The 72089-nt window shown below is 42.7% G+C and overlaps 5 protein-coding genes across 5 annotated transcripts in view; 4 read left to right on the forward strand and 1 right to left on the reverse strand.

The window, feature by feature from the left end:
- Positions 1-2279: 2279 nt before the first annotated feature.
- On the forward strand, positions 2280-6014 carry T265_07315 (hypothetical protein; the record flags this gene model as incomplete). Its single annotated transcript, XM_009172802.1, has 4 exons — positions 2280-2337; positions 3795-4033; positions 4524-4538; positions 5775-6014. The coding sequence occupies 4 exons, from the start codon at positions 2280-2282 to the stop codon at positions 6012-6014; spliced, it is 552 nt and encodes a 183-aa protein (XP_009171066.1).
- On the reverse strand, positions 3774-50214 carry T265_14259 (hypothetical protein; the record flags this gene model as incomplete). The annotated part of the gene is made up of 3 exons (XM_009172809.1): positions 3774-3930; positions 11299-11475; positions 50182-50214. Coding segments are annotated over 3 exons (366 nt in total), but the record flags the coding sequence as incomplete, so codon positions are not given.
- Positions 13735-17920, forward strand: T265_14258 (hypothetical protein; the record flags this gene model as incomplete). Its single annotated transcript, XM_009172808.1, has 2 exons — positions 13735-13815; positions 17816-17920. Coding segments are annotated over 2 exons (186 nt in total), but the record flags the coding sequence as incomplete, so codon positions are not given.
- On the forward strand, positions 44246-53135 carry T265_07316 (hypothetical protein; the record flags this gene model as incomplete). Its single annotated transcript, XM_009172803.1, is given in 7 exon segments — positions 44246-44295; positions 44307-44535; positions 44606-44708; positions 45403-45684; positions 48331-48606; positions 52118-52445; positions 53075-53135. 7 exon segments carry the CDS (start codon positions 44246-44248, stop codon positions 53133-53135), a joined length of 1329 nt encoding a protein of 442 aa, XP_009171067.1.
- Positions 53136-63544: 10409 nt separating this feature from the next.
- Positions 63545-72089, forward strand: part of T265_07317 (hypothetical protein) — a gene marked incomplete at both ends in the record, with an annotated part of 13848 nt that continues 5303 nt past the window's right edge. The window contains 6 exons of the mRNA XM_009172804.1: positions 63545-63646; positions 64889-65107; positions 65137-65247; positions 66671-66823; positions 66853-67000; positions 68694-68963. Coding sequence (XP_009171068.1) covers positions 63545-63646; positions 64889-65107; positions 65137-65247; positions 66671-66823; positions 66853-67000; positions 68694-68963 — 1003 coding nt within the window. The remainder of the gene's footprint in view (positions 63647-64888; positions 65108-65136; positions 65248-66670; positions 66824-66852; positions 67001-68693; positions 68964-72089) is intronic.

Consider the following 72089-nt stretch of genomic DNA (forward strand, 5'->3'; position numbering starts at 1 on the left):
ACAGGCTCATACAAGCACTGCACATCAGACCGAACGACAGTACTGGAGAAACATCCAAGCTGGTCCCGAACATAACGTGATGCGACGAATTATCAGACGTCAAATATAAGTGAGCGTGCAAGCTAACCGGGAAGTCTGGTGGACAGAAAATGCCAAGAAAAAATAAGAGGCACAGAAAACGGGCAACGCCCGAAGATTATTTCAGTTGATCCGTGCGACCAGTCCCCGGAAACCACTTGTGAGCGAAATCATCAAGGACCTGAATGGAGTGACCACCTTGAATAAAGAACACCCCGACCTGTGGGCCACATACTTAAAAAGACGATTGTTATGGCCACAAACTGCTACTCATCTGAAGCACACAGCTGATATAGAAGGACGGACGGTGAGCATGGAACCACGTACGACCGCAGAGGTTTACGACTGCATATGTTCTCTTAAGCGCCGCCGAGCTTCTGGTCCGACCACTTCATGCATATGTTCTCTTAAGCGCCGCCGAGCTTCTGGTCCGTATGACCACTTCAGTCAAAGCTTGCATTGGCAAAAGGAGGCTGCCACTGATAACTGGGAAGAGCTGGTGATAATGGCCATGTACAAAAAAGGGGCTCAAAGTGAGTATAGTAATGACAGGGGAATCAGCTTAACCCCGCTTGTAACGAAATGATAGCATCACTTTTTCTTCGTCGCCTTATTATGGCTCGCGAAACATCAGTTCAAGAGCAGAAAACTAGGTTACGGCACGGTAGGGGTTGCGTTGATCAACACTTTGTCAGATGCTAGAACAACCCTATTCGTATAAACGACCTACAATTCTAGCATTTCTGGATTTTCAAGGCGTATTTGACTCGCCTGGCTGATCCGTTCTTCTTGACTCTCTTACCCACCCCAGGAATGCTACCGGAAGTTTGTGAACATAATAGCTTCTTCGCATTATACCACTTCCGGACGTGACAGTATAAGAAGAGCTCTCCAAAAGCTTCCGTACACAGAGCGGTGTCCATCGTGCATGCCCACTCTCTCTATCCCTATTAAACTTCGTGAATGGTGAAATGATGATTCGAACGCTGGAAGCTCTTCAAAACCCTTGTGTAACGAAAACCTTGCCAATCTGGAATATGCAGACGACATCGTTCGCATCTTTGAAGAGGAGGAGAAGGCGCGAGAGATCTTGGAAGAACTGACCAAAGGCATCTAGTCCTTTAATATGCACTTTGCACACACAAAGCATTAGGTCGTGCTCCTGGACATGCAGTCAGTGAACGCTCCACTTACAATCCAGGGGGAGGTACTGGAAGTTGTGGAGCATTTTACATATCTTGGAAGTTATATGGGTTCCGATTGTAGTGTGACAGATGAGGTGAATGACTTGGCCTATTCGAGCAGCGGACCTGAGACGTCTTCAGGTGTTCGACAATCGTTGTCTCAGAACCATAACTCGTGTGAATTGGTGTCGGTGAATCCGTAACGAGGAAATCAGAAACGGGTACTTCCATTGAAGATATGTCCAGCACCAGAAGCTGCATAGGTTGGGACATGTGTTGCGTATTCTGAATCATCGTTTCCCCCAGAGAGTGCTGTTTTCCATGCCCAGTTCAGAGTACCGGAAGCAGATAGGCGACCAACCCTTCAGATGGCATGATGCTCACTTCGCCTGGTTGGAGATGCTGCAAGATATGGCTGCCAACCGATGTCAGTGGCACTCTTGTTGTCTGCTTCAATCCAGATTGCCTGAGTGAATGTCTGGATGTGTAGGCACCTCAGAATGATTGAGTAAGCTACCACCAAGTGCCTTCCCCGTCCACCTTTATTCTTTTCTTCACAATAAGGCTTTTAAATAAATCATGGTTGTACGGCAGCGAGCCATCGGTGTTGAACTCTGTCGATGATGATGATGATGATAATTAATCCCACCTGACACTATTTTGACTTTCCTCTCGTTGTTGATGACAAGTACCATGATGCCAGATAAAAAACTGCACTTTAAATATGCCAACTCGTTCATTACGACACTTTCGCTTGTATGATTGGGTGGAATAATGTTTCGTACACACACCTATAAGGCGTATGCACCAATGTCAAAAACAAGCAGTCTGCCAAATGAAAAAGATACGAGAATCGTAGCATAGAGATGTCATTCTCCTCAGTGGCCAACCACAAGGGAGATTAATTATTGCCCTAAGCCACTCTGTGTCCCTCCTCAAATTTTGTCGGAAACTTAAAGTGCGCTCTTTGTTTCCAATCTTACGTTATGGATGCGTGTGGGTACCAATCTAGTTGAAATGGCTAGCCTTCTAATTGCTTTTCCGAAGTTATCAAAAACCGATGAGACAGATGTTAGTGTGTAGTCAAAACTACGTCCTTCACCGTATGAGGTTGTTAGTTAAAAGCTATATCGTGTAAGTACACAGCACATGCCTGGTTCTGTGGCAAATGAACGAACCTGAAGTTCATCACAGATACATTTATTTCTTAATGGGCAACGTGTCCAGAGTTTCACTGGTCTAATTGGCTTAAATCAACACGCCTCAGTCCATTGTGAAAATGTCAAAAAGCCGTTCACAGGATTAACCAATCCTGTGTGTTCTGAATTTCAGGTATTTCCTTGACTCCACTTGACTGGTGATCTGATTTCAGCAGGGGAACTTACTAAATGTATGTTTTGTCTTTTTTATTACTTAAACAGATGGAGTGGTTTGTAAGTAAATGAAGTAGTACATTGTTTGATTAAAATGTCATAATTTTAAACTCAAAACCGGTTGCTTCATGCTACTGACCAAGTGTGATCTATTCCCTATGAAATTTATCCACGGTATTTAGAGAATCAAGCCTTTTTGTGTTTCCCTCAAACCCCAGCGTTTGAACTTTGTGGAATGGTGACAGAGTATCACACGGATATCCATGAGAGTGAACTTTTTTGTGCCAAAAGACACTGTCCTATCTACTATGCCTTCAAACAAGCCTTTGTTGTGTAATAGCCCCTCCGAAAATGAACTACGTTTGCCCATCGTTTCCCGATACTTTGATGGTGGTCATTTGATCTAGGGCCTACTAGGATTATGACAGTTGAACAAAATGGGATAGAAATCGCGGCAATTTATCAACACTATAACGTTTGTACAATCCTACTTCATTCCGAGTATGTAGTAGCTGAGGATGAACCACATGTATTGCTCCAACGATATGGGGTCAATTCTGCCAGCTGAGCAAATGGCACATTTTGTTTTACTGACAAGTTGTGCATCTGATGAGAAACGTGTTTTTTTTCGGGCAACACGTGAACAAAACTGTCGGATAGCCTGAGACCCTATGTTCACACTTCCTGCAAGCAAACTAGGATTTATGATTGGTATGCAAGGTCTTGCCAAGCATACTTCTAATCTGGACGACAAAATCGTCAACTGTACACTTGAGTGAGCTTGCTCACCAAGTCTTGATTTGCACGCAGCTTGCGGCTGCAGATCGATTGCTACGCACACATTTATTTATTTCATGATCTCTTCACTACTGTTATTTGGCTGGCTGTATTAGCAAGGTTGTCGAACCGATTCCACCTAGGAAAGTGTAGTAACGGTATTTTCCTCAGCTTAGTTCCCGGTCTGAGCCTCCCAAGCTAGCGTCAAAACAATCACCAAAGGTGCACAATGTCCATTTATGCCCAAAACGAAGTCAAGAACAACTGTACAGCGCTTCCTATATATAGCATAGGAAGCATAGGAATTTCTGACGCGTTCTGGATGCGACATTGACAACCGGCATTTGGTCAATACTGGGTCATGATTGGCTGTTGGGTCCAGATTGTCGACCAATCAGATCTCGTCTTGATGCCGGACCGGCAAGCGTTCCGAATTCTTGGCCAATCTCGTACGGGCTAGGCTTGTCGACCATAGAGGCGCCTGAAGGCTTGCGGTATAGCGGGGTCCGCGTGGAATCCTGCCTAACAGAAAGAAATCAACCATGTCGCCACCGTATGCTTTACTCATCGCAGCCGGGCAAACTGTTCCAAAATTTGATTAAAACTAGGTTTTGCCTATCGGTATGATCGGAAGGAAACGAAAGATGGAAAAAGTCACAGGATCTAAGGATGGGTAATTCCCAAGAAACTGGCACCTCAGTACAAATATTCACTTTTATTACGAATACTTTGTGCGACCGATGGACGCCCTTTGAAATCTTGCATTTTTTATACCGCAAATACGTGGGCAATCATACACCTAGCACTTATAGCTGAACAGCTGTCACGAGTTTGCATGAAATGTGAATACGAGTAGGTGGAATGTTTCTACTTATTCGCATCAAGTCACGCGTTTTTCCGTGGATGTACTCAACCGCTCTATTGCATCAAATTCTTCACTGGCTCTGTCTCTGCTAGTCGAATTTTTGCCGTGATTCTGAAACGGTTTGTCAACATTCATAAGCAGCTATTCTTGCTTACTGGCAAGTGGTTTTACTTGCGACATCAAGATACCGGTTTCAATGAGGTATATTTATTACTTCAATAAACTTTTGACTTTTTTCCATTCCAGTTGTCGGAGGCAAGGGTAGGTTTGGAGTACATATGACATGAAGATATATGTGTTGTGTGTATCTTAGGTGGCCAATTAGCATTGGAAATTGAAAAGTCTATTCCATCACTAACAACTGTGCATAACCTGTTCAGATTGTCAGGCTGTAGTGCCATTCCTCGTGGGTTTTTTATCAGATCACTAATATTTAAACAAATTACATGATATTATGCAAATTACGCACAAACCATGCTATCTGTCGTCTATACTGATGCTACAGGTGATTTTTCTTTGGGTGACTCACATGAAGTCGGTACCCGACAAGTCAGTAAGGTTGAGAGACCAAATCTCGTCAGCCATGAGTAGCATAGTGAGCTTTCATTGCTTGTTGGTTCCAGAAGTATTAGTGACTCCTCATAAAGAGCGCTGTGAAAGATCATGGTCGCAAAGGATTCGGTATTGCAAGTCCGATCGATCAATTATGAGTACACTCGGTCACTAGCTGAATGCACTTTTCTTTTTCGAATACAATCTACCTATTTCTAGCGGAGAGCCTCTAAAAACTGTCTTGCATAGAGCAGAGTTTGTACATTTGGAGAATTCGCCATTATTCAGTAGACATATCACTAACCGCACATGGGAATCTATCTTTTCGGAACAGTGTTTTACTACTCCCGACGATATAAGTAGTTTGAAGCGAAAATATATGTGCGGTTGGAACAGGCTCCATATGTGCGGTTGTTGGTTTCTCAAGGAAGCCCCCCACAGCCGTAGTTCTTAGGTTATCACGTTTCTGCCTGAGATTCATGAACAGGATTAGATGTGACAGCAAAGCTTTGAAAGCTGGATTTTCATTATCCACGCGTGGAGAATATTCCCTTGTATGTGAAATCCCTTCTGAAGATACGGATCATGGTTTTGTTCCATAAAATGTCTACCTTGCGGATACATACGGGGCGGATAATGCACCTCATCCTTCGAAGTTTGCGAATAACGTATGCTGATGTCGGTTGGAATACTTTTGACTGCTAGGACATGGGAAACATTTTGTTTCATGTAATCGTTGCAGAACGCTTTGATTCGTCTGCGTTACGATCATTGGTTGAAAACAAGCGTGCCTTTCATGTGCTCATGCGCCTGTCGGAGTATACGTGGCTCTCCTAAATTTCCGCCCTAGTCAAGGGTGAAATTCATGTCCAATGCTGTTACGGACTCTCGAGAACCTGCTTTCTCATCTAGTTGCACCATTTCTCTTTCCCACTCCGGACATAGTTGAAATTCCGGCACCAGCGTTATGGACACCATCGTTACGGTTACACGCTCGCCTCGCATGTCAGATGTCCAAGGTTATGGATATGCACAGCTGATTTAGCACTAATAAGAGCGAAACTCGAGCCTAGTGCTTCCCTTTGGTGTGGACTCATTGGAATAATTACGCCAGAACAGGAGGACGACCGATCAAATGAGAGTGGTGTGATTATGAACACGTTGTGGGAAAGTCGTTTTTCTTAGCCCCCCGGATTATTTTAACTAAAGATTCTCAGCTGGGCTGTCAAGTGTTTCGCCTTAATGTGACCCAAGTGATCAGCCAGCTCTGCCGAAACGTGTGACATAGGTAGGCAACTCTTAGCTTTAGTATAAACCAGGATAACGCAGAAAAAAGAAGAACCTGGAATAACGGAGCGGTGATATTTTGAAGGCATGAAGATCAAAATGTGAATTTTCTGCGTGATTTACATTATTGCTCCCTTCAATTTTCAACTAGGTGCGCAAGTTTCACAAGTGACCTTGAGCCGGGAGCGTATGATTTGGATAGACAACGTTATGGGTGACACAGGGCTGTTCAAACTCCACTCGCAAAAGTAGCCAGGGGGGCAAATAATGCATCCGTCTCTTTTGGTGTGATTTTGTTTTCTTTTTGGCTTGGCTGCATCGAGAAACAAAGTTCAACTAATTCTCCTTAAGGCGAACGAGTCTTGAAAGTATGGAGGACCAGCTTTCAAGGCTTTTGTAACTTGGTAGCTGGTTCCATCGGAGGTATCAAAAAGTACGCGTATCTAAACATATTTTGACTTCTGGATGAAGGCTGACCTTACCTGCATTCAATTGCTAAGAGTTGTTGTAACGAGCAGTGTGGTTTTCGAGGCACCAAACGATTGCTACTACTTGGAAAAACGTAAGAAACTCCAGCACTTGTAAGGCAATAACAAGCCCTCTGGTGCCACGAGTGTACGCTTGACCCATTCACACTCCCAGATTCAACCTATTTTCTACTCCCAGTCAGTCTTTTTGATATTTGAAATTTATTTTATCTATTTTTTTAGTCGGCTTAGTCTTAGAAGATGGTAAGTAGTACATGCTTTATTTTACCAAAAGTACGGTGCTGTAATTTGTGATCTCTCAATAAAACATGATATCTACGAACTGCTGTTGGCGGTGAAAAGTATACCTTCACTTCATGTTCAAGTAGAAATTTTTGTCGGCCATCCATTTGTTGGATGGTTAATCTGGCTTGAATCGTGCCTTGACTCCGGTGAGAAAGCCTTATATCAAAAAATTAAGACAGGGACTACACTAGGACCTCCAACGTTTTGCAGACTAGACGAACAAAAGTGACAGCCCAAACGAACAAAAGCAGACAAAAAGAAGAGAAAATCTTACAGAACCATCACTAAATAGTGATGTTATTTGACGCGCACCCAAGACAGCCATTTTTGAAAGTCTTTAGACAAATGGAACCAGCCATAGAGATCAGACAGTACTTCAGACAATACTTGAGAGTCGACCTTCCAGAAGAAGGCGATGCCGCGATCCCGGACGATTCGGATCAAAATTTGTCTTTAAATTAACTTGGCAAAATTTAGGTATTATATGGATCACTTAGAAATTCCGTTGGAAAGTCCGTTGAGGAATAATTGAACTAAACTTTACAAAATGTAAATAAATGCAAACTAAACAGTGGTACTATCGTAAACTCCGGTGTCATTTTATTCGTCGTAAAACATTTGATTATTATTTGCAATGGTACGCTAGGATCATATCGTAATGCTTCACGACGATGAGTTCTGGAATATAAACTTTGTAAAAGCAGTCTAAATACGCGTCCTGACTGCGTTGTTTGGCGGAGAAACCAAGTTTCTTACCATATTTCTATCCAAGTTAGTGGCGTCCACCCGAATCATGTCTGGTTTTCCAGCAAATACTGCTTGTTTGAAGTTTTCCAACCACAACGAGTTTTTTTTAATCTTTTTTTTAAAAAGGATTCAGTATGCTTCCATAAAGGACACTACTAACAGGATTGCTGAAAACTCTTTGATAATCGGTTGTCGGAGAGATCTCAGCAAACTTGTGAGCAGTTTCCTTCGCGAGTACACACTGCGATATCTCGAACATTGTATCTACTGAAACATGAGGCGCCTTCGTGCAGCACTTTTAGAATATCATAAATGGGAGAGTCGGTTGAGTCCCCCGTGAAATCCCAGTTGATATGCAAAGCGGTGTATTTGTCGCGGATTCAGTATCCCTTACGACGTGGTAAATATTTCAAGAGCTGAAAACTGCAGGCAGTATACACATTCATAACAGAAAGTCAAAACGGAAGTAGGAAACGCGCAAAACAAGTGGTATCCTACTAGTGTTGAAAAAAGTGATTTTGTGTCCCGCAAAGAATTCTCCGTCGGACTCCGCTTCTAATCACTGTCCATTCCTCAGCAAAAAGCTGCTGGTTTGAAGCGAGTTTTTCAAACCCCGAATGACTTCACCAGTTTCACGTAGTTGTTAGTGGAGTTCAGATGATCCGAGGAAACATATTTGGGCCCTTCTGTAAGTGCATCCAATGGAGAATTATTGAGAAATCACTTCTCAATCTAAATTCATTCAAGTGTGGCAGCCGATGTAAGCGTGTTTTTAACCACAAACAACTACAGCAAATGGCTTTCTAACTGGCCACCTGGAAACAAAAGGTGAGGTGCAACACGTTTGGGACCAAATATACTACCTTTTTCTGTCCCAATCTGGCAGTCCCTATTGTAGAAAAGTATAAATTTTAATAAGCTGGGATAAAGATCATCTTAAAAACCTAAAATCCACGTAGCGATGCCTGCGAGCTTATTTAGCGAAGACATTTGTCAAGATCTTGGGATGACTTGGGTCCCGGTCACCGACTTGAGTTTCCTCGTGTGCATGGAAGATCAGGTAACGCATGTAGATGATGGCAGTTATGCTATGCATCTCGGGAATCCGTGAAAAAATCAGGAACTTTCGACAGTTGTAGTGGTTTTTCCGATCAACAGACTGGAAGCCACTAAACGTCTTTACCTAGGTGAGGAGCTAAGGTATATGAACCCTAATGTGATGTTACTTTCAAGCGTCTCTACACACACGGAAGTCCGATGAAATATGGTATGTGAACAAGCAGAAGGGCTCTCTTGAAGCTCATCAGCCACGAATGACATTGATAGCCTATTGGCATCAAGGTTCTAATAACGCTTAACCGGGTGCTCAATTTGCGGCAAAGTATCGCGTTGCTAGCACCTAAATCACTTCAGTTTGGGGATGTCCGCTAGTTGATGTAAGCGGTTATCACTGGTGATGTATCAGCGTTAAACCGGATGAGCATAGTAAGGGTACGGGCGTCAAGTAATTTTGGAGGATAGATAACTTTCCTTCCGCCTTAAATCTCGATCAACCTCGGAACCTAGTCACTTGGCCTGACGAAGCTTTTGTGTCAAAAGCGAAACGTTGCCCAGCACTAAATCTACCGATTGTCACCAAACGTTTTCGGAAATAGATAACTTTAGTTTTTAGCATTCGTATTTCTTCTTGATCCGCGTAATTCCAATACAGAACAAGCGCCCCCATCTTGAATAGATTGCATCATCTTGGCTTGTTCTGGATCCTGTTAATAGCCATTAGTTTTCGAATTGAATACATCTCGGTCAAAAGATACACCCAGATTCTAAGCAGAAGACTTGAGAGTCGTTGGGCAGTGCATGTCACAGACAGTAACGCAAATCAGACTACAATTAACTGTGGACTGATGCTTTCCGGGAAACACTGGTGGAACAAGATCAGTTTGTTCATGTTTGACAACCTGTGGGTGTATTTGCGAGCGGCACACATATCATCACCAATGCCACAAGCGAGAGCAGCCGCTAAAAGGAAGAAAAAATACACACAGATTTCGACACTGTATTTCATCATACCCTGGCTTGACCATCAAAGACAAACTTCTTGAGGAGCGGAGCGATTAGAGTTACGTTTAAATAAAGTATTTATCATTCTAACCAGACTACGCTAAGATGGAAGTTGTAACCTTATTCGCAAACCAATTTGGTTTTCCATGGAGACCGAAGTGAACCTCTTCTTTAGGATGTTTTTGAACTGTATGTGCTGCACACAGGTCACCTCTTATTTCAGTTGGTACGATAATCGAGATATCGCAATGTATTTTCATAAGGGAAACTACTCACAAGGTTGCTGAAAACTCTTCGACAACCCACGACCGGTTTCGCCCTTCTTGGATCTCATCGGGCAGGCACAGTCCCCGAGTTTCCGTCACCTTTATGTGAACCCAAATTGGATTGACTTCGACATATATACCCGTTTGAAAATCGATTTGATTTTCACAGGAGACTCAAGTGAATCTCTCCTGTATGAAATTCTTCAACTGAATGTACTGCACAATCAGTTCAATTTGATTTCAAGTAGAACATAAGGTTGACGGAAACTCAGGGACTCCGCCTATATGATGAGACCCAAGAAGGGCAAAATCGATCTTGAGCTGTCAAAGAATTTCCAGCAACCTTGTGAGTAGTCTCCTCTATGAAGTTGTAATTATTTGTTTTCGTGTTTCCATCTGGTCAAAGATGAATGACCGAAGCTGTTGTAAGAGCAGGGAAGCGAATATGGAAACGGTTTTACGGTCTGAGCCCCTTTTTACACCCTGACCTCTCTCAGTAGCGAAATGAGGCGTACCCAGCCATTTTTTAAAAAACCCGCATTACTAGATCCACTGAAGGTGGTCTACACAAGCCGATTCTGGCATCGATCCTTTCCAAGAAATATATCCTCAAAGATCAATTTAATTTTCTCCACAGCTCTAGAAACACCAAGTGAGTCGATAATTCATACTGTCATATATTGACTCTTTGCATCAATACATCTTAAATGCTCAAAAAACGCTTATTTCGACAAAATATATACCTGTATTTTGATGAGACCCGAATACTCAAGAAGAAAGAAGACGATAAACAAAGATTTAACTGGGCAACTCTCAAGAAACAGTAATGCTTTTAGGGAAGTACTTCAACATCTGGAATATCGTTTTGACTGAGATTCTACCAATTGTCCATTTAGCCTACTGTACTGCAAACGCAGAGCTAACTTACAATGCAAAATATAGGATGTGTAGTTTAGTAGCATACTATCTGAAGCCAACAGGTCATGGTATATTACCTAGTCTATATTATCCGAAAGAACAAATGGCCTGGAAGGCCAACAACGAACGTGAACCAACTTGTTGGAGGCTTGAATGAGACGTGAAATCCGTGGACGGTGTTTTTTGAACTCGTCTTTGGTCTCAGCCGTAATAGTAACACGTTTGACGTCAATCGTACAAATTCTACATTCTGCGCAGTTGCAGAATAAGTCGCTCATTTATCGGTGATTTTCGTAGACGTGATAAAGAAATCACCCCACATTTATGTGTTCTATATGGCATTGAGTGTTCAGTCTTGCCACTGACTTCCACACCTGACCTAGTATGATGGACACCTTGTGCCTCACGTGCACGTACCACGCATTGTTTGTCCCTTCTTCGGTTTCTGATCTTTACACTGGTACTTCCGTACCGAACATTTTTGCGAAAGCTGGGATGCATCTTGGCTAAGTGGAACCGTTGGTCGGGCGACTTCTCTTGTAACCCTTTCGCAACTATCGATTGCACGTTCTTCTTATGTTTGCGACCATGCTCCTGAAAAATAAAAGATTATGCAAGTGATAACGTCAACGTAGATTGCACAATCTAAGATGACTTGAAAATGTATCCCACCATTAGGTTCGGTGACTGCTTTATCTGACGATAACAAGCAGTGCGGCACCGAACCATCACAGCGTGTCCATCAGGTGCCCTAATCAATTGTTCCGGTGCAATTCGTCGTGCCTTTTTCCCATCCCGCTTCCAATTTGTGGATTAACAGTCAAGAAAGAACTCTGTACAAGTTGAAAATGGCACCGGCTAAGGACATAGAGATTTGGGAAACTACTCTTTCACTGTGTCCGATCCAGTCCTCCGATTGAACAGTCAGGAACGAGCTATTGTTTGAGTCAGCAAAGCAGTTTTATATAATCGGTGGGTTTGAACAAACAAAAGCCAATGAAACACAAGTGTCGTAGGGTGAAACAGAGCGCGAACCAATAACAAACGGGTTCATGTGGACATCTGGCTAACAGATGGGTGAGCAGTGGGTCATGCTATTCACCATCCAGTAAAAGCCAACCACTCAGTTTAACTAAACCCCGATTTTCCGGGAAGATGGCAAGTCTGAGTTCTGGAACCAAGATTGACTGCATCTTAGCGCTTCAGCCGGGGACAAAATACATCTGGTGTAAAACAAGCCGAAGAATATTCCGTCGTCGAGGTTGAAGGCCCCCTATCTTCGACACAAGTGCTCGAGTACCCATTGAACAAGCCGGTGGGCAGTGAGTCATGGTGAACTAAAAGTTGCATGCCAACTAAAGCCCACACTTTGTTGACCACACGCCCAAGAAATACGGTGTGAAAGACCATAAAACGGCAACTTTAGATCTACAACATTTTCAACATTTATGTGATTCGAACCCCATTGACTGAGTTTCCCAGCAGTGGCCGATCGGAGCTCATACCGCGGAAAGCTGGACGACGGTAGTTTACCGGCTCGACAACGCTGATAGAAACCGTATTTTCACTGCATCCATGCATTGTGACTTTGATTGGTAAAGTGAATTAAGGTTTCACTGCAAAGAGATGCTCCCTGACTGGTATTTCGGAAATCCATTGAAGCTTGCGACGAAAAATTGCGATATGTTTATAGCCTTCATTTGCATCAACTCACAGAACAACTTGATTAGCTCAGTGAATAAGAATAAAATGCCGAACGTATTTTTCAATAGCCTGCTGAAAAATTTTCGGCAGCCCATCTTGCTGTTAACTTCCTTCATGTTATCTGGATATCTCGAATGTCGTTCAGACTAAAAAATGTGTGAAACATTCTGCTGAAGATTATCGTAGCTAATGTATTCGGCTGAATCTCCCATGAAAACCAAGCTGATGTGCAAATGAGTGTATTAGTAGAAACCTGTGAGTATGTTGTGAAAACGGTGTAGGCTGACAGGTTTCCGCATATCATCGTTCCTGCTTCAAGCCGGCAATCAATTAAATAGTAGTGACTGTGATAACTAATTAAAATTGTATGATGCAAATTCAAAACGTTTTAAGTACCGCTGCTTTATCGCAGGTCTGTTTGTATCAGAAAATTCTGCTCCTAATTACTCTTGCTTACCAGAGGGTGGAACAATAAAGAAATAATCCTCACGATAAATTACTTGGCAACCAAATTTGAGCTCAAGTGCACACTTGGTGCAGACATTTGTAGAATACCGACGTTACTGTGTTGTTTTTAGAAAAAAAATGTGAAAATTGTTCACAAATCTGCAAACATTTTCGCTTTTGCTTCCAAAGCAACCAAGCTGAACCCGAAGGGCATGCTGGCTGAGTAGCGAATTGAGGTTTTAAATGAAAATACTGAAATTTCTTTCTGTTCATTCGAATTATTTTGGACTCAATTTTTAGAAAAATCATGCAGTAAGTTTTGGTAAAAACATGTTTTTTGTTCTTTCCTCAAATGCAAAGCAGAATTACGCGTAGAAGCTTTTGAAGTTTACTTAAAGGTTGATTTATTCTACGCCCCAGGAGGCTGGACTGAACTTTTACTTGAATTTCACTGTTTAGTTGTTGGTGATTTCAACATATGTGCCTGAAAAGCGACCGTCGCTTTTTCTGGTTGCATTTTTTTGAAAATAAAACTTACTAGTCTACTGATTCTACTATAAAAGGCATTTGGACAGCTGTTCCTCAGACGAGATCGATTTGTGTTTGTGAGTATGAAGTCAGATTTCAGTGCCGGCTTACCAGTGATTCCACTTAGACAAGCAACCAGTATATACATGTATCGCGATATCTCGAATATCGTAGCGACTGAAACATGAGGCGGCCTGGTGCAGCACATTCAGTTGCCTGAGAACACCACAGGCGAAAGATTCAGCTGGGTTCCAGGTGAGTGTCTCGAAAAACCAAATAAACTTGCAAATGAGTGTATATTCGCTAATTTCGTGCAACTTGGTTTGAAGTAGAACATAAGGTTGAGGAAACTCGGGGACCGCATCTACCTAATGAGCTCCAAAAAGGCGAAACCGGTCGTGGGCTGTCGACGGATTTTCAGCAACCTTATGAGTAGCGCATTACAAAGGTATACAATATTCATGCAGTTCCGATGTTCCTCAAACTAATAGGGTAGAGTGGTGAAGTTTTCAGTCACACGGTTTTATATGTGGTTCAACCCGCAGGGACAAAACACAACACTTGCGGTAACCCTTTACTTATTTTGCCCATAGATTCGTGTTGGTTAGAAAGCACACACTGATCGCTAACTGTACATTGGGTTGGTAGATTCGAACTTCCGTGGTTGTTAGCCTAAAGGATCCTACCAGAAATTAGCTTGTCTGAACTCAGGAGAGTTCGAGAAAAGAGAAAAATATTCATGTTGACCAGTTGTTGATATCTGACCACAGGTTCATACTGATAAAACAGTCCGGTTGTGAGGGGTGGCTTAATTCTACTCGGCACTACGTCGCACTTCTATCAGAGGTTTGCTCGGATTTGGGGCGAGAAAAGTTTAGAGTGGTAACCTTCGAATTTGGATTGAACTTGCACACTTGTTTTCTTGGTAGTTACTAGTTGATTCGTGTTCCAGGATAATTTATTGCCACTACGATGGTTGCACAGCAGTCCTTGGGACAAATAAATGATCCATTTTGCCATTTTCCGCCACAAACATCAAAGATATCGAGTGATAGACCAAGTAGTTAAAAAGACAGTATTGAGCGTTTTAGCCCAACTATTGGTCAAATCTAACGGATCACATTAGACCGTCATTGTTGTATGTCTAAGAATTTGGCTCTCATAATAACTACCACTTTGGCGGGATGTTTCTTGAAGTTCGAGGCCGGAGAAGATGCTCCCATGGAGAATCATAGAAGATTGACAGACAATAGGTTTTCCTTATATTCACTTAGGTTCGATGGAAAGTATGATTCCAGTTTGTTAAGGGCCTAATTTCCTGCTCCGTAATTTTGTTGAAAGCAACGCCGAAATAACAAGTGGATGTTACCTTGTACGTAAAAGATAATATGTTGCAAATGGGTAGGGTTGTTGAAGTTCGATGGACTAGACTGGGAGTAATTGGTCTATAGGCCTGTTATACCTTCATTGGCAGTGTTGTGCTTTACTCCCCGAGGTTTTGTGAGCCGACATTTTCCTACAGACTGAGTTCAACGATAACTGAATATTCATCATATCAGATTAAGTTTACACCTCAAATATGTATTGTCGAAAGAATCTCAAACTTTAGTATGTTTTGGACAACTGATGGCGGTAATTAAAGAAGATACTAATTAAAGCAACTTGGAAAGTCGAATTGGATAGAAAACCAGATGGATCTAGACGGTTTCAGCACTGGGGCCATCCGAATTTCTATCGGCCAAACGTGATCGGCTGAGTTATCAGTTTCGTTAATCCCTAGAACATTTCGCATGATGCATGTCTAACTATCATAATTTTGGAATTGGACTAACCCATCATCGTTCCGTTAGCCTTGAGAAAAATCTTGAGAGTTCTAAAAATAGTTTTGAAGTACAAAGTGGTCCACCAAGAGAATGCCCCTCAAAAAACCGGTGTGCTACTCACCAAAAATTTTTTTTCAGAAAATGCAGAAGCAATCATTCTACTGGGTAGCCCCGTGTAAGGATAACCATACCACGCAGTATCTCCACCCAGCTAATGCTTAGGCTAACCGATACCTGGGCCAATGCACGCAGCAATCCTAGGGTGGTTATAGAGCCGCACTCGGTGTCTGTCACAACGTGTACGATAAGTGATGGCGAACTGGACCATCGTCCATCTTTGGACCGGCGGAAATGCAGTCCCAAAAGTTTCATTAGACTGACGACAGAACAGCTATTTTATTGCGCTTAACTTGGGTTCTGGCGTTAAATGAACTAGCAAATACATGTTCGGCCAACTGAAGCCGTGCATTCGCACAAACAGTTTAATTCCAAATCGAAAAGGGAGACAAATGATTTTGTTCATTGCTAAATTAGTGAACAAACCTGAAGATTGTAAAGAGAAAGTGAGCGCGATAGGGTGGAGGAAATATTTTCTTCATTTTCTGCTAAATCAGACTAGGTAAATATTTCCTTACACCTAAAAGAGTTCAATATCTGTTGAAAACCTTCATCATGAAAGCTCGAAAAAAATCATTATTTGTATCACAGAGCATTAGCTGTTGTTGGCGAATCCATTTCAATTAAATACAGACATTTTTTCAGCTGTTTCGATGTGTTATGCGCGCAAGAGTCTCAAAAACTTGGACGCGAAAATGAAGAGGTATTGTCACTTGCATCACCACATTCCATCAGTCGACACAGATGCACGCGAAATGGAACCACATAGGTTGCAGAGCTCTTTAACTCAGCAGGTTTTCAGATATGCATTTCATCACCTGCCTGCGTGTTCAGTAAACGGTAAGGATCTCCTTTTCAGCTATTGTGTTGGAATAAATTGTGTGAATCAGCCAGATAACTGAACACCATGTCACAGAGGACAAAATGGGGATCAAAAACTTCCAGTAAGCAGACGTTACATCCATAATCAAAACCGACCAGCTGTGACACCCTTTCAGTGTCTGGCTGCCATACCACCTGAAGGAAACATGTGCGATGGACACTGCCAGATGAACCATGCCTAGACAGGAGGAGTCGAGAACTCAGAGGTCAAGTTGGAACCACTGACCTCCTGGTCGGTGAATTTACCCTGTACTCATTGGGCCCTCTTGCCCTGTTCTTCGGGACATTCGTTACAATTTAAGCAGTAATCGAACTTTCAGGAATTAGTCCTGGGGAAGAACGTAGCCCAACATTTTAAATATTCGTCTAACTGTAGCCGAAAGCATTCTTTGCGCTGCTCAGTGAGAATGAAACAATCGGAAGCAGGTGGTTTATTCTTTTCTAGCTTTAGTAGCCTTCAGAAGCAGAAACGATTTATTCAACATCGGTCATCGACTAAACAGCGCTTTTCTTAGCACAACTCTCGTTTCCAATTGATTTGTGTTGTGATCACTGAGCCACCCTGTCGAGTACCTTCATTAATGTTACCTGACAATGAACGAACACTTTAACAAGTAAAATAAGTCTATGATTTCACACACAGACAGACGGCAGACTGAGTGTTCAAAGTATGCTCTGTTTTGGCACATGCTTTACGATCACTGAATGAGGACCTCATCTGAGCAAGTATCTTGCTCGGATTCAAGCTGTTACATTAAAATTCAAATAGTGTTCTTGGCAAGCCTCGTTTAGATATCCCAGTCGTCATTTTGAAGGCCCCAGAGTTGTGTGCCTCTTTTGTTCCCAGTTTCAGTTAGCGGCACTCCTCAGTAATGAAGAAGAACAAGGAAGATGAAATTTACAGTGCCACCGATAATCAAGTGACCTCACTGAAACCACATATATACATCTAGTCAATCCGAACGCATCCAAACTGGGTTTCTCGACTTCGTCCAACGCAGCTATAAGCCATCCGCCGATGCTGACATACATTAGCCGCCAGTCTGAGCATAGATAAGCGAGGAATTGATCCGATGATCTATTTAACGTCTTTTCTTGAACCAGTGCAGATGTGCATCCTCTATTATTTTTGTTCTGTTTAGGACATCCGGCTAACAATTACTCAGAATGTATGATTGAAGACGAAGCGTCAGGTAATACGCAATCCAGCCGTCGTAAGGTGAACCGTTCGAATCGCCATCTATTCTAGTTCGAGTGCACCATATTTTCCACTCACGTGCAAGTGTCATGTGGACACCATCTCATCCCAATGGCTTATTTTACACCACTCAATGGGTCATGCGTAACCACAGCGTACCTCAATTTCTTACTCTCTAATTTCCTATAGCTGTGATGGATTGTGGTTTCAAACCTCGCGTTGGTGAACGCCGAAGTGTCTCCAAAACCCTGGTGTTCAAAAAGCCTGTGAAGAAAACCTTGTCGATCTGAAATATGCAGTCAACATCGTTCTCATGTTCGAAGAGGAGGAGAAGGCATAGGTATTTTTAGATGAATTGCCCAAAGGCATCCCATCCTGTGGTATGCATTTTGTACCTACAAAGTGTAAGGTCATGCTACTGGACGTGCAGTCACTGAACACACCACTTACAATCCAGGGAGAGGTGTTGGAACTTGTAGAGCGTTTTACGTATCTTGGAAGTCGTATTGGTTCTGATTTTAGTGTGACAGATAAGGTGAATGCACGAATCTGCGAGGTTCAGGCCGCGTTTGCTAATTTGAGACACCTGTAGAGTCAGAATGGCTTATCCTTGAATCTGAAGGGACGTGTGTATCAAGCTACAGTACGAGCTGCTTTGTTGTATGGCTGCGAGACATGGCCTGTTCGAACAGCGGAACTGAGACGTCTTCAGATGTTCGACAATCGTTGTCTCAGAACCATAGTTCGTGTGGGTTGGTGTCGGCGAATCCGAAACGAGGCAATTAGAAAGCGAGTTTTCGGTTGTGCAACGGGTACTTCCATTGAATAATGTGTCCAGCACCAGAAGATGCGTTGATTGGGACGTGCCGCGTATGCCTAACCATCGTCTGCCGAAGAGTTCTGTTTTCCATGCCCAACTCAGAGTGGCGTAAACAGANTATGAAGGAGATCACGAAACGCTTGGGTGCTGTCGGTGGTACTTGCCTTCCAGGATGTGAACCGCTTGATCCTCACTGTGCCTGGTTGGAGACACTACAAGATATGGCTGCCAACCGATGTCAGTGGCGTTCTTGTTGTCGGTTTCTATCCAGATTGCCTGAGTGAGCGTCCGGAGGTATAGGCACCTCGGAATGATTGTGTTAAGCTAGCACTAAGTCCCTTCCCCGTCCATCTTTACCCTTTTCTTTACAGTAAGCCTTTCAAATAAATCATGGTCGTACGGCAGTGAAGCATCGGTAACACACACTGGTGTCATGCTGTCGGTGCGGATGATGATGACGATCCCACGTTGGTGAACATCTCTTCTGCTCGTGAAAAATGTTTCCTACAGTCGAATCCGAAATGTCATACACGCATTGTTCACTCCTAGCAGAGAAATCGAGCATGGTAGTCTGGATCAAGCGGTTACCAGAAACAAGAATATCCCAATAATTAAACTTTATGTTTAAGCAACAGCTGACCAGTTGAATTATTTTGTCACAAATGGAAACGTATTTAAAAATTTCCGTAGGCTTTGGTCTGTTTCATTTCCTTCCTCCGCTTATCTCATTTCTTTTCAAAAAAAAAACCAACAGAAGTTACCAACTTGGTTGCAAATGTTCAACAGAAATTAACGGATGCCTACGTTATAGTCAACATATCGTGGACTTCTCCGTCGAATTGCAAGATCCGGATGTTCAAGTATTCATACATTGCGAATACTGGCGAAAAGATCAGTGGAAGCACAAGCGAACGAAATGCGATCATTCACTGGGCCGAATACTGTGCTCCTATAGATTTCACAGTTTGGGGCGAAACTTCCGAGGGACAAGGAGATACTTTACAGAAGAATATCACTCTGGCTAAAAGTATGTAACGAAGCGAACAAACAAACGGGTAGTTTACTTTAGCGTATTTTCCGCAACAGGAAGGTTTACCTTCTGTAGGATGAGTTGTTCACGCCGGAACGTGATCCACTTTTTAAATTGTAGCCGTAGAAATGACTTTTGATGCATGGACAAACTGGTGTTTTACTGACCTTTTGACGTGGCTGTTTACCAGGCGGCGCCAGATACCAACCTTTGAAATAGCAGTTTTTAGTAAACCTCCTTTTGATCAAATGACCTTGAGGTACGATTACAATAACTGTCGGCTTTCCACATTCCCAGTGGCCTTAGGAAATAGCTAATCATTTTTAACCTGATACCTGGGTTGGATTAAACGTCCAGGGCAGGCGATGGGGACGTACTCTCTTGCTGAGAACTGTCCGGTGATCTGCGTCAAAGTCTTGGGCTTATTCGGATTGTGGGTAGTTTGGGAGGCACCGAAGGGCTGTTTCATCCGTATTGGGGGACTCCTTGGAATGCTGTCTGAGTACGATTCTTCTAAAAAAAAAGCATTATGGTTGATGTGTTAACGTCTTGTGAGTTCTTTCATGAACTGTGAAAATTTTTTTCATCGACTTAAAAAGCATCTTAACCTGGAATGTCGTTTGCTGAACCTACCCTGTAGTATTTCAAGAGACGCAACCAAACTTTTGTATGGCATGAACCAAAAGGCCATTTTCGGTTTGACATTCATTAAAGGGCTCAGTTTTTTCTGAACGATTGCCACCTGGTGTGCTGGAACCGAGGCCATTGTACGCCCTTCTGTACTCGTGGATCCACGATCCTAAATGCGCATCTAAATCAGACACTGTAAGCTACTGTTTTCGTAGCTGAGTCCTTTTAACGCCAAAAGATTCTACTTCCGAAATTTTTGCTGAACCCCAAGAAAAATCGTACCAAGATAGCGCACCTTGTCACGCAGAGTAGTGCAATTGCACATCTTTATAGCTAGGAGGTAGTTGGATACACTCAGTATCGTGTGCCGCTGGTACCTGGGTAAAGATTGGTGTAGTAGGTAACTGAGAGGACAAAACATATTACTCGATCACTGCACAGCTCGTTACTTGCCTCATGTTTCATTGCAGTGCATATATTATAATCTTTTTTATGGTACATTTCAAGCTGCGTGTAAAAGAATGTCACGTGTCATATTGTCTGTAACCCACTAAGGGTCACTAAGTACCTTCTGCTTTACATTTTGGACAGTCGAGGATGTTTGATTCCTAACAGTAACTTTCTTTGTCCGCACGAGTACAGAACGACCACTTGCTAGATAATATTAGCTAGCAATATTTGTGCCACCAGAACGAGGTCAGCATGGACTTTCAGTGGTTTGAAGCACCGTCTGTTCAGATAGAACACCTTTTGAATTCAATTCTGTGCATTATTTGTGTGTTGAAATTTTTCAATCACAAATTAAATAAGACGAACACAAGTAATTACATGCGTTCTGCTTGCACATCGCGTTCAAAGTAACTGAAATGGAAAAAAACGGCACGAATCGCACCTGAATAATTTCAAGGAGAGTTACCTGCATGTGGCCTACAAATGAAGCGGAATATTGAAAAAAAATTGTGTCGAGACTACTTATTTTGAGGATGCTCTGGTTTGTCCTCATCATGTGCCGCTATTCTGGGCAGACTACGTTCTTAGTTTTGCACACTCTAAGCTTTTTTTTACATAACCTGAATATACGGTTTGTGGAAGTTTCTTTTTTGCATCTAATCAATAGAGACCTGTATGTTCCCCTCGCCCAAGTGCCTAAAACGCCTGTCAGCATTGGTCGAATTCACTCAAATCAATAACTTCTGATTGGCGATTCACAAATCTCCTCATATCATCAATAGTCTTACGATCGATCAGAGAGACACACACGGAGCGTGACGGTTGCGCATGAGATGTCATCACTTTGATAGCTTTTTTGGACATTATTTGAATTTTTTGAGTGAAGATCGAGTGCCGCTGTTCATTTTCCGTCTACTCACTAAGTGTGTGAAATAGGATCGATCAGTTTTTGATACTAAATGATTTAATTCCGTGTTGAAATCTTAATCCATTTCTCTTTTCTATTCCTTTTTCTCAGTACCAAATATTCCAGTCAATGCTCAAGCTAATCTAAATAGAGACAAACGAGAGTGGTCGATAACCTGGGAGGACACGTCTGAATGTCATTTTATTGTGACACACTCCTATATCGTAAACGTATACGATGCGAATGCTCAAAGGACCCTTCAGAAGAATGTTACGCGGAAAAGCGTTCAAATAAACGAACTGGATCCTTGTAAAAAATTTTCAGCTGGCATTATCACAGTTGGTATCGCGGGCCAGAGCCCGGAATCAAGACCGGTGGTTCTCCATGTTCCCGAAGGTGAGTTGAATGAATGTTTGGGATTTTGTGAGATTTCGATCCCATTTCTTGCCATCGAGTACGTTGGCAATCACCGAAATGTTCGTTTGGTAACAAAGATTTGGAATAACAACCGGTGCAGTCGGGTTTCAAATTTAGATAACATGTTTTGATCCCTAGACGGTGGGATAACAATGCGGTAAGGAAAAACAGGATTTTTTTCAAGAGTCAAAATCTGCCCGATGCATACTGTGCGTCACGTGCACAAAGAGACTGAAGTTCCACAAAACATTAAAATTTGTCATAATAGAAAAAAGCTTGATCGAAACTTGTCCCACAACGAGTTGATGTTGACAATGTTTCAAGATTTTATAGATAACAGTTTCCAGTAGATGGTAGTTGAAATAAGGAACTAGTGTAGAATATTGATGGTGCTTCAAATACAGTCTGATTGAGAGCTTATGGAGAGCAGTTTCCTAGTGCTGTATGAATGAAATTATGAAAGGCTTTAAACTGGCTGACGACTGGGAAGTAAACCAACAGACTGAACCCGGAGGCCTCCGTCTGGGTATGGTGGGATACCAAATTTGCCGCCAATTCTTTTTGTGTACTGAAACACGGAAAAATGTCAAACTTGACAAACGGAGTTGCTGATTGGAAAGTTTTGGAAAAGGGAACGACAACAACGGTGAGATGAAGTTAGCAGCCACTGAGATAGTGGTTCTACTTACCGGTTGGATGTAGCGGCGACCTTTTGAAAAACTGAGAACTGGATAACGTTGGGAGACCAATACTAGAGCAGTCGATGTGTGCATATCGACTGAGCCCGTGAGCTTGGACACATAATTCCTCATGATGTACGGACCAGTGAATCAGGGGACAACGCAGAACAGAGGGGTTATGTATATACTGTCAGTCGTAACACCCTGGTCGCGATCAATAACGAAAGAAGTTTCGGGTGTAACTACAAACTAACTGGGTTTGTTCCCGGCAAAACTATATCCACTACCTCCAACCGGAGACAGCAGCGTGGATGAACCGGCGACTTGAGCTAGTTAAATCAAATCTAAAAGTCAAAACTCAAAAAATGCACTCAACTTTGTCCAGGAGGTCCTTTTGTTTACTCAAGTTTGCTATGCTGCCATAACCGCGGATTTCCCCATGGAAACTTTCCGAAAGATCTGTTCAACCGTTTTTTATAAACTTTAATGGAATTTGTAAAGGCTAGTTGATGTTTAAGCTAAGCAAACTTCGTTTGCCGAAAAATATGTTCATATTTGAGAAATCTCAAGGGCATGATGCATTTTAGACCTTGCCCTTTCTCTTTAGATGTGTGCAGGTGGGAGGTTCAAGTTACTATTGGAAAAGCATTCCTCTATCAGGAGGACATCTTCGTCACTTTGTCAATCGTAGCTAGTGAGCTGAGGCAGGCTACGGTACAGTCAGGCAATCCAGCCACTCACGAGTAGTCAGAAAGTCAATCCTAACAATTGGTGAACATGAGAAGTGGCTAGAACTGAGCTGACGCACACGACTACTACTGAGTAATAATTTGAATTAGTCAGCTGGAACCGCATATACCCCCAGATCGAGTGTCCCGAATTTCGGTACTGTTCTTTCGGTAGAAGGAACACCTTGAATTTCAAGCTGGTTTAATGCGTCTACTCTGGAAACTGTGGCAGCTCTGTACAGTCATCCCATCATTGCTAACTACCATCAGCAATGCGTTTCCTTCTTCGGAGAATCCAAACTCATGACTATTGTTCAGGCAGCTGAATACTGTAGCAGTCCGCAATGGGTGACTGGTCAACACCCAGACAAACTAGAGCGCCACACATTTTCCGATCACTCAGGCCTAATCATGTCGTTATTGCGGTCTCCACGGGTGATTAATCTTAAACTAGGTTGATGCGATCTCCCGAAATCTGCCTTTTCCGGACAGGTCACCTGATATTCCCGTTATTCCAGGCATCTGTTTTCCCATGGTGACATCTGACTGGCACCCGGTTTGCAGCTGCACAGTTCAGAGATATTCAAGTTAAAGATTCCAGCTCGACAATAGTATACCGAATATTTTCGAATGAGCTGGGAGCGGCTGCTTTCATAAGTTGAATACGCGCGTGAATAGGCGTTCGTTTTGATCAAGAGACCCTTAATTATGTCGCTTTTGCGGTACATACACATCTACTAAACATTTCACACTTCAACTTTACCCTTTAGTTCCCGATCCTCCAAAAGACATCAAAATAGAACTAGACAGAGTGAACGAGAGGATTCGTGCCAACTGGACCGATGCATCATTCTGTCGGGCGACTCGATTCCACATCTATCTTGGAGGGAGAGTAAACAGAGCCAAATATGAAACAGAGGATCACCAAGTGTTTTGGAATTGGCTTCCTGCATGTGTGCGCTTTTCTGTGAACGCGATTGGAACTAACTCAAACGGGATGAGTAGGACATCCGAGGTGGTTGACCTCATTGTCCCAAGGAGTAAGTCTTCAGGAATTTGTATTTTATTCTGAAGACAAAATAAGAAAATTTTGATCATTGTGCAAACTTCTTCCCGATACGCTGATGAGAAAGTGGACTGCATGAGCAACCAAAGGCTTACAAACATCTTGGTTTGGATATCGCACTCCAAATAGCCTTCCGCCTGATTATTGATGCGTTTCTTTCAATGGTATAGGGTGTATTTCAGACGTTTGTAGTTACCTGGTTCGACTTGGAAAGATTTGACCAAAGATCACTACCTTAATTAACTTCTGATATGTTATGGACTATAAAAGTAACTCAAGACGAATGCAAGGATTTCTCCAACAAGTATCTAGTGATGTAACGAAATGAGAGACTTTATAGCCGAAATCTTTGGAGTGCATGGTGAGTGCTCGAATGTCCACACTTTATATACATCCTGAAAATGGATATTTTATCTGAGAACTTTGTGAACTGGAGACTGTTTTTATTGGTTGGTTTACCTGAGCTCGCTGCTTTGTACAGAGCTGACCAACAAGTTATTGCATAAGCTCGGTGAAGCACTTCCACTACCGGTATAATGGTGATACTACTTACATCTTCGTCACTTTGTCAATCGTAGCTAGTGAGCTGAGGCAGGCTACGGTACAGTCAGGCAATCCAGCCACTCACGAGTAGTCAGAAAGTCAATCCTAACAATTGGTGAACATGAGAAGTGGCTAGAACTGAGCTGACGCACACGACTACTACTGAGTAATAATTTGAATTAGTCAGCTGGAACCGCATATACCCCCAGATCGAGTGTCCCGAATTTCGGTACTGTTCTTTCGGTAGAAGGAACACCTTGAATTTCAAGCTGGTTTAATGCGTCTACTCTGGAAACTGTGGCAGCTCTGTACAGTCATCCCATCATTGCTAACTACCATCAGCAATGCGTTTCCTTCTTCGGAGAATCCAAACTCATGACTATTGTTCAGGCAGCTGAATACTGTAGCAGTCCGCAATGGGTGACTGGTCAACACCCAGACAAACTAGAGCGCCACACATTTTCCGATCACTCAGGCCTAATCATGTCGTTATTGCGGTCTCCACGGGTGATTAATCTTAAACTAGGTTGATGCGATCTCCCGAAATCTGCCTTTTCCGGACAGGTCACCTGATATTCCCGTTATTCCAGGCATCTGTTTTCCCATGGTGACATCTGACTGGCACCCGGTTTGCAGCTGCACAGTTCAGAGATATTCAAGTTAAAGATTCCAGCTCGACAATAGTATACCGAATATTTTCGAATGAGCTGGGAGCGGCTGCTTTCATAAGTTGAATACGCGCGTGAATAGGCGTTCGTTTTGATCAAGAGACCCTTAATTATGTCGCTTTTGCGGTACATACACATCTACTAAACATTTCACACTTCAACTTTACCCTTTAGTTCCCGATCCTCCAAAAGACATCAAAATAGAACTAGACAGAGTGAACGAGAGGATTCGTGCCAACTGGACCGATGCATCATTCTGTCGGGCGACTCGATTCCACATCTATCTTGGAGGGAGAGTAAACAGAGCCAAATATGAAACAGAGGATCACCAAGTGTTTTGGAATTGGCTTCCTGCATGTGTGCGCTTTTCTGTGAACGCGATTGGAACTAACTCAAACGGGATGAGTAGGACATCCGAGGTGGTTGACCTCATTGTCCCAAGGAGTAAGTCTTCAGGAATTTGTATTTTATTCTGAAGACAAAATAAGAAAATTTTGATCATTGTGCAAACTTCTTCCCGATACGCTGATGAGAAAGTGGACTGCATGAGCAACCAAAGGCTTACAAACATCTTGGTTTGGATATCGCACTCCAAATAGCCTTCCGCCTGATTATTGATGCGTTTCTTTCAATGGTATATGGTGTATTTCAGACGTTTGTAGTTACCTGGTTCGACTTGGAAAGATTTGACCAAAGATCACTACCTTAATTAACTTCTGATATGTTATGGACTATAAAAGTAACTCAAGACGAATGCAAGGATTTCTCCAACAAGTATCTAGTGATGTAACGAAATGAGAGACTTTATAGCCGAAATCTTTGGAGTGCATGGTGAGTCCTGGAATGTCCACACTTTATATACATCCTGAAAATGGATATTTTATCTGAGAACTTTGTGAACTGGAGACTGTTTTTATTGGTGGTTTACCTGGAGCTCGCTGCTTTGTACAGAGCTGACCAACAAGTTATTGCATAAGCTCGGTGAAGCACTTCCACTACCGGTATAATGGTGATACTACTTATGGGGGTGGCATGCGAGTAGCATGTTTTCTCGTAACTCTGCTTTGCGTCTCCTGAAAAGTGAGATCTAATACGGACTTTGTGGAATCGCTCTATAGCATTTGCATGCAACTGAGCAACAGTCAAGAAATATCCAGGAAAGTTCAGGAAGACGCATTCAAGAAGAAGATGGATATTCAGTTTTGTAAACAAGATGCATATGAGAGTTTCGCTCCTCTGTCCAATAGTTTGTAACTGTTCAGTTGGCATTTTCTAATAAGTAACTCCGCAGCGAAGACCTTCTTCCTTTTACCGGTACATCACCGCCTCAGAGTAGGCCAAAAGTACAATTCACGGTTTCTGATATTTCTAAAGGGTTCGAAAGTGTTCAACCACAGTTACAAGCTGTAAGTAAAGTCAACCAATCGTGAAGTACCAAGAAACATTGTACAGCGGCTTAACAGTATTGGGAACTACCAGCAATGCGCACCTCACGAATCTCGAGGAAGTTTGGAACCCGTGGTCAGGGATTGGGCACAACATTCTGGCCACAGGTCGCTAAGCCTCAGCATGTTTGACTTGAACTCAGAGTGGATATAGTGCGACTAGTCCTGTGGTCAGGAAATCTATATCATGAGACCAATGAATCGCCATTTTGATCGATATATTACAGTCAATAGGAACCAAACAATGACCCCATTGAAAATTGCCGTCTCCAACAGTAGAAGTTTTGACTCAGAATATCACGAATTCTTTCTTGATTGCGTTCCCACTCAGAGATTTCAAATTTCAAATTTTCTGGATGGCCACTTTAGGGAGAGCAGTTAAAGCATACATTTTTATGTTCGCCTTTTGAAACAAGTGTTTATGATCACTTCCAAACACTGTTCAGACATTATCAAGCATTGTTACAAGTCTCTCAATCGAAATTGTAAGAACTCTTCTGTTTTAGGTTTCGATCCACCACCCGACATTCTGATTAAAATGTTACACAATGAAGCACGGGTTTCGGTAACCTGGGGCGCGGAAAAGATTTGTGAGGACACAAAGTACGAAGTAACACTGTACGATGATGCAGGTGAGGTTCTGAGGCGAGAAAAGCCAGCAACCTCACCTGTTCGTTTTACCCAACTGCAAAAATGTGTACCGATGCTCCTAGCAGTGAGGAAATTTGGACTTTGGTGGGTTGGTGACGAGTCGGAGAGAAAGGAAATCCAAGTTCTTGAAAGTAAGTATAATGACACTTCCGTAGTGTTCTACCTAATGTTTAGAATGTACAGCATCGTGCTTTTACTCAATTGATCACAAAGTGGGGCTGTAAGTGATCATATTTGCATCCGTTGATACAAATATTTTTTGAAGTGGTTCAACTGAATACCCTACCGACATCCAATAGAAGGCATCTTGAGACACTTATTCCACATGGTAGCCATTGACATTTCAAGCAGTTCCATTTGCCACCGGTCGGCTTGGGACTTTAGGAAGTGTTCGAATATTCTGAAGATTTTGAGCACGCGCGTGTCTGCCTGAAAGCGATCGCACAATTCACTGTGTCCTCTACAAATACAGTAAACATTAAGTTAGGTCAGATTTCAAACTGAAATCGCGACAGAAAATGAATGGGTTCTGGGCGAATAATTGACAAACAGCATTCAAATAAATGAACACATTTAACTGCTATTCATTTATAAAGTTTCTCATCATAAGGAGCAGAGTGGATGGCAAGGAAAGGCGACAGGAATGCAATCGGGATCGGCATTTTCCTATTACTGTTAAAATTGCTTCTACAGGAATTACGAGTAACGATATTATTTTGAAATAAGGCACTGAACTAGTGTTGATCGCTATTCGAATAAGTCGATACCTAACTGAAATTCAACTTTCAGAAGCAGATAAGTGACAATAAAAACACTTTAAAATCACGGTTTTGATCAACTAAATCATACCGTTTACTTAAAGTGTTATGCTCCGGAAGTTTTTTGATGCGAATCACACTGAGCTGGAAGTGATGAGTTTGTCAGAACTGTTTCAGATATTCACATCGAACGGTACGGTTGTGCTGACTGTTTGGTCGGGAACTGACCAAACAAGTGATCTACTGACCCGCCGTTTAAGTAACTCACTTGGGCTTATTCCGTGTGACCAACCAAATTGCTTCCCCATGATGCTAGCCATCAGACTGTAACCACATTTATTTCAAACCGAACAACTCTTTTGATAAAAACATCGAACGATACAATACTGTGTTATTCCGTCAAAAGTAGGACTTTATTCGGGACAAGTGCTTGAAGACTAAAGATTTCTTTTCAAATCACTTGCGTAACGGTGTAGTGCCACCTGGTTCCACTCTGACAAATCGCACTGCCTTTTAGATCAGTTTTGTTCCATCTGAATGTGACCGGATTTGTTGATTTGATTGACTCAATCGGAAAGGAGGCTGGAAAAAGTGAACCGATGACAGTACGGTAATCGATATCACTTCAGATAAGAATCTACGATTAGCGTGGGTCCGCTAACACTCCCACCGAAATTCACAGATTTCCCTTAGCAGGGGAGAAGCAATACATGAAGCTACATGATCCCGAAATTTCGGGAGTAATTGATTTCTTTTGCGCGCGAAAACGTAAACTATGCGGCAGCACTATGTCATTGGTGCCAGATTGCCGAAACCTAAGGATCAATGGTGTTTGTATTCTTTACAGTCAGGGTGATATGTGTAAACGATTTGGATGGAAAGCAACCTTTATTAGCTACCAGATACGAATATGTGATTCTTCGGATTTTATTATTGCCAAAATAGCCGATTGAGGATTTAAATACCAACGTCGGTGAGCCAAATTAGTATTCTGCCTAGTGTATATGGGTATATAAACTTGAGCTAACGCCAAATTAATAATTTCATGAGATAGGGGGGGGACAAGAAACATAGCTATTCGTCATCGGAATCTGAACAGAAGCATTGCATATCTTCCGGTTGAGTAGGTGTGAGAATTAATTTTCGTACGTATATAAGTATAACCAGACAACTAGAAATTCCGGAATTCAGCGAAGCGTAACAACCAGCGCGTATGTATTTGAATTGGTGAATATGTACAGCATATGGAATATTAAAACAAGAGAATAACGAATAGAGCAACGAACAGAGTATCAGTCATGTTCATCACAGTAGGTCTTGTTGAATTTCTCATGAATTGAGTTCGGGTGCAATATTTATGTCGCTCAATTTCAGTTCCAGACCAACCGAGTAATGTTCGCGCGAACCCAATCGCTAACGAGTCCCAGGTGGATGTTTTTTGGGACTACCAAAGTGAATGTCTATACCCGGATTTCCTGGTGTCTGTATACAATCAAAATGGATCGTTTGTGAAATCCGTGGCCACAAGTGCTAAAAATGGCAGGAAAATGGAGGTTCACCGATTGCCACAGTGTGTCCTGCTGACAGCCGGTGTGCGGGCACGTAATCCGGTGGGGAGCAGTTCAGAGATAAAAAGTGCAGAGTTCAAAATTCCCGCAGGTAATTCCTTTTCATTCTTGGCATTGCACTACAGTAGACATTTTATGCTCCCAAAATGGTATGAGACGAGTAACGAACGAAAAAATTCGTCATTTTAGTCCCTGTACTGTTGAGAAGCAGCTTGACGGGACTCGCTTTCCAACTGCCAGGCCAATAAATCGTTATTAGAAATATAGATAAGATGGATTCTTGTTGGTGCGTTTAACGTTAGCGGACTCCGTTTGACCCACTTAGTTTGAGCGGCTCATTCAAGCTTTGTACCGGCTTGTGGTTGCCGTTGGGCGCAGACGGTATTTAAAGATTCGAACGGGCAACGAATTCAGTGTTGGTACGATTAGCTCGGTTGAAGGTACTGACAACTAAATGTGTTGGTTATCGTTTTATTGCTATAGAACATGGTCTTTATTCACCTCACCAGATGTACCCCATGTGGCATCAAACTGATGGTAGCTCCAAATGCTCCTCTGTTTTCTGTTCCAAGGTTTTGTTGGTATCCAAATCACTATTTGGGCTTTGATAGCGCATTGGCTTTTCAATATGATGTAAAGAAAGCTCTTGCATACGTTTTTGTGCGTATATATCCTATCGTCGTTTTCAGCACGCACTAGATAATACCTGCGAAATGTCAACCCGTTTTCGTCACAAGCATCGTTCATAGTCAAGCAATTTAAATTAAAGTTTACTGAACCACAATGTGACGTTTGTTTTTCGTAACCGCACCGAAAACGCAGTAGTTGTGGACATGCATATGTGAATGGACCCTTAGGTTGAGGAACGCAGATGGACAGCCCTAAGGCAAAGTGCCTATAGTTTCTGTTAAGGGAATTTGTTAGCCATTTTTACTGGAACAGGTGGCTGTTGATCTGTTGGCCGAGCTTGGAATTGATTTGGCAAACGTTTTGTCACCATTCGAGGAGGCATCTTCAGTGCGCTGTTGATTGGGTGGTCCTTCTCTTCGTACCTGCGTTTATATAGTTTACAAAGAGCATTCTTTGCGCTGTAACCTGATTGGCCATTGACAATCATCGTGCTTGGATTCTGGTTGGTCCGATTATAATCTGTGTTGTGTTGTGGTTTGTATTTGTTGCTTCCTACGGCCATGTTACTGTTTAAATTGCCGTCCATTGTTGTCCCATTCGGTTGGCTCATTATACCTTCATTGCCGTAGTCGAAGCTTTCGTATTATGGGTAATGCAGTATAGGCTAATCAATTTGAAACTCATGTCGTTTGAGACGATAGCTACTAGTTTGTTTAAGCTACGATAATCAAAGCTACAATAATCAAATCACTGAATGTATATCTTTAAATGTGTCAAATATTATATGGTATACTAGAGAGAGACTAACAGCGAAGACCTCTTGAGTGCCTCAGTTGTTAGTGTGCTTACGCTGTGTGTTGTTACCCACCTGTAAACAATTACTGCCCGAATATGCAGGGAGCGGGCGCTCAATCTGGTAGCAAAGCTAGGTCGCATTTTGTGTGTTCTTCCATCAGTATCATCCCATGCCAATGACAATGGGATGGCGCACCTTATTCCGCTGCATCCCATCTGCAAAGAATAACAACCTTTGGACACATTTTTGGCGGCATATCTTGCCTAAATTTGAATGCGCCTGCCAATCGATTAGACACAGCAAATTCCTGTGCTTTATGTCTTGAGAGATATGAAAGACACGGCCACAAATTCCAACCAAATCATCCTTTAATATTTCGTCTGCCTAAAACATATTCTTGGTTTTCCGTTTCTGAATAGAATATTGATGACTTTAGTGCAGTTCTCCGGTTGGATCACAGCTTTCGTTGGATGACCCACATGTTTTCGGAGTGACTTGTCACCTTTGCTTTACCAGCGCTCATTTTATGCTGATGAGGTTGTGATGTAATCGACATTTCACTGCTTGGTTCTTATACTTCAACCTGAACGCAACGTTAGTTTGGATTTAATTCTGTAAGAATGACACACAAAGGAAGGTTTACTGACAGAAAATAGGAAAGATTTACTGCATGCGCGTTTGTAGTCAACGAAAGACTGGGCACTGGACATGCCTATGGGGTGAGTGAGTGAGAAACAGGCATATTTTTCTTGTATTGTGACCGCAGTATGATCTGACAACGCATGCACTGCATACCACAATTTCTGCAGCTCCAAGTTCTCCGAAGACAGTTCAAGTAGTCCGAAACGGAACGGTGCCGAGGGCAACTATAACCTGGGATTACGATGAGGCGTGTAATGCTCTGGGATTTCGTGTTGAAGTATACAAAACGGACAACACCCTGATAAATTCGCTGAATGTGACCAGTCGTTCCACAATTCTACCAACTGTGCCAACATGTATCCCTCTCTTCATTGGTGTATCAGCGAACAACGAGATTGGGTCAGGTGAACAAGCAAGAAGCTCAGAATTCACCGTCCCACCAGGTAATATACCACTTTTGTCAACTCAAATCGCGTGTTCACACTACATTGTGGTTGCCTCGCAGGTAAGCTGTTTTTTCTTCATTTATGGCAGCGCGATCAATATAGGTTTAAACGGAACAACACAGTACTGTACTCGCGAAACGGTGTTTGGCTGTTATCTCGAACTCGGTGGTTGAAAATTTTTTGTTCAACTTAAATTCGCTTCAGTCGACTTCAAGTTGCTTAGCCAAACTGTCCGGGTTGTTAAATCTTACATCATTTCGCTTTCCATGCGATTGGTCCGTTCACACATTATGCTAATTTGCGGTCTGCCTTCCTTTTTTTGACTGCTTACCTCGGTACCATTTTTGTAGTTTACTTACCTTGTAGAAAGAACTGAACCATAAACTGAGGATATCACCGCATATGCTTCCTAGATTAATGAATTCAAGCGCTTAAATGCTGTGGATAAGGGATTCTCGCAGTCCTCCAAGCCGTTGACGGGAATGGTGTAACTTATACAGGATCTCAAAACAAAAACCAATCACTAGAGTAAAGTTATCTGGTCGCCGACTTCCAAGGCAGATAACCTAGATATAGTTCAGTTGTTGCTTTTTGGTATTTATTCTATTAGTGCATGGGTGAGGATAGCCATAATATAAATCAGGTGTATGCACTATTAAAATTTTTTTGTATGATTGATACTGGAGGGTTGCAACACGTATAAAAATAAATACAATGAGAAATGGGAGCGAGTCAAAAAGGGAAGTTATCATATGTGAGAGTCCCTTGCTGAAAGTCCGGGCAGCGGGAACGTGTTTTCTTCGCAGTATAGCTGTTACACGTATTCCATGGTTGTCCGTGGACTTGGAGTGCTTGGCTGACTTCTTGCTCCCTGCGCGCGCACGAGTCTGTGTCCTGACTGGGTTCGGTTTCCCTTTATGTAGGTCCCAGTGCGTATACGTGGGCGCGTCGGCACATGAGTGGTTGCTACGCTGACTAGGCGGTGCAAGCAATCGATGTCCGATGAGTCAGCTTAATGTGACGTGTTTGTGCGTATGAGAAAAAAGACAAGCCTCGCGATCCAGTGAGCGACTGTGAGCTGAACAGTCAAGTGTGTGGGTGACTGGGTTGTTACAATTCCAAGTCTTTGGGAATCGAGCTACTCAGTAGTGGAAACGTGGACGCTCCAAATCTGCAGCGTCGTTGTGGATAGTTTACCAACTTTGAACACGAGAATTTATGGTTTTGTAGACGGTAACTGGAACGAATAGACGATTCCTCCTGAACCAGTTTCTTTCCTGCTGGTTACTGGCAGCTTTCAGCCACAATTACTGAGATAGCATATCATCATTATCTGTCGCCGTACTTCACCTGCAACAAACCTCACTGATCAAGATCAAAAATGACAGATTTTTGTTGAGTACAGTCGCCTGACAATAGGTATGAAACTTTGCTCTTACCCAAAGGTAATAGGGTGTTTAAAACTGTCAGAAACAGCAAAGCACTACTATAAGTTTGTTGATTATCGGTCGAAGTAGGCCAAATAATCGTTTCAGACTAGAAAGATATTGAAACTGAAAAGACTCCGGGGTGCCTTACCATGCTAATGCAATGATACGTTCGGAGCTTCAGCTAGAAACGAAAGTAAGAAATCGAAAAGACTCAAACTTGAGTACCTACAGTTACATTAGATTTTGTTTGAATTAGGGATCTAACGATGCCTACTAAAAACCTTTGATGTTTCCTTAAACTTGGTTAACTGGTCGTGATGACAGTGAGACAGAACAACATGGGTGTGTTTGATGTATTCCATTCTTTGAAGCCTTCGGCGAACGGCTTGCTTTGCCGCTGAATTACTAGTCAGTAGTAATCTTGAATAGACGTCTGCATCGATAGATAAAACTCTATAATTATATTTTGACTTGGAGAAAATCCTTGAACGGTGCCTTTGAGGTTTGCATCCAATAAAATCTAACCCAGGTTATGTTCAGCAGTCATTTGCCAACAGACAGATGAGCACAACAAGGAAATTCGCTTCTGATGTGTAACGGCGATGGGCTGACGTTCTCCAAAACAATAGTGTTTTCCGTACTTTGTTGAACAGGAAAGTTGAGTTGAACCCAAAATATTGAGAAGTGGATGAGTACTAAAGTACTCTCCAGTTAGTAATCCAGTTTGCCATGCTTCATGAACGATACTTAATCCCCGTCACCTGTCGCAGTTAAGTACCCAAGCATTCGAAAACATGTGCGGATACTCTTTGAAACTTCGAGTTAATTTTTACGACATCTTTATCACGGTGCTCTACTGTCCCCCACAATGTGTTATACCAAGTATTTGCCATGCGCACGTTTATGTTCCTTCGTTCAGTAGGTCCCGGGTATCATTAATGTCCAGTTTGTTCCAATCCAAGGCACCACGGTATCTGGATTGCTATTGACTTTTAGCGTAACCTGCTCCCACAACAACTCATCAGGTTATCCTTCCTGGTGGTCAAACTTTATTAGCAATGAGACGTTTTGCTTTTCAGATTTTGCTCCACCCTCTGGCCTCTATGTTCGAGCGCAGCAAACAGAGTCGCAAGTTAGGGTGACCTGGAGAATTGCACAGACGTGTCAGGATACCACGTACAGTGTACTGGTTTATGACAAGGATGGCACCAAACTTAATGAAACACAACACAGTACATCGCCCGTCCAACTGACTGGTCTGCATAAGTGTAAACCAGTGATGATTTCAGTGAGAAAGTCTGGACCCTGGTGGGTTGGGGACGAATCGAGAAAATACGAAGTTGAAATTCTAGACAGTGAGTTTGTTCCACGGGTTATAACTAACATTTTTGGCAAACGGCAAAACGTTTCCAGTTCGGTCCTTAGAAGCATTGTATTGAGTTGCGAAAATACGTTCTACCTCTTTGTGGATGTCGCGACCAGTGCCAAACTGCTCGTCAGAGTTTTTCACGGAGTTCAGGTCTTATTTGACGTACAGGAACAAAATGAAGGATTTTCTATGTCGGGAAAATACCACCTTACAGAACTGAGAAAACGGCTGTATGAACAGGTATCACTGATTATTGTTGCCCTCTACTTAAATAAGTGATTAATTAACTAAACAAATTACGTGAGTTTGTTCTAGAGAATACGTTTTAAACGAAGCAGTTTTTGTGCAGTTGCCGAAATGGAAGTCACTCGCTGATCAAGTAATTTCAACCTTTTTTGTTTTCAGTAGATGAATCAAATCAGACAAGGAGCTGACCAACATATCCTGAAGAAATATAGACTCAAATACGACTCCCTTCCGGAGCATGTTTATTCTAGGTCCGGTGTAGCCCTCATATATAACCAATCGCATCCGCCATTGCTTTTAGGAAAGTAATCACGCTGACGATTGAACTCAGGTTGTTTCGTGTGACAAACCGTTGTACACCAACACGGTAGTTTGGGAAGTGACTCTCCATCGGGTGAATCTGACTGTGAGGGCAATTAATTAATTAATTAATTAAGACTTAATTATGACTTAAGATGGCTACTTTGTGAATCACAAGAAGCGCAGCGGAACAGCTAGAATTTCTGAATTTTGTCCTCGTCATTTGGAAATCATTTTAGTGAAAAAGCTACATCGCAGTTCTGAATTTAAAGTAATTTTTTCTTCACTCTTATTGTGTCTAAAGTCTATACACTCCTTAGTTGAGCTCCAGCTTCGTGAAATTATTGGCAATAACGCTCCGGTTTTTCTCATTCTAATCAATAGTTAGCTTAATGAAACCCAAAAATCGGTTCAAATGTAGATCGGCTAGAAGTAAAGCAAAACAAGCGATTAACTTTTATTTCCTGTGGGCGTTTTGTCATGTTTAATAGGCGCAGGATGAATGACGTAATAACCGCTAAAGAGGCCAAGTGGGTGGATCGCGAATTTGCTAACCAGAAGGTCCGTTGTTCGAACCCGACTCTGTCACTCGATTCCTCTGACAGAGGCCAAGTGGGTGGATCGCGAATTTGCTAACCAGAAGGTCCGTTGTTCGAACCCGACTCTGTCACTCGACTTCCTCTGACTAGGCTTGGGCTTGGCAGTATCCCAGCCTTGGTAATTCTTCCGAGTGATGTGGCAACTAGGCACTGAAAGGGTGTTACACTCGAACGATTAATAAAAGACAGACGGCTGGAAATACTCTTGTTTTTGCTGAGATTACCGCTATGGCTGCAAAGCAAGAAGAAACTAAGAGGTCCACGATCTCCAGCCGACATTCAGCTCGATGTGACCAGTTGTTTATTTACAGAATACCTCGTCCACATTTTGAGCAAAACAAAAGAGATTTGTTTGCAATCTGGCCACATTCCCAAAGACAGACCATTTTTCACGGAAGGTTCAAGTGAACCACTGGCGTATTTGCATCCAGAATCGGAACAGATATGCAACAAATCACAAAACGGTCATTTGCAGCGTTGTAACAACGTCGCAGATCCTATCCTGTCAATACAAACTCATTTTCACTTTGTGTAACTCCGTCAGCTTCCAGGGCCCGCTAGCTCATGAAGAGCTCGCCTGTAATCGAAATTAGGGAACTTGGTTTATTGAAATGGGCTAAGTATATACTTAATTCCGTACTTCATAGGGTGTTCTTCAGATTTCTGCACGGACCAAAGTCAAAACCAAAGTCTTCCTAAAGTGTCCTGAACCTCATCGTTCCACGACAGGTTTAACCTCGCAAGTCATTTTGTAATGATCCATGCAGCTAAAGTTCCAGTCGAACAAATGACTCCCGAACTGGCGTCAGGAAACTTTTGAGTTGCATGCCTCATCCTCATACAAAATGTTCACAACTGTAACGGTCTTTTGGCCACCGGATGCTCGGTAAAGTCACACACAGACAAATATCTAACACGCTCAAACCGATCAAACTCTTTCGAAACCCGGTTCTATTTGCTTTATATTCTTACCATGTGATGTTAGGAAGCCCGGCTTAATGTCGAAACACAAATTAGCTCACAGTGGTTGGTGTGAATGGTCCAGGATTTGACAGTTCCACTTCCGTCTATATAGCTTTCCACCTGGATAACACTCCCTCGCTGTCAGGGAGACACCATCATTTAGAGAGACCTCACAAAGTTTCATTACCTATGTTAACGCATCCATTTTCAACTTGGTTGTGGAACTGCATGCGGTGAAATTTACTCCTGGATGCATAAAACATTGTTTGATTTGTTAGTCCTCTGATTGGCAAATAGTGTCAATGAATAACCATCAAATGTAGTGAGTGGTGTTCAGCAAATACCTATGACAAATCCAGGAAATTTTTCAATGGCTTTCATCTGACATGTCCATACACCAGAAAAGGAGAATATGCACACCAGTGGGCAAGTCCGCACTAGTAAAATGACCCCAAGCTACGTTTTTCAAACCATATAGTACATCCGAATTCTTTGAAAATATTATTTCGTATAAAAAAGAACAATATTCCAACTGGTTCAAATGTAAATACGTCGAATCATACTGTTTGTTTCTAGTTCCAAGCATGCCGAAGAATGTTCAATCGGAACCGATACCAAACCAGAATCAAGTTAGACTTTCATGGAATTATGAAGGTGAATGTAAAGTATCCGGCTATATGGTGAACGTCTACGCGCAGAATGGCACACGCATAAGACAGACAAAGTCCATACTCAGAACTATGAGAATTGACTCACTCCCAAATTGCGTGAACCTGACGGCTAGTATCCAGGCTCACAACGACCGTGGTAACAGTACGGAGAGCCCAACTACGACCTTCAGCATACTGGCAGGTAAAGTCATGCCCCCCAGAATTCATACACAGCGGTACACCACTGTATTTTCAAACCCTATTCGTCAGAGCCTATCGAACGTAAAACCCGCGGTGATACTGATATGAGCAAAACGTAATACCTTGTTTCAGGCATCACAAGATTACCGCAAGCCTACAATGCAAACTCTGTTGTTTGACGGGCATGTAAGAAAAAAAACGCATGCTCTAAAACATGGTGAGGCTAATGTCAAATTAGCACAACTACCAGCTACGAATTTTCCTTGAAATTTAATGGCCTAGCTCCCATTCAACTTTCCGACTGCAAGTTTAGAAAACTCCGCACGCAAATGGTTGGTCATACGGCGCACGCAATATGAGACTGAAATGTCATACCACAACCTAAATTGACACGCATTATCCTCTGATATATATAATAGGCTTAGAATTATACGTTTTGTGATTTTATGCCGTACTTCGATTTTGTTACAACACATCCACACTCCGTAGAAGGCCATCCCGACTGATTCAACCAAATCCAACAAATGGGTGACGCGTTTTTTACACAAGAGAAACAGCGTTGCGTACTCAGTTTTTCAAAGACGCGCTTCTATACTCCTTTCGTCTGAGACGGTAAGCTCACTTAGAGTAGACATTTTCACATTTGGCAATCGCGGACAAATTTGTACCACTCAACCAAGTATAGGAATAATGTAAAGGATGCTGCACTCTGAGGGAAGAAAGTGGTGTTAGATTGCGTACCAAACAGAGGATTTCGCATGTTCGTAGCCCGATGAAACTGTGATTAAATTGTAAAAAAACTGAAAACATTTCTGAATGTCTTTTACACTCAAGCATATCTAGTAACACTACGAAACCCTACTGGGAAACCATCTGATTACTGTGAGCAAAGTTGTGGTAAAATTTACTCTGGTATGTTTCCTAGCTCGAAATCTCTTCCATGGGTTTGATCAAAATATCTTACTTCAACGAGTGATTTTACTGTAGTTTGATAACCTCACTCAGCCAATTTATGTACACCCGAGTCCTCTCAAGTCCAGAGTTGAATAAAAACCCGTATGTTGATTCAGAAAACCAATGGAGACATCCACTTCAAGTCCTTTCGAAGAATAGTCTCCATATACTCATGTATCGCACTAGTAAGTTGTAGGAATGTTAGTCTGACAGGATGGCGAAACTAGAGTAAAGTAAAGCTACGCAGTAGTTAGAAACGCATTCAACTATTTGATAAAAAAAGGCAAAACGGCTAGATAAGCAGCAAATAGCTTTTGGATTCAATCCATCTGCGTGCGAGCTGCATGCATGTATGACAAATGAAACCGTTCAGAATGATGGTCCGCGTTTAATTATGGTTGAAGTCAGCTAACGGGTTAAAGTTGTTGTCACAAGTAACCCAGTTTCTCTAGATCAGCAGGGATATTCCTTGATCACCTTGAGTATCAGCGCTTCTGAATATAACTTTTGCGGCTTATACATGTGTATGTCCTTTCCTACGGACTACCAGGGACTACCTGTCACCCTGGTTTAGGGGTACGGATGAGCTAACGAGTCGCCACAACTTTGACGTTTTGTCCTGCATCGCTCAGGCAGGCCAAAATTATATGCAGCTGTTTCTTGGGTAAGTGCGCTGTGATGTTCTCAGGCATCCATCTACATATCAGCCTTCTCGTTTGACCAGTAAGTCTTCTCTGAGAAGAGTTACGAGATTACTAAGAGATATTTAAGTAGCCAAACAGGAAAACATTTCCCTCCAATCTGCACTAGCAACGGAGTGAAATGCCACTTGGTGCAATGAAAATGTGAGTATAAAGGTTCTTGAGGTACGTCTCCCGTGACATATTGGTTAACTTTTGTTAGCTCCTTCTAGTTAGCGCGGTTCTTCAGAATTTGGACAAGTAATCGTCCAAATAGAAAGCCCACAGCTGCCCTGTACGCCTGTTTGTATCATGCGCCACTGAACAGTAATTAGGTATTTAGCACCCCTTTGGCATGCCAGGAGGTTAAATTCTGGCTGACTGGTTATTAAGAACGTTATCTCATGTACGAAACACAAGAAAGTTCACTAGAAAGCATGATAAAAGCCCTAAAAGTGCCATAACTTTCACTCTATCTGTAAATAAAGTATATTGATATGATTTAGACGACAAGGGTTTGATACCTCACACAGAAATCTGGTGATATTCTGAAATGACGAACTGTGATAATTGTAGGTCAAGCAACACTAGTCTTGTTTGAAAGCATGCCAAATGTAACAGGCGAATGGTATCTTCGAGTGACGCGTAATACCAGAACCTCCGGGAAGGTACTATTAATGTTAAACTAATTCACAAATTATACAAACCCCGACGGTAGGTACTCGTCCAAAACAAATGGTCCATTTGAACTATAAAAGTACACCACAAAGGAGCAAACAGGCTCCCACTTGCGACAGTCACACGTGCACAAATTCGGCTACCAACTGCCGGATGACCTCAAGGCCAGATGGGTGAAGTGGCTAGCACAAACGTCAGTTCATATATACACACTAAACACAAAAATCGGGGAGGGGGTTACAGATGAAGACAGAATAAACGTGGGGAATTTCACTTGGATGATACAATAACTGACGTCATCAACTTGTGCTTGAGTGCTTAATGCAGGCTGTAAAAGTCTGGCCAGTAACCAGGTAGGACGATAAAGGCAATCGAACTGATGGTAGTTGGCAGCTATGGGCGACGAATCGTTGAGTAACTGGATTCTCAGTAAACAGCACTTTTGCCGGACAAAAGTCTCTTGGTCGTCTTCCGCCAAAAGGGTCCGCCAAAGCGATGTTTGAACCTGAAGACAGTCTAAACTCCCCGAAAGACCTGATATGTATGTATAATTCATATCATTCCGGACTTTCATAAAGAAAATAAAGTTTAGGAAAATTCGAAACAGATCACTTAGAGGTGGTATGATAATATTACACCATTTGCATATCGAGACCATAGCACTTTCACATGACGTGAGTTTCCGCCATATCTAGATTCCACTTCCCCTTGGTAGTGGGTCTAGGCATCATCTTAACATATATTTTTTTATCTCCTGTTCTATTAACTGTGCGGAAATCAGTTGTCGGTTTTCTGTTTGGTGGAACGGATTGAAAAGCGCATGGATAATCGTAATAATTATCGACTCTTCAGTTTCACATCACTCTTGTTTTGAATAGTCGTCCTCCTGTCCTGGCGCAATTATTCAGGTGAATCCGCACCAAAGGGGAGGAGGCACTGGACTCGAGTTTCGCTCATGTTAGAGCTCATCAGCAATACACATCTAATGACCGTGCCGAGGTTTGAACTCCGGACACCTGACATGCGAGGCGAACGTGTTACCGACTGCTTTGCAACTTTTGTGTTGGACAATTAGTGGTCCTTGCTTAACTGCACATTTCTTGAAGCCGAAACTAGCCACACTTTCGCGTTCCATAGTTAGATAAAGGTTTCAAAATAGAGATCACAAAACCTATGTCTCCAAATCTAGGCCGTATGTTTTTTCCGCGGAATGTCATATAGACAGCAAATGCGATTTCAGTCATGCTCGAACCGGCTTTTGCATCTCTCGGACAACCTGACCAGTTTGCTCTAAATTTCACCGAGCCACACCGTGTTTATAGATGACCGCTGAAAATTTAGACAAAATAAGGCGGCTGTTCATCAGCGATTTGGATCACCGAAGCGGAACAACAGCTGTTTAGACCAAGATCCTAACTCAGCTATTATACTCTTTTCAGAGTGGATGAGCACTCGTTCAACACCACTTTTGCAAACGACTGAAACTCGAAAAAAATCCGCCTTCAGTTCGTAATTCCCTGCCTTGTCGACGGTTAGTCGACACTTGACAACGTGGTCGAAGACGTGAGGTCATCGACTGGGGAGTTATGTGCTTGGTCCTCCTGTAAACTGAGATGCATGGCGGCTGGTTGAAACCGCAACACGCAACACATTCAAGCTGAAAATGACCGCAGAGTTGCATGAAGTGACCGCCTTGGTACAGCGGATTTCGGCACATTATCTCATCCATAGTTTAGGCGACAGATACAATCATTCGGCCCGAATTTCGTTTTTCTTCCTATGATGTCAAGCGATGTGCGTGTACACGCAAAGTACCGGTTGAAGGAAGAAAGCCTTTTTAGAACCAACTGAACACCTACGGACTATTGGACAGAAAAACGAAACTCCTATATGCATCTGGTTTATAAAAACGCGTCTCCCTGAGCTTTCCTGAATATCCATTGACTATCGCTCAAACGTAAACGTATGCTACGAAGCAATCTCATAAATTCCGTAATAAATTCCACTTTCCAGTAAACACGAAGCGGAGTTACGAGACAGCATACTACTCGCATGCCTCATTAGTGGTATACACCGTTGCACCAGCAAATTCTTGTGTTATGATTTCGACGAAACTGGCAACTCAACTATCTCTATTCCACTTAAAGTTACTAAGTTAATCTCACTGATATTTTGCAGTTCCTAGCCCTCCAACTGACGTTCTGGTCACAATTGTCACAAACCTACCCAGTCCATTTGTTTCGTGGGTCCATGGAGGTGCATGCAGTGCCAAGGATTTCCGCTTAGACGTGCATAAAACCAATGCGAGTTTGGTAAAGACGTATGTCTCAACTGGAAGATCTGCCAACCTACCCGGACTGCCGACTTGTGAGTCCCTATACGTCAGTGTCTTCGGACGCAACGAAGTCGGATTCAGCTTAGCAGGACGCAGCTCAGAATTTACTGTGCAATCAGGTAATGGGTTGCTGTAAATCAGTTTGATTAGGAAACATTTTTCTGCCTAAAACTATCTACCATGCCTGTGTTACCTTTTGTTTTGTTGCGTTTCGTGAATCCAAGCTACTGGCTTCTGGTTCTCGTGGCACAACACAAAGTGTCTCAAGAGATAACCAAAAAACAGTTACTTTTCGGGAAAAAGTACAATTTCCCGGGCAACGGGTTCCGCTTTATTTTCCGAATTCTTGTGTACGGAACCACTTTTGGAGGAATTGATTTTTTGTTAAAACAACCGGTGAACGATTGATCACGTGACATGAAATTCGGCCAAATACAGGTCGGAGAATTTCGATTATGTCTAAGCTGAGTGCAGCCGCACATGTTGTTCAACAGAAGGGGGATTTTTTTTAACTAAGTGCTTATTTTCTGATCGAACTGCGTAGAATCTCCCATCCAAGTTAAAAGCATTGTTCACTGCACGGGGAAAACTCATCTCATTCCTTGTACTTGCAAAATTTGCACCTTAGCCGGAAGAATACTTAGGCTGAATAGTCGAAGGGGCATACAACACTTTGCTCTTACAAGATTAAGTCGGTATCGGATTCTGTAATCACCTATAGAACAACTACACCTGCGTGACACTGGAGAATTATTAGTTGAATGTCCTTCAACAGGAATTTGCCGAGCACATAAGGACACAGTAAGCTATGTTTTATTTCAACGGATCGTAGGTCCAGTGGCATCCAACTTTTTTCAATTTGGACTAAATTCAGTGTGTTCTTGGAAAGCATTTTGTTGATAATGCTGGTCTTTTTGGCCAGAAACCGTTTTCAGGTTGCTTTGATTCATATAAACGGAATAAATAACTAATTATGTTTTCGAAAAAGTTTGGTGACAATCGGTAGATTTATTGCTGGGCAACGTTTCGCTTTTGACACAAAAGCTTCGTCAGGCCAAGTGACTAGGTTCCGAGGTTGGTGGAGACTCAAGGCGGAAGGAGAACCAATGAGCTAAGCCAAGCTAAATCTCTGTTGGGTGTCGGTCGAGGGGTTTTGTGTGTTAGGTTAGGAACCGCCTTAAGCTATTCATCAGCACACCCAAAGTCCGTGTACGCCAGTATTGTCTCATCAATGTTTCGTCGAGTCAGAGCGCTGTGCACAGAAGAGATCGACCGAACGGCAGCTCACATCGAGATTGCCAAGAAACGTCAAGAAATAGGATACCCAATGAGTTTGAGTAAGCGTCAACTAAGGAAGATATAGGCTGCAGTATCTAGACCCAGTAATGAATGGATTGGCACAGCAGTCATTCCATATAAAGCAGGAAAATCGGAGGTTATTTGAAGACTGTTGAACTTAGCCAAAATTCGGGGAGCTTTTCAGCAGGGAAAAACGCTGTTTGAAAGGACTAGGGACTGCGTGTATAAGATTAACTGTAACGATTGTGCTAAGGTTTACGTAAGACAAACTGCCAGGGAATTACACACCAGAATTGGTGAGCATAAAAGAAGGATAAACAAACCACCAAGGAATGCACGAGAATACCAAACACTGGGCAAAGACTCAGCGATGGCGGTACACGAGACGTAGAACAGATCTGGAGAATGTGGAAGTTTTAAGACGGGGACTGTGAGTCACACCACAGCGGCTGATAGCCGAGGCGGTGGAAATTACTAAGCATCACAGCGTGAACAGAATCGTCGGTGTGGAGCTGGCGAGCGTATGGAAAGCGGTCTTAGATAAGCCGAGTTGATACGTGACTGTGTGGTTGTCGATCCACGTAGAATCATTAGCGAAAACTTGGGGGTAGGGGTAGAAATTCTAACCCGACCAAAGGTCACAACATCCCTCTTACAAAACTATCTTAGCACTAGCTCATCCCACAGTTGAACAGAAGGTTCCAACGACATTCAAGAGGGACCATCAAATGAACCGAACCAGAAGAAATAGACCCTAAGCTGAACCCGAACACCGACCCAACACTTGTTCAACCACTCTAACACACTAAATTCCCTCGGCCGACACCCAACAGAGATTTAGCTTGGCTTAGCTCATTTGTTCTCCTTCCGCCTTAAATCTCCACCAACCTCGGAACCTAGTCACATGACCTGACGAAGCTTTTGTGTAAAAAGCGAAACGTTGCCCAGCAATAAATCTACCGATTGTCACCAAACTTTTTCGAAAACGACGACTACCCATTCAGTTCCAAGTATTTTTCACGTGGCTGAATATAACTATTTATGTTCTTGTTGAACTGCGGGAAATTGGAGCAAAAGTGTAAGTCGAGTTGGGTGAGAACTGATCAAGCTTTTTGTTCAACATTTCCTAACCAATATCTGATTTGATTATTTTCAACTCTGTCAAGATGAAGTTCGAGATGGCGAGTGTGTTAACCGAAACTCAGATATTTTGAAGTTTTATTTAGCTCCAGCCATTTTGCAGTTTTAGAATCCGAACCTCCTTTGGACGTCCAAGTTATACCGAATCATGAAGAGTCCTACATTACTGTGACGTGGAGAAATAGTGCAACATGTCAAAGTACCAAGTACGATGTACTGATTTACAGTTCGTTCGGTTTTTTGGTGGAAGAATCACACCATGAACGATCTCCCGTCAGAGTGACGAATGTTCGGAAATGTGTGCCAGTGCTCATATCGGTAAGAAAATCCGGACCGTGGGGGGTAGGCCAGGAGTCGGGAAAGAAGGAAGTTCGGCTATTAGAAAGTAAGTTCTAAAAAAATACATGATATACTGCTCGCTTCAAAACCCGGAAAAATTACACATACTCAATTATTCGTGTATCTATTGTTTTTAGCTGATCAATTATTTGAAAATTTCACAACAAGCTGGTGATAAAAAAAATCGTGTAATCCCTTAGTTTTAGAAACGACTCCTGTAAATTTACACCTGAAAAACGGATGATTTTTCAGCAAGCTCCATTTCTGACTGTAAAATTACTCTCTATCCAGAACGCAGCCTAAATTTTTGAACCTATAGAACTCATCAGTGTTGCTTATCATATGGTAACAGGACTGGCTAAAAGTGGACTTTAGGGAACGCTTTTGTATCACGTGAGACGGTCTCACTTGATAGCATGTTTGCTCATTTGGTTCGTACTTTTGTACCGGATACTGCAATAGTACTAGAGGAAATGATACAACTGTGTGAGCGGCTGCGAATCCCTGCTTCGCAACCACACCACTCGATATGTGTCCCGTGATACAATCACGTTTACAAGAAAACTAGGGCAGTGTACAGCTGAAAACGTTCAACAACAAGAAAATTACCGATCTTGGTTGATTTTGGTGCATTTTGGTTTTCGCATTCCACACCCATAAGCCAACTGTTACCTCAGGGTCAGTTTTTGTCTCTGAAACAGCCACCTGGCTATTGTACCCCGCAATGTATCAAACGGGAGTATATAAAAGCGATGTGGTTAAACTTGTCACAGACGACTGCGACCATTGTGGATTAAATTTCCCAGAACTGCTTCTGATTTTGATTGGTCCAGGTTGGATAGAATAACTCATGTCCATTTGGTACAACACCTATAGATTGTTCGCCAAATTGAACGCTGAGGTACCGATAAACAAGGCAGTGCTTTCAAGTTGGTTGACAGGATCCCTTCAATATAATAAATTGGCTTGTATAACACTCTTGGGTAAATTGATGAGGGACTATGATGGGGAGCATCAAAGAAAAACGTTCTCCTTTGGAAGTAAGGCTTCTGAAAATCAAAGCTTGGCAACTTCTATGTCGTGTTCACAAATGGATGGAGGCAAGATAAATGTCACGTTAGCCATCAATTCAAAAACAGGGACCATAGGACAAGGTGACAGTGTCCGTCCGTATAAGTCAATAATTTTCGAACTCCCCAAGGGGGACATGAACTATGGAACTCTTCATCTTCGTCAAGCTGTCAAAATACAGCTGCTGCTACTGAGGACTCAGTTCTTTAGAATCTCTCCATTCACCATTCGGTTTTATTCCTAAACTCAATAGGCAGTTATTACTGGGTACCACAGGTGCTATATTCTGTCTGTCCGAGTTAATCGCACTGCTGATTGGCCACTCGTGGCTGGTTGGTTATGGGTTGAAAGGACAAGCAGTGAGGTTTCACGTTGGGGAACCCCTGGAGCTTCACAATGTGCACACCGCCGGTGCTTCACAATAGAGATAAACATACTGTACAACGCTTTCCCGATTTTCAACATGGATTAGCTTTCTGAGAGAGGAATTTTTACTTAACAATAACGCCAGTCATATTCGTAAAGTATCACACGGTTAAAGAAAAAAATAGAATGTGAGCAGACCTCTTACCTGTAAATTCCTCTGGTAAACTTTCATGATACGAGAAACCATTTTACGCCACTACCAGTGTGTTGACGTCCTTTTTCAGAAATATAGTCACCTTCCAAAAACCAGCTGCCTCTCGAGACACCCATTTCCAAGGTTGAAACGAAGGTTTCATGATTCATAAATAACTTCATTGTCGGAAGACAGCTTGTGTCCAACTACTTGTTTAAGGCGTTTTTTGGTTTCATACTTCACTTTCCAGCAAGAATCGGGTGTAGGATAACAGTGAAGTTGTGCAGGGATCTGGAGTTACTAGACTACAGCATCTTTATTAGTGGGTAATTTCTAGCCCATCTGATATCTAACATAATTCGGCAGCTGAAAATGTTCAAGCTGATTCAAAGGTGGGCTTAAAATAATAGACTAGTTTAGCTTGCAGCTAGTATACGACCGCCGAAGTACATGCTACTCTGCTCATATGGAATTCATCCGTCCAAGACTGATTTTGCGACCAACCTCTTGCCCACTGCTTGCGGCAATTGTATGTTTGTTTCACAATTGAAATGATGAATATGTCAGCACTGCGCCAGTGAAATTGAGTCAGCAAAAATCACATTTGAACTTCACATAAACAAAAAACACTTCGCTGGGATTCCGTAGCACGATGACCGTATTAAGAGACTAGCGACGTCGTCTGTCTTCAGTGCGATCACAAATCGTTGACCCCTCCTTACATTAGTGAATCCTCAAAAGGTAGTCACCACAAGGGCGTGAATTGCGTCTCAGGTTTGGGAGAATCCTATTCCAGGAGCTTGAATGGGTCATCAGAGTGGTTGACAGGAAGTAACTCTTTCGAAAAATGCACTCAAAACAATCAAGCCATCAGATGAAAATATGTTCATAAAATTTAACCCTGAGTGAAGAATTGCTGGCTTTGAATATCCACTTGTGTTCAGTAACATAATAGGCTAGTAGTTTAAAAAATACTACATTACATCGAAAGAATGCAACTTTTAAATTTCCACAGCATCAAAAGTGGGAATAAGTCTATAGTTTTTTTCTCATTTTTTTCAGAACCCACTCAACCAAGAAATCTCGTGGTGCAATTGCAAACGGATCCACCAGGGGTGAGAATTTCATGGAAGAACAACGGTGCATGCGCTTTTCCTGAATATGTGGTAAACGTTTACTCGGACGCCGGGACTTCCATACAGTCGATGGTGACAAATGAGACCTACTTAAAATTATCAAGCCTACCCATGTGCGGCAACTTGATTGCTGGCTTAGTGGCCCGCAACTCCGTTGGACAGAGTCCGGAAACGAAAAGTTCACCTTTTAGTATACCAGCAGGTAACTCGGGTTTTCAGTTCCATCTATACTATCATAAAGACATAGTTCTCAGGCGAAAAACATGCTCCTGCAACGTACTATCTTGACTTGAGGGTGGACAAAAATTTTATCTAATTTATAAATTTTGAAGGAACAGGGAAAAAAACGGAGACCGTTTAACGATCCTCAAGGTGTATCGACTAAACACCAAAATGTTCTGTTTCGCGAGATGCACTTTTCCGCAAATTATAGTGACGCTGACCAAACATCGCCTTGCATCTAATAGTGTACAGGTGATGATGATGATGGCCTTAATATAAATCAGAAGCTGTATGCACTAATAAAAGTTTTTAGCATGGTTGACGGTGGTGGGTTGCAACACGTATAAAAATAAATACAATGCGAAACGGGAGCAAGTCAAAAAAGGAGCTTATCGTCTGTGAGAGTTCCTTGTTGAAAGTACGGACGGCGGGAACGTGTTTTTCTCCGCAGTGCAACTGCTACACGTGCTCCTTAATTGTCCGTGGACTTGGAGTGTTTGGCTGACTCCTTGCGCCCTGCGCACGCGCGCCAGTCTGTGTGCTGACTGCGTTCGGTTTCCCCACATGTACGTCTGTTTGCGCGTAGGCGGGCGCGTCAGCATGAGTGGTTGCTGCGCTCACTAGACAATCGACGTCTGATAGAACACCTTAATGTGACGTGGTTGTCGGCAAGTCTCGTGATCCAGCGAGCGATTGTGAGCTGAACAGTCAACTGTGTGGGTGACTGGGTTGCTACACATCTATTAAATGCTTTAAGACCGCACTGTTGACGGAATGCCCAACTGAACTTCACCTTAATCCCGCTTTTGTCCTGATCTTCAATCTGCTCCTCTGTGTGCAGTGCGTCTGGCGTTTTAGCCAAAGCGGTGTCTGTTGTCACCGGCACATGTGGTGTTGAAATGAATTACGACATTTGCAACACAAAGCGAAAGTTATACAACACACTGATTTAAAAAACGGTCCTTAATTTTCTCCGCATGAAGTAGGCCTGGTAAAGAATCTGAAGAATATTGATCAGTGCCTTCGAGGACTATATTGGTGGTAAGCTGTCCAGTGGTTCCAAAAATCTACTGAATGGCATTCAAAATCGTGTTTTTTTCAGTTTGTACCTCCCTCCGACGGGCGGAATGTTTGTCACTCAACCGTCAACGCCAAAGTCGGCCTCAGAATTTCACTGATAATTCCAAAATTAATCAAGTGCTGTCTTGGTGCAAGTCCAATTCATAGCTCAATGCGTATAAAGCAACGTGGATGTGTAATATGCTCGCTGCGCTTTCAGTCTGCTACTTCAGTAGTTCCCACTTTATCAGGGGTGCGTTTACATAGCTACTGACCTGAGACCAGTTCTTGACGTCTATTCTAGCAAGCCTGATTCGTCCGTTCCACTTCCTGAAAATCAGCAGTTTGTAAACTGTTTTTTTTTTGTTATCTGGATCTGACTACTCACAAGAAAGTCAATGACATCGTGCAGAGAAGAATGTACGTAAAGCTGACATTGACTGGCTAGAGGACACAAACTTTACCAATTTCGTTGATGTTTCACAAAAATACTCACTTTTGTGAGTAGGGCCAGGGGAATTTCGAACATTTTAAAGTGGGTACTCACAGCTTCTAAAAAGTGAAGATGTAAAAACAACTTATATCTTTAGTCTTAGTACGAATCATATGAAACAGCTCCCAGTGACGGAGAAACTGTTTGTTGGCGACCGGAGACCTAAATATGTATGACATTTCTTCAGGATGCATGGCGCTCTAGTTCATATTAGACGGGAGATGAAACCATTACTCAGTAGAACGTCCGATGATCCTGAAACACAGCTTTCGTTCTACATTTCACCAACGGTCAGTACGAATTCTAAGGACAAGCTAATGATAAACATTTAATGGCTTTTCATACCATCGCTCCGCTAGAGGTATTGGTCACGTGAGCCGATCTTGTCACGGAGAATCGAAGAAAATTGTTCAAAATCTTTCAAAATTAGGGTGATTAGGTCAACAGCCAGAGCAATCCGAAATAATTTGGTGGATATACGTCGTGGAATCAAATAGTCTCATTCGTTTAGCACAGTTTATCGGGTTTTAGGCAGTAGAACGAAAGTATTTTGATACTGAGGGCGGCCAGTTCAGACTACATGATCCAACGCGATGTGCATTGGAGCGACGAACGCAATTTTTCGGCATGGTCAGCCTTGGATCAAACAAGCAGGAAAAAAGCACCTTCATCATCCACTCTCTTAATCATCGTTGGAGAATCCCCGAGTTTCACTGCTAATTTGCAACTGTGACGATCAGTTACGATTTGGTGAATGCATATGTCTTTAAGCGAATTCGTGCCGTAGATGAGTGGAAGCATTACGGATAATGATAGAAATCTTTGAAAGCTCTGACAGATTCGTGGTCAAAGAAACTAGTGATGGTTCGAATTACACACCACGTGATTTATTCCGGAGGGAATACCTTCATTTTTTGGGCAATACACAATGATACGAGGTCGCAGAAATTTCTGTTCGGTTTCGTCACAGTAAAACTGTTGAGGTGTTGTTTGGGTTCTATTAAAGGCAATGTGTATCCGGCATATTTCAGGAACTTTGTACTGCGTTGCAGTGTGAACCGGTCTTGGTTTTGATTTCTTCTTCCCTTCCTTTATCTCTATTCGCTCTGCTCTCCAGATGCACTTTTGTCCCGCTCCCATTGCGAACTTTCAATGTCTCACTTTTGCCAAATATGACTGCAGTGTTTCGGCAATATTTCGTAGCGGTTGAGGAAACAACTATTCTTAAACAGTTGCTAAATGCCAAATTTTTTACAACGCAAATGGTCACAGACCTGCTGTCAGAATCCTCAACGATGTTTTGTGTACTAAAAAAGCCGGGAGTGAAATGAACTTGAAGCCACACATGGTAACACGTTTGCTGGCAATTAGCTATGAATAATGGCCTAATTTCTTTTGTCTACCTACCTTTGTCGCCTACCTCCCAACTGTGACAGAGTGCAGTGGCTTTGTCCGTTATTAATCCATATTTGATTTGGGGAGTTGCTGTGGTGAATGTTACAGTATTTTACTAAGCGCACTGTTTTCAAGCATCAGTCAAATGCTCATTTAGCTCACCCTGGGGGTTGTGAACTTTAAACTAAAACCTGTCTAGTTTCTCACAACGTTTTAACGTAGGAGAACAGCTGCTACCGTGTAAACGTAAACTGGAGCGTCGGAGAATTTTAATGTTCCTCAGAAGCATAGTTGATGATATGACGTATGGATGTGATATCACCACGCTTTCTGGGGAGAGACCCAATCGGATAGAGGTCCTAACTGCTTCGGTACTGCTTGAATGCCATCTTCAATTGCAAGTTGTGCGTCATCGGAAGTACAAATAGGGGGCTTCTACCTGTGGTTTTCGATCGATAATGACCGACAATGATCGTCAAATATCGCACACTGTTTTATGCGTACGAACTAACGGAATATCATACATTCTCGAATTTTCTTCCAGTTCCTCGTCCTCCAACAAACATTCAGCTGAGATCGAGCGCTAATTACCCCAATCCAGCAATTTTGTGGGACTATGAAGGTGCTTGTGCCGCAACGCATTTTGTCGTGGACATATATAATTCTGATGACCAGCTAATCAAGTCGTTCAACGTGACCGCTTCACCTGCGGAGCTGCTTGATCTCCCGACGTGTGCACTGCTGACTGCTGGTGTGTCTGCACACAACACAGCCGGTTCCAGTTCAATGACGAAAGGCTCAGAATTCACTATAGCGACAGGTAATGCTCCACAAGTTCCGACTTTAACTGTGTCCGTTTTGTTGTCATCCGGGTGAGACCCGTGATCAAGCCGATGGCTTTTAAAATCAAATGACAGTGGTACTGTTTATCTACCTCACATTTCATCTAATTAATCAACTAATTTGGTCATTCATATGTTAACCCGCGGCCACAACGATGCTAGGAATCAAGGATCATACTGTCATTTGGATTGCCACCTCGTCTGCAAACAAACTCCTCAGAAATCTGTCCAAGCAAAGTCCAGTTATGCTTAGCCAATTTCAAGCAGCGCACGGTGGCTTCATCTTGAAGACAACCAACCTATTCCCTCCGTTTGCAGAAAAGTCAGTATATGTTTAAGATAAATTTCATCTCAGTAAAACATAAAACACGAAATCAGTCCAATTTGGGTTCAAGTAGAACATAAGGTTGACGAAAACTCGGGGACTGCGCCTCCCTGATGAACCCCAAGAATCATGGGCTGTCGAAGAGTTTTCAGCAACCTCGTCAGTAGTTTCCTTTATGAAAATATACTGCCATATCTCGAATATCGTGTCAAATGAAACATGTGGTGGCCTGTGTGCACCACATTCAGTTGTAGAATGTCATAAACGAGAGATTCAGTTCAGTCTCTCGTGAAAACCAAAGCGATTTGCAAATGAGTGCATTTCTCGAAAACAGTTCAATTTGGGTTCAAGCAGAACATAAGGTTGACGGAAACTCAGGGACTGCGCCTACCTGATGGGCCCAAGGGCGAAACCGGTCGTGGGCTGTCGACGGGTTTTAAGCAACCTTGTGAGTAGTTTCCTTTATGAAAAAACGCGACTTCATCGCCAAATTTATTCCTAATGCTGACTTTTTGCAACTCAGAAAAGGTGAAAAATGACATTAAATTAGAAATTCTAGTTGGCAGGTAGTCGAAAGACAAAGGTTCATTCAGGTGTGGGAAGAAGTTATGTAAAAAGATTCCAAAAACATTTCTGGTGTTTTAATCAAAACAAGGTTCCTAGTTATATCAATCCGAGGCGAAAATAAATCAAGCTAAAAAATCAAGTTTACAGTTTTCCTTAGCCATGCAAAGAAGAATAACAATTCACTTTCAAATGTATTACCAAGTTGGATTTTTTAACAAACTAATTCTTGGCTTGGAATTTGACGTGGTTTTCAATACAGTGAAAAAGTGTTGCATCTTACGAATCAACAAGTTTCAAGTAGAACATAAGGTTGAAGGAAACCCGGGGACTGCGCCTACCTGATGAGCCCCAAGCAGAAGGACGAAACCGGTCGTGGGGTTTGGCGGGATTTTAGCAACCTTTATGAGTAGTACATTACAAAAATAACCATCAACCAATGTTTCTTTTTTAGCTGTCATTTAATGTCACATGTCTTATAGTTGCAGATTTTGATGTGCCCTCGAACATTCGAATCGTACCAATACACGCCGAAAAGCAAATCATGATTATGTGGCAGGATACACGAGTGTGCCGTGGTACCAAGTACGATGTATCACTTTACGATGAAGCTGGTGCTGTCCTACAGAAATTCCAATATGACAAGTCACCCGGGCGTTTGACTGGTCTACGATCTTGCGTCTCACTATTTGTAACCATGAGAAGAACTGGAACCCAGTGGGTTGGTGCTGAGTCGGATAAAATGAAAGTCCAAATTCTAGATAGTAAGTTCTCTACAAATCCTCAAGGGGGAAATCCATAAGTAATTTTTATGGCTTCAATTATTTCCACAAAAAAGCCGGATGGGATGAAACAACTCGAAACAAGATCGTCACCGCAAGCGTTGTGGCCGTGGGGATTGGGTACCGACGGGCATAGTTTGTGCGCACGTGTTCTTCCTCCGCTAGCGACCACCGGAATGTCATTTGCCTGTCTATGTTTTCCTCGGAACACAGAACGTTTCAAGGGTTCATTTCGGAATTTTCCCACTGCAGCAGTCAGATTTGTCTCCTAGCAAGTGGTCGACCCGGTCATTTGCTCGGTTCGGAACGTCGGTGCATCGTCAATTTTTATCCTGACGAGATATGTTCTCCCTTCCAACAGGGTCAGACGGATAGATGGGATGATCAAATCGTACGACAAGGGCCGCGCAAAACAAAGCATTAGACACATTAGATTTGTTGAGTTTCCAGGGACCGCCTTGGAAAATCTTTGGACAGTGTAAATCCAAATATCGAAGACTGCTTGATGGAGTTGGTATCTTACGTCATCAAAGAACTAGTCTGATCAAATTATCTTTAGAATCGACCCTAATTACTGGTCCTCGATGATTTATTCCAAACCAACAAAGATGTAGTTTCAGATGAATTGTACTATCAGCGTGGCTAGACATCTCATTTGCGATCTGATCGCTTTCGATTTAGCGTTTGACGAACGGAAAAATTACAAAAGTCCTGTGGTTATTCCTTTGTGAACTAGGCTTTGAGTCGGCCGAGTCGGTCAGTTCTTGCGGTACTTTTTGGTTTATTTGTTTATTTGTTATTTATTATTTTTTGGTTCATTTATTACTTATTGGTTTATCTCATTCATTTTTCCCACCAAGCTATTGATTCTTTACGAACTTGCCAGACTGTCTGCGAATATTCCTCCATAATTTTTTAAAAACGTTTTTTCAAAAAATTAAAGAAATTAAATTAAAAATTAAAAAAAATTAAAGTAAATTAAATTTAAATTTAGTGAGTAAAAGTAAATGAAATTAAAATAATAATAATTAAAAATTAAAAATTAAATTAGAGAAATCTAAGGGAAATTCAACTATCTGGCTTTTCGGTTAGTAGCTGTGAACATTCTTATTTGGATATGGTTGGTTAACCAAAGTTGAACTTGGGCTCTATGTCGCCACTCGGTTTCTGATCACGCAATTTACACCAGTCAAGAGGAGTGACTGAAGCGAATACTTCTTGCTGGTTCGAATTCCATAGAGATTCATGAAATACAGCATTTCAGTTTCTTGGCATAACTTGGCAGTGACAGGTGTACTTGCAAACGGTTTTCAATAAAGGCAAATGGGCCTGCGCATCCAAAACAAAACTTCTGTGACATATTATACAAATAATCAAATATAATCTTGAGTGAACAATTACTCGGATTCGCTTAACATACGTTCGCTTGTACTCACGGTGAACGCAGTAAACTACCATCAGAAGTCTAGTTACAGAATGCTGCTCAGATTTGGTGTTGTTCAACAAACTGTCCGTGGTTCTGTACAGTTGTGAAGTGCTTTGTAGCATAGATTGGTTCAGCTTGCGAGGTGAAATCTCAAGTTAAAGATACCGAATCCCTTTAAAATTCGATCAGATAGCTTGGAGGACCAATTATTTGACAAGACGATTGAAACTTCTTTCAGAGAAGTTTTCGCCCAAGAATCGAGTAGATCCGTGACCGCGTGATATGGGGGATCGAAGGATGAGTGACGATGTGTTCTGTCTACGTGTGCCATGATCACAATGCCAGTCAGCCGCCAATGGAAGAATGAATGGGCGTCCAAGATAACAGCCGGGAGGTAGCAGCCTCAAGACGTTCACTTGAAGTTTGGTGAGATGCGCACTGCGGGTAATTCTCGATAAGACAGCAGCGTGAGATGGTTGCCGGTTTTACTCACACGAGGGAGAGAAACGGCGTTCAGGCTGCGAGTTGGGACCTGCAAATTCGGTGAATTATATGCTTTTGGAAGTATCCCCACAACCAAACTTCAGATTTATCGATGGAATTCAGAAAATAAAAGCAAAATTAGCGGAACTCACTTGCTTCATGCGATTGCGTCATGCTTAGCAGCACTTCAAAATCAGGAAAATGGAATGATATCTCGTATACGATTCATCGCTAACTATATAAAAATCTATTAATAAGAACTCCTTTTTTCGCCGTCCATTTTCTTGAGGTTTTCCTCTGTAACTTGTTTTTTTCCTCCTCTTTGTGTTACAGCTCCAAGCGACCCCAAGAACATTCGTGGGCAAGTAACGAGTGATAAATCAAGGGTGGAAGTCTCTTGGCAGTACGACAGTGTTTGTGCCTCTCCGGAATTTGTGGTGAATCTGTACACCACGGAGGTTTCAGCCATCAAGTCGGTGATCACAAACTCCACACAAGCCCAATTTGCAAATCCACCATCGTGTGTGGCAATGTCTGTTGGCGTGCTGGCGCGTAATTTACTGGGAAACAGTTCGGAGATAAAAAGCTCTAACTTTCACGTAGCAGGAGGTGAATCCAAACGTTCGCATTGCTGTGCTGGACAGCACATATTCATATCACAATTGACGCTTATCTAACATAAACAATGCGAATAATAATGATTCAACTGAGCACTTCCCTTTGAGTAAATCGCTCTAATGAACTTACTTGTAGTGTACGGAGATCTGATTACGTCGACATTTCCAAAGGTAGTCATCCTGAAACGGTCACGTGAGCACACACCACAAAAGAGAAGGGTCTACGGGCGGATCATATTGATATATCATGTATCAAAATTGTTTTTCGGCTTCTTCTTAATTGCACCTACCCATAAAAACTTGAAAGAAATGGTCGACACTATGTGCTCAGTTTTTTTTATATAGTTCGTTCTGACCACGGAAGCACTTTTGATGTGATTCGCGAACAATCAAGAGGATACTCTTGTTTGGAGAGGCTCATCAAGTCAACATGGATCTTGTTTAATAATATATATATATATATATTTATAAATACTGTAGGTAGCTGAGATTTTCTGCTGTCAATTTGATTTCCATGCAACGACCTTTCTGCCTGCCTGTCGGGGTATACGAATTGCTGACAACTTGGTGTCGTTTCTGCACGCAGTGTGCTTTCGCCTTTATTTTGTTTCTTAAGCTTCGAGAGTCTACCAATTTCTATTCTAATTAGTATCAATTTGAAGGATATCAATCACCTACACAGTATCAGGCAGTGTCTATAAAGGCAAACCGGGCGCGACCGATCGAAGTGTTAGGCTCCCCGTTAAGGTCCAAGGGTCTAGTATTATGTATGGCAGAATTTGCGTGCCAGCTGTCAGCTACTGCGCAAACAGAAAATGGCGGAAACTACTGAATGCTGATGGGTCACGATGTCCTTCAAATGGAACGCAAAAAGTGCATAGTTATCCAACTCCTAGAAGAGAACTTTGGCACTGATTCCAAAGTTTACTGACTTCGTTTTTGGATTCACGTTATCAGTAGAGTAACCAAAAATTGTTGACAACGTAGAGGTGATTTAGGGTTCCTAAAAAATGAACTAAGGCCAGCTAAACGAAACCAGTTTAACGAAACGCCGCTTACGCCAAATATCAGAACAAATATGATTAGTAGAAGGGAAATTTTCACGTTCTGAAGTGTTTTGAAGCGTTAATCACCAAACCAAATTTTGTTCTTACATTGTATTATCATCTGATCCTCAATGACAGTAGAGCCGACATTTTTATCCACCTTAGTGAGTTCAATGGTTGCAAACGTTGCGTTACCGGTTTGGACGGAACCACGGATTTTGGTGGGTGGGTGTGTGCTAGAGTAGCAGACGTGCACGTTTCAATATTAATCCAGGTTTGGTGAAGGCTTGGTCAACACCGGTGGGCATATCGTATATCCAGTCACCAGGTCGTGGATTGCTTTGCACCTTGGATGTTGTAACTAGAATGTGCACTGGCCGTAAACCAGTTGTCCCAATCAGATGCGCTTCTCAGGGATAGAAAAACCGTGGGCTTTTCACACCTGTTTTGAGTGCGTAACACATGTTATTCTACCACAGTTTGGCCCATCTTTACCGCTTTAGATGTTTAATAAATGTTCATTTTATTGTAGAATGATAGTGTTGATCAAACGTCCGTTTCAACAACATGCAATTACTTCAATTTATGTTTCCCTTGATCTTCTACAGTCCCTGTTCTTCCAAAGGCAGTGAAAGTGGCGATGTCTGCAGAAAAAGCAACCGTAAACGTTTCTTGGACTTACGACGGCGACTGCGCTGCCGCCAGTTTTCTCGTCGAGGTTTACAACTCAGCTAGGTCCTTGCAAACATCCGTACAAGCAAATGGTCTTTCTACAGAAATAACCGGCTTGCCAGTTTGTGTGGAACTGTTCGTGAGCGTGCAGGGACAGAATGAGTTTGGATCTGGTCCAAAGACCAAGAATTCCAAATTTACAATACCAGCAGGTAAATTGCCATGCTTTCATCTTCCCTCACTTCGTATTGGTCCTCACGAATTTAAATCAGTGCCTGGTTTTTGGGCACGATTTTTCGTAGGTGTGCTGGTTAGAAGCATGAAATTTCTAGTCAGTCGTAAGGTTAAGGTCCTGCTGATTGTTAACAGGAAGAGAACAACAAATTGATTAGGAAGGCTTGTTTCCTGGCTTGTTCGTACACCTACTCGTTTTTAATTACAAAATAAATCGAATCCCAAATAAAGTTCTTGTTTGTGATATTAGTCAGCCAAATGTGTCATAAAAAGATCACATCATATTCAAATAAGAACTTTGATAAAAATACCAAAGTGTCTGTTTTAACTCAACACTAATTACGAGGACCATGAGAACCACTTAACAGTCCGTCTCCACTTTCCTAATTTTTGAGGCCAATTAGGCAGGTATCGCTCTCCTAATCTCAGTCTAGAGCATTCGGTGCCCAAGCACTAAACTGGATATTTGTGCGCCAGAATGTATTTTCGAATTGAAGTAGTGTTAACAAGCAATTCAATTGGAGTTTTACTAAATCCCTATAATTCAAGTACAAAGACAAGGCATTCTAAAAAGGGGTTCCGCCGAACTTCGGCTGAACTAGTCCTTAACACTAACACCACTGGCTAATAAGCGCATGGACGGTCTCCAAAAGCTGGGTGGCATAAATGTCTAAAACGTGTGTGGGTTGGAAAACGCTTTAGCAGTCTCAGTGACTGATGTTAGCTGCACTGGATAAAAGCAGTGGCTTCCATCTGTGCTGTCCAGTCATCGCATCTGCGACGTTTAATCATATTCAATGTGATAAACCTTTATCGGTCCCGTATGTAATGGGACGTGTTTGCCTGTAATTCCATTGTGAGTTCTCTGCATACTTTCATCCACTCATTACCTTCCCATAAAGGTTTAATCTGACAAGGTTTTGTTCCGTTTGCTAACGTTTACACTGCTCGATATTTCTTTGTAGTTCCCCAAAAGCCCGCCAACGTTTCCGTGAACGTGCAGCATACGAAGAAATCTATCCGTGTTTCCTGGGACGACGCCTCACGGTGTCCTGCCGAAAAATATGACGTCGTAGTTCATGCGCAAAGAACTCCAACCGTCTACAGCACCTCCAAGAAGACCCTTGTTTTAGACTGGCTAGCATCTTGCGTTACATACACGTTACGTGTTGCTGGTGTAAACAAGCATGGAAAGAGTGGATTATCAAACACAGTTGAGCTGCTGATTCCGGAAGGTGAGATAGTGAATCGTTTTTTTTTCCGCTGTCCCAAATCAAATGCAGTCTGAGTTCATGACTCAATGAAATCGATGTTAGTATTAGTGAAATACACTCATTTGCAAACAAATTCGGTTTTGTGACAGTGTTAGACGGAACTCCGCACGGATCCCTCTTTACCACTTGCACTCCGGTGCTGCTACGGCCGAGAAGCCGATCCCACTCAAGATTGGTCAAAAGTTCGGGACGCTTGCCGATCCGGCACCAATCCGGGATATGATTAGTCGAAAGTCTGAACCGAACAACCAATCATGACCTATTATTGACCGAATGCCGCTAGCCTGGGAGGCTCAGACCGAGAACTAAGCTGAGAAAGATACCGTTACGACAAAGAGACTCACCTGGAACCCAGCTCAATCTCCCGTTTGTGATGTTTCCAGGCGTTATGAATATTGCTGCTAGTATATTTGTGCAGCAAACCACCGGGTTCTTAGTGAAGTCACACTTGAGTATTCATAATAAGACGGCGGTCGTCAACCCCGAACATGGTCGATATTCCGGTTGTAGATTCAGCCAATAGTGGTGAGGTTGGATAAGTCTGGGTGTCCTGCTCCCGGATGTTTTCAAAATGCGACTCCTCCGGCCAAAGTATTTCACACTGCCCACTAAAGGAAAAAGTGATGAACTCTGCGTGCTGTCTTCAATACTTACTTAGGTTGGTTCAAATTGATCGCCTTCGGAATTCCAGCTATTGTCCTCATGTAAAAAATAATGTCACATCGCTCAAGCGTGAACACGTCCACATGTTCAGACGTGAAAATTCAGATGCGTCCAACGTGCGTTGGTGAAGTAGTGGTTGCGCGCTCGCCTCGCATGTCAAATGTCCGGGGTTCAGATCCCGACACGGCCATTGGACATGCACAGCCGATGAGCTTTAATAAGAGCAAAACTCAAGTCCAGTGCTTACCTTTGGTGTCGACTCACCCGAATAATTACGCCAGAACAGGATGACGACCGTTCGAACGAGAGCGGTGTGACTTTGAACAAAAAGCCTATCCTAAAAACCCAAAACTGCAATATCAGGAGAGTACTTTTATTTGCTTTTGGCCCATAGTTGGTAGTTGTTTAAAGAAGGCATCCAAACTGTTCGCTTCTTGCTAATATTTTTCACCGTCTTACCTTGCAGATTTCAAGGCACCTACTAATGTCAAAGTTGAACCGAAGCACAAGCAGTCACAAATATCAGTAGAATGGGATTTCGGAAAATCGTGCGACAATATGACGTTTGAAGTGTCCCTGTACAACAGGCAAGACCGATTGGTGAAAAAATCCCAAGTGGAAAGTTCACCAGCTCTGTTCACCAAGCTGCCCAAATGTGAGGGACTGTATGTAACAGTGAGAGCAATAGGGCGCTGGTGGTCGAGCCCTGAGTCGGACAGAGAAAACTTCAAAATTCTAGATCGTAAGTGTATAACGAAACTAGTGGTCGGAATTCGAATATCGATTTCTGTATAAGTTTTAATTTCGAACTTTAATTGACGTTTAAAAACAAGGCACATTGCAATACAACTGCTTCCAAGACGCGGGTTTACTCAGCGGAATGTTTTTGGTTCGTAAACAGTCCCAGCATACTCCTGTCGAAGGTTCTGCAACCTGGAAGTATCTAAGTTCTGGTGCTTCCTTCGAGTGGTTTGGCAGGTAGGCTCAGGAAGTGTTGTACACCTGAATGATCACTATTCATTATTTATCATAGCACTGTACCAAATAAGGGATAACTAACAGAATTACTGACCGCAGATGGTCAGTGGTCACGTGGAAATCACAGCAGAACAAGCCGAGGTGACTCACCGTAAGGAGCACGAACACACCTATGTAGTAGGACAGCTGCTCACCTTCGAACAGGTTGAGGTCACTCACAATTGGTGATCCGGCCGTGACCAATTGTTAGTGCTCTAGTTGTGACGTAACTAAGTTGATTATCACAAGGTAACAAGCTCTAACAAATGTGTCTTGCTAGAACGTGATGAATACAATAGTTAGGTGCACTTGATAATAAAAGATACAATGCGAAAAGTGGAATAAGCCAAAAAAAGTGACTTATCGTTTGAGGACACTTGTTGAGAGATCCTGAGTGAAGTTCCTGAACGCGGGACGTGTCTTCTCTGCAGTACAGCTGCCACACGTGTTCCGTAGTTAGCCGTGGAGACTTGCGGAGCTCTGTTGACTTCCTGCCCTGTACGCGCCAGTGTGTGTTTTGAGCTCAGTTGTATACCTATTTATTATGTGCATTGTGAAGAGAGGGGTGTCCCTTCGTGTTTGATACTTGCACGAACATGAATACAACTTGACCTGATGTGTTGAATGAAGTTCATAATCCTGGCGCGTGACGCAAGTGGTAACCGTGTAAACGAAAATGGTAGAGAAGTGTTACACTGTACATGTTGTCGACTAAGGTTGCAAGTGGGACAGGAATAGTCACGTAGTGTGAGTGTTTGTGATGCGTGATCTGACGAGTGACCTCTACAAATACTCTCCCCTTAGCGAAGGAGAGAAACAGGTGCTGATGAACTGGTAGGTGATGCTCGTGGTTGTGGGCTAAACAGGATAAAAGACAGTCTATGTGGATGTACTAATAAAATTAGTTCCAGGGGTAAGTAGACAGGAGGGTAGCCGCTACAAACACACGTAATATACCAGTGTCGGACGAGACGGCCTTCGCTGCAAAGTGATCGGAGGTGCCGAAGACTAAAAGAGGTAGAGATCAAAAGCACACAGGTGGAATGGCCCAGTGAATGGGGACATTATCATGAGGGTAACATTCACTTGATAAAAGGTCCCGTATGAACCTTTTCAAGACCAACCGTGGGAAACACTCTACACGTTCGTGATAAAATGCTAACAGTCAGTGTGCCGGGGAGCTGAATGAAACACTTTAGAGGTCTGTGATATTTGGTTCCGATTTGTATAACTTTTTATTAGTACCGTTTCAGAAGAACCAATGCCCCTATCCTACAGTTATTGATCTGGATCAAACGTGGATGGATGGACTTGGGCAACAGGTCATTTTATCGTTCAGCTAACCGACGACATGTGAACTTTTGACCTTTAATTGCGCCTGTTTATTTCTGCACATGCTATTGTTTGGAAAAAAGTAATGTCATTTCTGTTCAGAATGTCTTTGTGTGTTTCCACTTGCAATTAATTCTTTTCTGAACCTTCCAGTTCCTAATCAACCACAGACAATCATCGCAACAACAACAGTGAGGAGCGAAACGCGTACTTCTGTCGTATGGACGTATGAAGGTCCCTGTGAGGTCGTTGACTTTATTGTGAATGTGTACATAAAAAATGGACCCTCTGTGAAATCCGAGGAAACGAAGGGGAAAAATGCAGCATTTTCCGACCTTCCAAAGTGCAAACCGTTACTTTTTGGTATAAGGGGTCGCAATAGCATTGGATCCGGGCCAGAAACAAATGGAACAGAACACATTATACCTGCAGGTAAAAATTCGCCTTCGCCATTTGGCTTCTTGTAAAAACTGTCCGTGTCACATCAACAGACGGCTAGGCCCGGTCCGCACGTTCATCAACTTTAGAGTGCTCTTCATGGCTTGAAAATTTCCCTTTGGGAAAGTACTCGTGTACATTTTCACAAAGGAAACTACTCGCAAGTTTGCTGAAAACTTTTCGACAACCCACGACCAGTTTCGCCCTTCTTGGGGGCTCATCAGGTAGGCGCAGTCCCTGAGTTTCCGTCAACCTTATGTTCTGTTTGAACCCAAATTGGACTGTTTTCGAGAACTGCACTCATTTGCAAAACAATTTGGTTTTCACGCGAGAGACACAACTGAATCTCTCTCGGTCTGTGTGCAGCACATTCAGTTGTAGAATATCGTAAACGAGAGATTTAGTTGAGTTTCTCGTGAAAAACTAAATTAATTTGCAAATGAGTGTATTACTGACGTACATATTGCGAATAATTCTGAATAAGCGTGATTCTCAGTGATTCTCAACTTTCCTGCATTAACTGACATCAGTTGAAGAATGGAGTCTATGATGGAATCCAAAACTCCTTTCGGAAGCAGCTCAGAAGGAAGAGTAGTTCTGTCTGACAGGTGGGCTACCGGAGTTCTGACCATGCAGTGTGAATTTCGCGACCATACGGCTCATAAGCTATATCCTGTAAACCACACTGTGAATCAGCTGCTCGTAGCCGAGCAATTTAGTTTTCAGCTACATCACTGCCGTTTCGGGTTCAGTTCGCAGCGATATTCCGTGATGTCCACATTACTGACGGTTCCGAATATGGAAACTTCTCAACACATGCTTCTCGCCTTTATGGCACACAATTTTCAGAACGAATCCTGCATTTACTGAAGTAACTCAAGTGGATTTGTTTTCCCCTAACGCATTTGAACTCGCCCGAGAATGATCTACTTTCTGCCTCTTCGGTAGCAGCTGACAAACGGCTATGGTTCTAAATCTGAAAGGTATTTGAAGCTGGTCCCTGATGAAGTCAGGTTGCCCACCTTGTTGTGAGTAACAGGAACTGACATCCAGTTTAACTTCGCGCACGCATCACCCTCTTTTGAACGTTCTTCTTATCCTGAGAAGGACGTTCTCACTGATGTGAGATCAGGAGACCATTTGTTAGGTCTAAAGAGGAGAGATTTCCCGGACAAATTCAGTGCATCAAGTGAACCAAAATAAGTATTCTGAAAAGTTGTTGTTGCCCTATGACTAGCTAGATTTCACCTTAACCAACCACTGGAATTCTAATAAGAAACTTATTATCCAGCATATCTAAACGTTTCACTCCTTCCACCGTTTACATGAATGCATTAAATAAAATTTCAAATATGCATGGTGAGATGTTTGATTTTGATACTTTCATGCGATAGATGGCGAAGTTTTATATCGAACACTACGCTGGAAATTAGAGATAGTAATGGAAAACGGGGCGGACAGAATGAAATGCCAGATCAGCAAAAATAATTTTTCTGTTCAAGTATTCATGACCATCTTTGTAATGTACTACTAATGAGGTTGCTGAAAATCCGTTGACAGTCCACGACCGGTTTCGCCCTATTTGGGGCTCATCAGGTAGGCACAGTACCCGGATTTCCGTCAACCTAACGTTCTACTTGAAACCAAATTGCACGAAATTAGCGAATGCACACTCACTTGCAAACTAATTTGGTTTTTCGAGAGACTCATTTGGAACCCGGCTGAATGTCTCGTTTGTGATGTTCTCAGGCAACTGAATGTGCTGCACCAAGCCGCCTCATGTTTCGGTCGCTACGATATTCGACGTATCGCGATACATGTATATCTTTGTAATGTACTACTCATAAGGTTGCTGAAAATCCGTCGACAGCTCACGACCGGTTTCGCCCTATATGGGGCTCATCAGGTATGCGCAGTCCTTTGAGAACATCACAAACGAGAGATTCAGCTGGGTTCCATGTGAGTCTCTCGAAAAAACAAATTAGCTTGCAAATGAGTGTATATTCGCTAGTCATGACCATCTTTTTGAGCTTCTGTGTGTCCAAGTGGACGGGAAAATGTTGGGCTATTTTAGACATTTCACACCACATACTTTACCAAACAGTTGGTGTATAGATACCTACTACTACCAAGAGGTGCATTCTAGGTGTCAACTAACAGCAGTGAATGACAGACTCATGTTAGCATATTTTACTCAAGTTACCCGAGGAAGGATGACTACAGCAATTGGTTTTTCGTGAAAGGAAACTACTCCCATCTTAGGACCTGCTGATCAAAAGACCATTGACACCGGTTTTGTGATATTCATAAGGTCGGATTACAAAAAGACGTCAGCCAAACAAACAGAATTATTCTTTTTAGTACTCATTTAAAGATGACAAACTTTTCTAACATGGATCAAGTGTTTAGGGGACTTTTCCGTTTTCGGGGTCAGTACAAATCAGCTAAACACCCAGAGAAGTCTAGGTACATGTAAAACGTTCACGTTCACCCGGACTTTGATCACCTTTCCAAATAATGGTGCAGATGAGCTCTTCCAAGTTATGACGAAGGTCAGAGTCCTGGAATCAACTTCTGAACGACCGGAACCTACCGCTCCACCAAAAGCTCAACTGGAAAGCCGGCAAGCATCCAGGCCAGTCAATCATTCGATCAACTCAGTAAAACCTGATGAGTGTTCTCTGCGCCACAGAAGCACGACCGAATGTGATCAGCATTCAGGCTTTTCACAGAGACACGATCGATGTTGATGGGTGATCACTAACGCCTATCAGACAGCCTGGATCAATGTCAGAAAGTCCCCTTTAAATAGCGTGCGGCCGTTGTAACTTTTGCACTCGCTCTCGCTCTCTCACTCACTCGCTTGTTCGGAATACAGCTGTTGTGTTCCCTTCTGTGAGTATTTTCTCTCCGACACTAGGCACTGGAGCGGGTCAGCTGCAGATACCTCAGATTGACGAATCAGAAGATATAACACAAGTAATCCGAAGATTTCTTGCTGGTTAACGAGGTCACTGAACTCGTATTTTATAGGGGTAGTCGAAAGTGGACGTATCACGACTCGATCACCGAATTTCCTGCACATGAGGCCAGCGAATGCTATATGCATCTGATTATCAAACTTGAACATTTCAACAGAGTTTGGCTCGATGAGTTTTAGGGTAATTTTTCCGACGTCACGGTAGTCGCTGTGCCATGATTTGGGATGACAGAACAGAATATGACGAAGCGACTAATCTTTCAGTTTTGTCTCACGCTGAATGACCGAATTCGATATGCTGGTATGGACCTTCCGGGAATATGGCAAGCGAACGTAATAGATTTACACCTTCAAACCAGGTACCGGGTAAACATTTGGCAACAGTGCCACGTTGAAATCTAGAATCTACTAAGTTGCAAACTAATTTGGTTTTTCGAGAGACTCATTTGGAACCCGGCTGAATGTCTCGTTTGTGATGTTCTCAGGCAACTGAATGTGCTGCACCAAGCCGCCTCATGTTTCGGTCGCTACGATATTCGACGTATCGCGATACATGTATATCTTTGTAATGTACTACTCATAAGGTTGCTGAAAATCCGTCGACAGCTCACGACCGGTTTCGCCCTATATGGGGCTCATCAGGTATGCGCAGTCCTTTGAGAACATCACAAACGAGAGATTCAGCTGGGTTCCATGTGAGTCTCTCGAAAAAACAAATTAGCTTGCAAATGAGTGTATATTCGCTAGTCATGACCATCTTTTTGAGCTTCTGTGTGTCCAAGTGGACGGGAAAATGTTGGGCTATTTTAGACATTTCACACCACATACTTTACCAAACAGTTGGTGTATAGATACCTACTACTACCAAGAGGTGCATTCTAGGTGTCAACTAACAGCAGTGAATGACAGACTCATGTTAGCATATTTTACTCAAGTTACCCGAGGAAGGATGACTACAGCAATTGGTTTTTCGTGAAAGGAAACTACTCCCATCTTAGGACCTGCTGATCAAAAGACCATTGACACCGGTTTTGTGATATTCATAAGGTCGGATTACAAAAAGACGTCAGCCAAACAAACAGAATTATTCTTTTTAGTACTCATTTAAAGATGACAAACTTTTCTAACATGGATCAAGTGTTTAGGGGACTTTTCCGTTTTCGGGGTCAGTACAAATCAGCTAAACACCCAGAGAAGTCTAGGTACATGTAAAACGTTCACGTTCACCCGGACTTTGATCACCTTTCCAAATAATGGTGCAGATGAGCTCTTCCAAGTTATGACGAAGGTCAGAGTCCTGGAATCAACTTCTGAACGACCGGAACCTACCGCTCCACCAAAAGCTCAACTGGAAAGCCGGCAAGCATCCAGGCCAGTCAATCATTCGATCAACTCAGTAAAACCTGATGAGTGTTCTCTGCGCCACAGAAGCACGACCGAATGTGATCAGCATTCAGGCTTTTCACAGAGACACGATCGATGTTGATGGGTGATCACTAACGCCTATCAGACAGCCTGGATCAATGTCAGAAAGTCCCCTTTAAATAGCGTGCGGCCGTTGTAACTTTTGCACTCGCTCTCGCTCTCTCACTCACTCGCTTGTTCGGAATACAGCTGTTGTGTTCCCTTCTGTGAGTATTTTCTCTCCGACACTAGGCACTGGAGCGGGTCAGCTGCAGATACCTCAGATTGACGAATCAGAAGATATAACACAAGTAATCCGAAGATTTCTTGCTGGTTAACGAGGTCACTGAACTCGTATTTTATAGGGGTAGTCGAAAGTGGACGTATCACGACTCGATCACCGAATTTCCTGCACATGAGGCCAGCGAATGCTATATGCATCTGATTATCAAACTTGAACATTTCAACAGAGTTTGGCTCGATGAGTTTTAGGGTAATTTTTCCGACGTCACGGTAGTCGCTGTGCCATGATTTGGGATGACAGAACAGAATATGACGAAGCGACTAATCTTTCAGTTTTGTCTCACGCTGAATGACCGAATTCGATATGCTGGTATGGACCTTCCGGGAATATGGCAAGCGAACGTAATAGATTTACACCTTCAAACCAGGTACCGGGTAAACATTTGGCAACAGTGCCACGTTGAAATCTAGAATCTACTAAGCGAGGCATATCAGGAGGTTACCAGAACTGAGTTGATGTTTCCACTTGGAGTGCTTGCTGACACGTTTCTTGTCTTACTTTGGTCGAATCGGTAGCTTTTCGGTGGACCTCATTCTCGTCTACATACTCCACCAGACTACACTTCGTTGTAGCACGATATGCTGTGCTTTACTGTACCACACTATACTTCACTCAGCTGTGCCAAACTCTAATATAGAATATTATACCATGCCATATTTATACGAAGCTATATTTTACCGCCTATCTTCAACCATTTTGAACCTCCAATCTTTCTAGTACCCCTGAAACCTACCAACATTTCATTGAATGTACTTCGGGATGAGAAAAAAATTCACGTGACATGGAATGACTCCGAAATTTGTCCGGCCACCAAGTTTACCGTCCTTCTGTCGGCCGGCAAACAAAATTCTAACGTCATATCCGCGAAACCGGAGATTTATCTGGATTGGGTCACTCCATGCACTTCACACTACATATACGTCTCAAGTGAGAATATTCACGGAGGAAGTGGACGGTCGGAAGGAGTCAAACTGTCCCTTCCACGAGGTAAATCATTACTCTCAACCTTTATCAAACCAAAGCAGTCAGTTTTTCTATATAAGTCATTCCATCTCTCTGCCTGCCTACGTTTGAAACCTACTATCAAACGATAAGCAACCTAGATTCAAAGTGTTCAGCAAACAAAGCGATTGCTTGTTCCAAGTCAAATTTACTTCCGATTTGTACTGAAACGTCTTAATTTTCTGCTGTTTCAGTCCAAATGTAGCGAAAGCGCTTCCAACTTTCATTCCCAAACCGTTGTGACTTTACGATGGACCGCAATACGCAACAAACTGGTTTCGGTAGGTGGATTAACTGAACCCCAGGTTAAAACACGTATGCAGGGTCACGGGTGTACATGGGGCCCCAACTGGTCCACCTTGTGTGAGTCCGAAATCTGTTCAGCCATCTCCGCTGCGTTGAAGGATAGACACGCAAGCCACTGGACACATCCAATCAGCCACTAGTCATGCGCATTTCCATGATGGAGTGACGAACGCACACGCACACGCGTGAGCTCTCTGACACATCGAGGCGGCTACTACAGAGATCAATTGGGCCTGTAAACAGCTGTGTCCCGAAAGGCCTGCACCGCACGGCCACTGTGCTGAGCCCGAATGGGAAGAGCAGGATCGACGGTAGACCGTCCGCAACCTTATGATCAGTAGCCTTGGCTGGTGTCTCCACATTTACTCTCGACAAACCCTTTCTTGTGATGAGTATGTTCGACGATGAAGCTCCTTTGTCGGCTCACAAATAGCAGGAGGAAGTGTAGGCTAGCTTTTAATAACAACCGGTCGCTGTGGATGTGACCTAAATCCCCCGTACAGCATTTGAATAAGCTGGTAATCATTGATTTCTATAACCAGGCTATTTTTTCGATCAGCGTCTGACAGCATCAGACACCATTTCCTGTAGCGAACAATACTTTTTTTGCGACACGATCTTTTAGTTCCGGCTGCGACTGGATACTTCTGTAGAATCGATAAATGTTCACAGCTCGGACCAGGAGGGCTGTTCCTTTAAGTTTTATTTAAGATGCGTTGCACACGTCTGAAAAGTAGACAAAAGAACAACAAACCAGGATGCCGAAGAAGTACCGCCCACCTAATGAAGGGTGGCAAACACAGCACGGTTTCCAGTGGGTTTATCTGGTTCAGGCGGACTATATAGATCCAGATCGTCATTTGGTAATTAAAGTAGACTTAGGGACAAAATCTCTTGAAGCAGTACAGTCAGCCACCTTCTTTGATTCCGGTGTACAATAGGAAGACGACACGCATTAGATATCTGTTGAATTCTTTTCCGGTTCTCAGCCGTTCGACTTATCGTTTGTTGTTGGCCGGTTGGTTGGACACTTGTACTATCTAGCAATCCATTTAATTATTCATTCATTTGTTTGTTAAATTATACGTTTTCATGTGTTTAATGGCTTTGGCTGTTTCATGAAATGCATATGCGAAGACATGTAATGAGAGAGCCCAATAAAGTGTCGTCCCATAATCTCGCCAAATTCAATTGATGTCCTGGCACAGAGCGGAAACCACCCAGTTGTGGTCGGTTTAGATTCAGGCTGAGTGACTAGAACACGTTGAGGAAACAGGCAGCCGCTCGCGTTGGCGGAAAACCGCTGTCATCCAACACAATTAACCCTTTTTCGAGTGAATGTGGCAGCGGAAAATGTTAACTTCGACAGACTGCGGGCGGACCAACAAGACAACAAGTGAGGTGACAATGAACCGTCACTTGGGTTACAGTGCTCTTCTCAAGCTATATAAGCGCAAGCGTAGAGAGGGAAGCTGCCGACGCAACAATTGTCGTTTCGGATGGCCACGAAATGTTTGCAAGTCAATCGTTAAGCTCGGCATACAAATGATCAACTACCAAGCGTTAAACCGCCATTCGAGTGCAGCAGTGGGCATTCGAAAAAATGGAACGCAGCGTTGAAAATCGGTAAGAGGAAAAGATACTCGCAAAAAGACCTTATTCGGAAATTGCAGCCATTACTCTTGGAGAGTGTATAAGATTACAAACACGGGGCGTTATGCAGATTCACTCAGAGAGACTACACATGCGACGTGAGAGGATATTACTGACCGTTGGCAGTCATACTACCCAACTGATTACTCCAGAGATTTGGAATTCCTAAGGGTGATAGGTGGTTGCTGATAAGCAAGTAATAATCTGATATACTGAGCGGTACTCAGTATATAATGAGTAGTAAAACTGGCATCATTTATGCTCTGAATCAGTGAGACCAGTCAACTGAATGCTATCGTTCGCTCGTCGTAAACATGCTTCCGCCATGTTGTCGATGGGAGCTTGGTTCGAGGACATTCCGTTTCAGTGGGTCTCAGTAAGCCAAGCTGGAAGCCACGCACACACACAGTCGGAACGCAACATTATTGTAGGTTGCTCACATGAACGAAAAGGTGGTTTTACACAAGACTAATGGTGCCCATGACAAAAGGTGTACAAGCCTACTAAAAAATCAACCATAAAATTGTTAAATGTTTTGTTTTGTGCCAGGTCAAGCTGCTTACTCTGATGTTTTAGTTTTTGAACGTTTTAACTGGGAATGACATAGTTTACATGGAGGCCTCCTCTGAGAGGATCGTGTCCATCAGAGAGACTATCCAAAATGGAGCGTAGGTGAGAGGTTCTTTTTCCGAAGGAAACTGCCTGACTAACAGCAGTGAATGACAGACTCATGTTAGCATATTTTACTCAAGTTACCCGAGGAAGGATGACTACAGCAATTGGTTTTTCGTGAAAGGAAACTACTCCCATCTTAGGACCTGCTGATCAAAAGACCATTGACACCGGTTTTGTGATATTCATAAGGTCGGATTACAAAAAGACGTCAGCCAAACAAACAGAATTATTCTTTTTAGTACTCATTTAAAGATGACAAACTTTTCTAACATGGATCAAGTGTTTAGGGGACTTTTCCGTTTTCGGGGTCAGTACAAATCAGCTAAACACCCAGAGAAGTCTAGGTACATGTAAAACGTTCACGTTCACCCGGACTTTGATCACCTTTCCAAATAATGGTGCAGATGAGCTCTTCCAAGTTATGACGAAGGTCAGAGTCCTGGAATCAACTTCTGAACGACCGGAACCTACCGCTCC

The sequence above is a fragment of the Opisthorchis viverrini genome (genome assembly GCF_000715545.1).
Source record: "Opisthorchis viverrini unplaced genomic scaffold opera_v5_165, whole genome shotgun sequence".
NCBI classification, from domain to species: domain Eukaryota; kingdom Metazoa; phylum Platyhelminthes; class Trematoda; order Opisthorchiida; family Opisthorchiidae; genus Opisthorchis; species Opisthorchis viverrini.